At 42.9% G+C, this 71244-nt stretch overlaps 3 protein-coding genes across 4 annotated transcripts; 2 read left to right on the top strand and 1 right to left on the bottom strand.

Moving 5' to 3' along the window:
* Nucleotides 1-5401: 5401 nt before the first annotated feature.
* On the top strand, nt 5402-35446 carry RPN2 (ribophorin II). Its single transcript, XM_033153408.1, has 18 exons — nt 5402-5486; nt 6579-6772; nt 9903-9998; nt 10618-10793; nt 11917-11992; nt 12918-13052; nt 15629-15805; nt 17247-17365; nt 18350-18455; nt 24888-24979; nt 25657-25771; nt 26535-26729; nt 28376-28462; nt 29193-29288; nt 29938-30013; nt 31409-31538; nt 32514-32600; nt 35146-35446. Exons 1-17 carry the CDS (start codon nt 5474-5476, stop codon nt 32563-32565), a joined length of 1935 nt encoding a protein of 644 aa, XP_033009299.1. The 5' UTR covers nt 5402-5473; the 3' UTR covers nt 32566-32600; nt 35146-35446.
* An 811-nt stretch (nt 35447-36257) lies between these two features.
* GHRH (growth hormone releasing hormone) lies at nt 36258-44735 on the bottom strand. 2 transcript variants are annotated; one of them, XM_033153410.1, is made up of 6 exons: nt 44286-44735; nt 41484-41584; nt 40787-40918; nt 38801-38905; nt 36986-37117; nt 36258-36601 (listed from the first exon to the last, which is right to left on the bottom strand). In XM_033153410.1, exons 2-6 carry the CDS (start codon nt 41561-41563, stop codon nt 36532-36534), a joined length of 519 nt encoding a protein of 172 aa, XP_033009301.1. In that variant the 5' UTR covers nt 41564-41584; nt 44286-44735; the 3' UTR covers nt 36258-36531. The 2 variants fall into 2 exon arrangements, with proteins under 2 accessions (XP_033009301.1, XP_033009302.1); XM_033153411.1 differs by lacking the exon at nt 44286-44735 and adding an exon at nt 43042-43060.
* Nucleotides 44736-52050: 7315 nt separating this feature from the next.
* MANBAL (mannosidase beta like) lies at nt 52051-58818 on the top strand. Its single transcript, XM_033153412.1, has 3 exons — nt 52051-52131; nt 52488-52687; nt 58238-58818. Exons 2-3 carry the CDS (start codon nt 52538-52540, stop codon nt 58343-58345), a joined length of 258 nt encoding a protein of 85 aa, XP_033009303.1. The 5' UTR covers nt 52051-52131; nt 52488-52537; the 3' UTR covers nt 58346-58818.
* The last annotated feature ends 12426 nt before the right edge of the window (nt 58819-71244 follow it).

Raw genomic sequence — 71244 nt, forward strand, 5'->3', positions numbered from 1 at the left:
TGTTTTCAAAGTGCTCATGAAACTTTGTCAGCATTTTACGGCGCATTTACCTTAAATACACATCTTTGCATGCATTTTCCCTCGATACAATGCCTTGTGTGTGCTATTTTCACCGATGCTTGCAATTCATGTGCACTATCCTCTAATATACAGCTTTGTACACACAAGTTTTGAAGGATAACTTCCTTTTGGTTTGTGTATTCTTCCAGAAAGTGTGAATTAGGTAGGCTTGCATTAAACTGTGAACCGAACTGAATTTCTCCCCCATCCCCTGAGGATGGCATTCAGTATTTACTCACAAAACATCTGTCAACCACATGTTACCATGGCAACTGAGCACAGCATGCAGCAAGATGCCTGCCCTGGATGTTTGCCAATATGTTTTCCCCTCAGCATCCATCTTTGGCATTCTTTTGGGCTGTGAAGCAGTATGGTTAGTTGACTCCAAGCCATGCCTTACTGGAAAAACAATCATAGCTCCTCATTTCCAGAGGGAGAAGAAAAACCAAGCTCACAACTCTGTTATGCTGTTTGTTTATTTGTTTTTATTTAACAAAATTTATATACCACTTGATTTTTTAAATAAAACACACACACACACACACACACACTTCTAAGTGGATGACAAAAACAAAAATAAAACATTATTGATTTTAAAGTTACAAACAACTGTTTGAAAATGCTCAAAAGATTATTAAAATCAATAGTAACCAAAGAGAGATAAAACCCATGCAACTTCTACATGACTGGATAGGCTAAACAAAAGTAACTAACAAATTCAGTAAATAAACCAAGAAAAAATGTTATAAGCAGGCACCAAAATGGAATACAGCAAAGGAGCCTGCCTGATGTCAATGGCATCTTGCGAGTGGATATGGAAGTCACCCAGCAGTATCATCTTGAGATCCTCCAAGACAACACTAGAGACTCCCTCAGCCAGCTTGGGCAGGGATGCCACTGGGGAACAGGGTGACTGATTGACCAGCAGCCTCCTCAGCACATCTGGGATGAATGGACATTGTCTTCCAGGTGAGCAGATGAGTGGTGGGAGCTGTCATTCCGTCTTCTCACTGCGACCACCTTTCCCCCCTTGCATCAGAATGGGTACCATGGGGCTAGGGCCTTGCAGTTCTGGATTCTGTAAATCCATGACAGGCTGCTGGAACATCCTGCAACTTTCTTTTCGAAGAAGAAGAAGAAGAAGAAGAAGAAGAAGAAGAAGAAGAAGAAGAAGAAGAAGAAGAGGAGTTTGGATTTGATATCCCGCTTTTCACTACCCAAAGGAGTCTCAAAGCGGCTAACATTCTCCTTTCCCTTCCTCCCCCACAACAAACACTCTGTGAGGCGAGTGGGGCTGAGAGACTTCAAAGAAGTGTGACTAGCCCAAGGTCACCCAGCAGCTGCATGTGGAGGAGCGGAGACACGAACCCGGTTCCCCAGATTACGAGTCTGCCGCTCTTAACCACTACACCAGCACCATACACACATGTGCTGCATCTCCTGGCTTTTTAAGGCCAGGAAAGGAAGCATGTGTGCATGGCACTCACTCATTTGGCATTTGGGTTTCAGTAACTGATAAGTGTATGTGTGTTAGAGGGTGACATTTTCTTCTTCTCAGGCTGTACCATGTTTGTATATTAGCAGCAAAGTTCAGTATTGCAGGATCAATTTTGTTCTTCACTAGAACCCCAAGAGTGCTGATAATGCCAAGGTTGCAGGCTCGATCCCCATTCCTGCATTGCAGGGGGTTGGACTAGATGATCCTCGGGGTCCCTTCCAACATTAAGATCTTCCTAAAAAAAAAAAGATGGCACAAAATCCTTTCCTGGTTTCCTCTTTGCCCTTCTTCTTCTTCTTCAAAGGGATTGCATTATTTGCATACTCTAAAACCAATTGCAACATTTTTTTTTATTTTGCAGATAAGAAAATATGCCGAGTGTGACCTATATTTGTTATAGATGGCTGCTGTGGTAGCAGCCCTTCTAAACATATTTATGGAGCTGGTACTTTCCTCTTCTTTTAAATTGTTGCAGGTTAAACAAGGAGCATGTAATTGCAGCACCCTCTCCAGGGCAGATCAAGAATTTCATTCCCCTGCTGATTTGTGGAGCGTGAGTGTTTAAAGTCTGGCAGGGCAGGTGAGAATTTCAAAACTTTGTTTATTACTGGAATGTCTTATATAGTTATATATAATAACATTATCCATTTTAAAGCTGCAATCCTAAACACAATTACTAGGGAGGGACACGGGTGGTGCTGTGGTCTAAACCACTGAGCCTAGGGTTTGCCGATCGGAAAGTTGGCAGTTCGAATCCCCGCAACGGGGTGAGCTCCCATGGCTTGGTCCCTGCTCCTGCCAACCTAGCAGTTCGAAAACATCTCCTGGCTTTTTAAGCTCAACAACCATGGGTCTTCCTCCCCCAAAAAAGTTCAACAACTTTGGTGAAGGCTTTCCAAAAAAAAAGTCAACAAGTTTGGTCAATCCAATAGATCACAGCCATTTTTTTTATATAGTGGAAGTAGATTGCAGTGTCTGGGGAGTCGGACATGCTTGGGCTAGATGATCCTCAGGGTCCTTTCCAACTCTATGATTCTATGAAAAAGTTTGCCAGCCCTAATCCTCTCCCTTTTGGTCTGTATTACTATTTATGACTTAAACCAGCGACTTCCAAATAGTTTGTGCTATAATGCCCATTATCCTTGACCACTGGCCATATTCTCCTGCCAACCTAGCAGTTCGAAAACAGGTCAAAGTGCAAGTAGATAAATAGGTACCGCTCTGGCGAGAAGTTAAACGGCGTTTCCGTGCGCTGCTCTGGTTTGCCAGAAGCAGCTTAGTCATGCTGGCCACATGACCAGGAAGCTGTACGCCGGCTCCCTCAGCCAATAAAGCAAGATGAGCGCCGCAACCCCAGAGTCGTCTGCAACTGGACCTAACGGTCAGGGGTCCCTTTACCTTTACCTTTAAGCTGCTTTAAATATAGTGGAGTAAACATCTGAGTGAATGCATAGGATTGTAGCTGTAAGTATTGCTACATATCCTAAAATGTCGAAATGTGCTGAGCTAAAAATCTAAGCTAGCCTAACTACAGTAACTCAGAAAAATCCGAACAGGAGAAACATAATACAGATTTATTTTTTACATCTATACTGTTGTGGGTTGGTGGGGTGTCATTCTGGATGGTGCCCTAGGCCCCTTCCAACTCTTGGGATCCTGTGCCCAGTTGGGGGTTAGATTCTTAGAATCTACTAGAGGAGGTTGCTGAATTTATCAGATTAAGGGAAGCCAATGGGTTTAAAACCCTAAGTGAGTGAGACAGTTCCCCTGCAGGCAAAGACAGGCTCTGGAAGACTGAGCAGACAAGACCAACAGTGGGTCCAACGGTCAAGAAGTTTCTGCATGTGCTTTAGACCAGAGGGAAGTGAGGGACAGGTGGGGCTCATCTACCTGGGAAGATATCCCATCTAGGAGAAGGGAAACTCTGATCCCAAACCCCTGCTGCCTTGTGGGATATCTTTTGGAGAAGGAAAGGCTAAGGAGTAAACCCTACACAAATCTGGAGTCCCTAAAACGGTTGGATGGCACCTTGTATGCCTCCTTCTGGCAGCTCCTGCGGCCAATATGGTGTCAAACATATTGTTCTGCTTTCCTTAGGACCACATCAGCAAAGCTGAGAAGGGGGTCTTGTCATCTATGCAGCCCAGGACCTCCATGCTCACTTACCAGCCTTGTGCCCCATGTCTGTCACTTCAGTAGCTAATGCGGCAGTTTGACTTCACCCCCAGAGCTGCACTCTGGGGTCTCAAGACACAGTTTTTAGGCAGAGTTGGCTAAAAATGGAAGCGTTCTTGCTACCTTTCGTAATCTTCTGGAAACCAAGCAGATTTTGTCTGCCTCAGAAATCTGCTCCCAAAGTTTCCTTTCTTCTATATATCACATTCAGTTGTTTCTTCCATATTTTAGGGGGAAATTGGCCTTTCCAGCTACAGAGCATTAAACATTGGAAAGCAGATTCTACGGCTGTCTTGAGGAATGTTATCTCATGAATGAACCAGAAAGTTTTGCCATTAGTCACCGAATATTTACATAAAGTTAGGATGTTAATAACAGGTGTCCTGAAAACGTTCCCCAGTTTGTTGGCGTTACAGGAAATTCCCCCCACCCCATCCCAAGGCACACAGCCTGTGTGGTATTTTTTTTTTCTAGTGTAAATCTGTTACACTGGCCACAAACAATATTATTGCTTTGCTTTTAAAAAGAAAAGAAAAGAAAAGAACTCTTTAAAAAATTGTAACTGGATACAAGTGCAAGCAGTGAACGTTTGGCTAACAGTAACTGACTGACAAATGCAGTAACTCCAAGGAATTCTGGAATTCCGGCTGATGATCTAACATGATGTTCCAGGCTTAACAACCCCCTGTGGTTGGGAGTGAAACTAAGGCCAAGAAATTGCATCGGACGGAATTAAAGCAATCAGCGATTCAGTCCAGAATTTCAGTTTGAATTTCCAGTTCCAAGTAAGCTGAAAGAAAATCAAGCCAAAAGCAATTTTTTTGGCCTTGTTTTGTTTATGCATTTGCATTCATTATTAGAGCAGTGTACACACCAGACATTTCAAGTCCATTGCAAACATGGCTGCCCCCCCCCAAGTCCTGGGAACTGTAGTTGACCCCCCTAGCAGAGCTACAATTCCCAACACCTTTAACAAACTGCGGTTCTCATTGTTTTTGGGGGGAGGAAGTCATGTGCTTTAAATATGTGGTGTGTACACAGCCAAACAGGAGGAGCCTTGGGGCTTATAGATACCTACACGTGCAGAAATAATCTTGCACTAATGTTGATTATTCCTTGTAGGAAAAGCCGGGGGGTGGCAACACGAGCACATGTCTTGTGCTCCTTGCTTGTGGAATGCCCTCTCCAGTGAGGCTCGCCTGTTGCCTCTCCATTACATATATTTACATACCGTCCAACTATTGGGGACGTGAAAACTCCTGCCCCCCCCCCAACCGCGCGCTCTTTCTCCGCTCCGCCCCGCCCCGCCACACCCGAGCCACGCCCCTGCAGCTCATGCCATTCCAAAGCCTCCCTCCTGCTCTCTTTGAATCTGCCTCCTCCGATGTGAACGACGGAACCCTCAGCCAATCAGCGGAGTACACATCCTCCCAGCCGCTCCTCCCTTTCGTTAGAAGCAATGTAGCCGGGGGCCGTACCATGAACGGAATGGGAAGGGGGGGAGAAAGAAGGAGAGGAAAGCAGCTGAGCTTTCGCTCCACTTATTTCCCCCGAAGTTCGCATCTTCGTGATTTGCCGTACAGTTTCCTAGGCGCGGAGGGACCGAGGCAATCGGACGCCGGGGCTGCTCCATGAACGGCTGGCACCCGGCTGTCGTGATGAATGGTACGTTCCGGAGCTCCGGGCGGAAGTGGGGCTCTCCTTGGACCTTGGCGTGCGGAAAGAGGCGGCGGCGGAATAATGGCGGCCCCGGGTAAGGAGAGGCGCTGAGGTGGCGGCGTCGGCGTGGGGAAGGGGCTGCGGCCCTGTCGAAAGAGCGGCGGAGGGTTCTGGACACCGAGGGGCGCAGGGTCCTCCTCAGGGAGGCCTACGGAGGGGCCTTGGCACGGCCGGAAGGGCCGCTATGGCGCTTTGCTGTTAGGCTTGCGACCCTCTCATTGTCCCCCAACCCCCCATACACACATTGGGGGGGGGGCGCCAAGGCCGGTGAGGAGACTGCAGCGCTCCATTGCCTTCCTGTAAGCAGGTTGACATGCAGCCGGTGAAGCCTTCGCCCAGCGCGTCGGTTGGGTAGTAGGAAATCAGATATTCCCCTGCCGGATTTCTGCCTGTCGAAGACGAATGGAGCCTTGCAGGGAAGCAGCCGGCTCGCTTTGAAATGCAAGCGAAGGGCTCTCTCTCTCCTTTCTCCCAACCCTGGATAATTTCTATGCTGCAGCACAATCGCTGGCAGGATAGAATGCATGCTCTCGGAGGTCTGCACTGGTGGCCCATCTGCCACATGGCCGAGCTCAAGGTGTTAACTATGGGTATATGAAGCCGTTTACAACTTGGGGCCAGTTTGCCTACCGGATCGCCCTCACTCACTTCACAGCAGCTTCAAACAGATGAAATTGGCTCTTTTATTACAGGCCCCACATAGTACCCGCACCACATCTGCGTGGCTTTAGTGTGGCAGCACTGACATTTCGGTCAGCTGACCATGGGACCCTGCTTCTCTTAACCTCCCTCGCCACAGACTGGTAGAAAACAATGGCAAGATGAAACTGGCATTACATGAACACATACACAAATATAGTTATAGAGAACACATAAACCCTTATACATTAAAAAGGTCAAGGTTGATAAAAAGGAATGTAAGGTGCAATCATGATATGTGCATCAAATTGTTTTGTTGATTGCACAGTTTTCTGGCCATGTGGTGGGACCTTCTATCTAAGGTGTCTGATTATAGTTGGTAGATAGCATAATCACCTGCTTCAGTAAAGAAAGCTACTCAGAAGGCTAAATATATTCTCCATGAAACACCTATTAAGGTTCCTACCTCTGTTTTCTTTATTTCCAGGGTATCTCACCATTTTCATCTTGGCCTTAATATTTGTGGCCAGCTTACAGGCTCTGACTCCTAGCCATTATCTCACAAAACATGATCTTGAGAGGTTACGAGCTTCCTTGGAGCGCCCCTTTACTGATCTGGAAGGAAGTTATTACTCCATTGTAGGACTGAACAAATTAGGAGCGCAAGTGGCTGATGAAAAGGTAGGTGAGAATGTGTCATTGTGGAGTTCAGAAAGTTATCAGGCTATGAAGAATGAGCTGTAAGTATCTGTACATCGGTAAACCAGCATAGAATCTGTTGTTTAACTCAGGCAGGTAATAGTTGCTTGGTTTGTTAAAGACATTCTCTGCTGCCTGTGCATTTGCAGAGCTCCTGAATCACAGTGCTATGTGGTTATATGAGGAGCATATCCTGTTTTGTGTAAAGCAAGGATGGGAAATGTAGCACAAGTCTATGGTTGTGATTTTCTCTCTCTTTGTGTGACACGAAGAGAGCAGGGATTGGCAGATAACCACAGAAGAGACAAATTGAGAGAGAGAGAACTAAAACAGACAGTTGCCATAATGCTGCTTTGGAAATACAGTGCAGTATTATGATTGCTGCTCAACTTGGTTTGTTCCCTCTTCCAGAAGGAGAGGGTGTGTACATAATGGCTTGGGCCCAAAGATACCCTTTTGCAAGCAGAAAGCCTCTTCCTTGGAAAAGAGTTCTCTGTGACAAAAGCAACACAAACTTGTTCCATTTGAATAAGCTTCTGAACAAACATTCTCAAGACCTCTCTATAGCCTTTGAAAGTATGTATGCTACAGCCTTCACCATGTTTCCCAAATTCTGGCATTGCCCTCAGTCATTGTGCTGCACTGTGAGAAATCTTTCGCTAGCTAGCTTGTGCAGTAGTTCATAAAAAGCACATAAGCATTTTCTCCTTATGCTTACAGCTCTTTGGATCCAAGCCATTGGAGCAAGGTACAGGTGGCATGGGAAGCAGTGACATCCAAAATTCTGAAGTCTTTCCTATGTTGCAATTGGTTATTTATACACACAATCCTATTGAAATCATTGGCACAGTGCACACCTAAAGCATAGGATGAAAAAGCAAATAATTCAAGAAATGCAGAGGAGGTGTTGTATGCTGAGAGAATTGCATCTACAATATTTTACTGTAGTAAACATGACCAACATGTTGTAGAGGCAGCCAGATTTCATCAGGAATACTGCAACTTCTTTGTGACCAGTTTAAATTTTACTAGTGTAGCCATAACAATACTGTCTGTGGGAGTAATTCAGTGTCCAACACCAATAGATAAAATGCATTCACTGTAAATCCCTTCTTCAATGATACAAATAATGTTAATGATATTTGGACAGGGCTTGGAGATTTTAGTAATACCACATGACACAGCAAGATCAGGAGTTAGCATTGTTCATATGCACTGCTATGATCTTGCATATGAGTCTTTCAAGGGCAAGAGTGTGCAGGAACCGGATGCAGCTTTGAACAGAGTATTGGGTTAGAAATGGGAAAATGCAAAATTAGATCTCTACTTGGTCACGAAGCTAACCAGATGGCCTTGAGCCACTCACTGTCATCTCATCTGTTTGGGAATAATGTAGTGGTGAATAATCTTGTGTACTGTCTTGGGGTCTTGTCTGCTGCCTTGAGCTCCTTGGACATAAGTGAAAGAAAATGTGCTGTTTTTGACAGCATCGTGAGCCCAAGACAGACTCCACCAAGGTTGTTAGAATGCAGCTCCCATTGTTCACCCCACTGCTGGCCATTCATTCCATATGAAGTTGCCTTTTATTGAATCAGACTGTTGAGCCACTTTGCTCAGTACTGTTTACATTGACCGTGGCTCTTTAGGTTTTCAAGCTGTGGGAGATAGTTTGCACCTGGACTTTTCTGCATGCCAAGCAAGTGCCCTAAACCAGGGTCCTTTCCTGCTGCTTTTTTATTGCTTTTGCTTATCACTTCTTCAGGCTACCTTAAACATCCAATTGTTGCCTCCTTTTTGCTGTTTCAAATAGGTAGCTGTTTTCTGTTGCATTGTAAAAAGTATTTTATCTTGTGCTGAAGTTCTTGGGTGTTGTAACAGAGATCCACCAGTAGATGGTGCCAAGGCTTAACCTGCTTCCTTTTTGTTCAGTCTTTATGTATGTAGTCTAGTTCCCCAAATGGGGATAGGGTAGCCAGATTTGCACATTATAGGAATTATTTTAATTACCCTACTTAAATACACCCATTTGATACCACCTCCCAGTTGCTTTCTGTCTGCTGTCAGCCAAAATCACACAAACCTGAAGAGTGAACAGCCTCATCCTAGGAAAAAGAGAACCTGCTCACCCCCTGACATTCATGCTTGCTTTCGCTTGAGACCCATCAGCCACATGAGGAATTGCTTTGATGCTGCCTTCCTAATAGAGGTAGCTCAGTGAGTACATTACTGAGCAAGATGGTTTCTCGTCTCATGTAGAGAGGCCCTTGATTTTCATCCTTGGCAGTGCTGGTGCAAAAGAGCAATAGCTGATAATAAGCAACAGGGGTATCACCTGCCATCCAAGCCCCCACCCCACAGACACCAAAAAACCCTGAAACTGGAACTTGCACATACGAAGCATGTGTTCTTTTTATGAGCTGTATGGTCCCTAGCCCAGCTAATGTACCAGATGGGCCCTAGATTTGCACTTAGATTTGTGAGCACTGTCATAGGAACATAGGAAGCTGCCTTACATTAAATCAGATCATTGGCTCATCTAGTTCAGTACATCTACAATGAGTGGTGATCGCTATTTGAGGTTTCAGACGTGGGCGTTCTCAGCCTCACCAGGTGCTTGAACCTGGGACCTTCTGCATTCAAAGTAGATGCTCTGCCATTTGGCCCCTGGCCTTCCACTCTGTGCACTCTGGGCTTTTACTAGAGAAGCCACAGTTGTTTGAATAAGGAACCAGTTTAGGTCTCTCGCTCTCTTTTGCAGGTGACAGGGGACACTGGCGTGGTAGAAAGTTCCATTGTGTTTTGAATGTGGCTTTGGGAAATCAGATGGTGTGGTTGCAACTGATGGTTTGCACAAGTGTTTGTAGTCTTGGGAAATTGTGAATTCTTCTGTGCTAAAGCCTTTCATTTGTTATTTAGTCACCTTAAATATATTCCTCAGAAATTCTGCTTCTAAAAACCATTACTATTTTGTTATTGTTTTTTCTCTTTATATTCTTAAGTGACACTTGTGTTCCTTTTTGAATCAGTAGATATCTGTAGATTGAATGTAATACCTGCATGTGTACAGTCAGTATGGTTAACTTTATATTTCTTTGTGTTTTTGTATGTGCAGGCTGCCTGTAATTTCATAAAATCAAAGGTGGACCCCAATAGTGTTGATTCCCTCTTCTATGCTGCACAGGCCAGCCAGGCATTGTCTGGATGTGAGGTGAGTTTAATTCTTTGTAGAGGAAATGGTATTAATTCTCCTGTTGTGCACATCTGTCTTCCTGAGACAGGCAAGCGTGAAGGACTCCTTGCCCTTAACATCAAATTGCAATTCATAGGTAAATAGGTAAAGGTAAAGGACCCCTGGATGGTTAAATCCAGTCCAAGGTGACTATAGAGTTGCAGCACTCATCTCACTTTGAGGGAGCCGACGTTTGTCCACAGACAGCTTTCTGGGTCATGTGGCCAGCATAACTAAATCGCTTCTGGCACAATGGAACACTGTGACGGAAACCAGAGCGCAAGGAAATGCCGTTTACCTTCCCGCTACAGCGGTGCTAATTGATCTACTTGCACTGGCATACTTTCAAACTGCTAGGTTGGCAGGAGCTGGGACAAAGCCACAGGAGCTCACCCCGTCCCGGGGATCGAACCGCCAACCTTCTGATCAGCAAGCCCAAGAGGCTCAATGGTTTAGACCACAGCGCCACCCACATCCCTTGCCCTGCAATTCATACATGTAATGCTGAGCATTTCTGACCATGGCTTATGAATACTGCAAAACTAACGGGGGGGAAAGAGGGCTGTTTAACAGTGAAGACAATGTTTTTCTTTCTTAGATTGCCATTTCAAATGAAACTAGGGAGCTGCTGCTTGCCGCTGTCAGCGAAGATTCCTCCGTCACCCAGATCTACCATGCTGTTGGAGCCCTGAGTGGCTTTGGGCTCCCTCTTGCCTCCCAAGAAGCCCTGACTGCCCTGACTTCTCGTCTCAGCAAGGAAGAGAACGTCTTGGCGTAAGTCTTTTAGGAAATGAAATAGTTAACTTGCTTGCCTGTGGGTTCCTTCTGTCATTCCACTTGCATGCAGCCACTCTTTGTATTTGTAATTCATTTGCAAATGTATCTGTATATTTGGAGGTATAATAATAACCAGTTAGTACACTGGTTAAAAGACTAGGGTTGAAGGAACGACCCAGCTATTGTGTTTTCATTACTGTATTGTTTTAGCATAAGCTCTTAACAGCACTGTGGATTAATACAAGAAATAGTTCCTGGACTTTTGCGGGGAGGATAGGATTTCAGCTGTGTGTGTGGGGAGGGACATGTAGGATACATTAATTGTAGAAACTATGGCCCAGTTCAGAATAGTGGGTTGGCTTTCTTGGTGGCTACTGAAGCAGGACCTAATTTCAAAAGCACTCTGTTCATATCTTTGGCAAGCCTACTGAGTGGGGGAGAGAAAGAGGAATGGGCCCACATCATACAGACTGGTTTCCACCATCAAATTGCATAAATTGTACAGGGAGAGACGATAAGAGGAAGTTTATGCTTTTGTCTAATTAAAATCAATCTTCCTTCAGTGACCTCATGTGAAGTATTGAAATCTGAACATTATTTGACTTGGTTTTATTTTTATTAATAAAAATACTAATTTTAGGTAGGCTCCTTCGTTGTGTTGTTTTTGATGCCTGCTTAGAACTCTTATCTGTAGGTGATCCCATCCAGACATGTAGTTTTATTGTGTCTACTTGTTTTAAAGTCCACAGATTTTATTAGTATTTTTATGACTATTTTGTATCACTTATTGTAAACAGCTTGGAAAGTTTCTTTTATTAAGTGTTGTGTAAATCTTCTTAGTTAGATAAATAAATCTTTAGCTTAGGATATAATATTGAATTTCTTCCAATTCAATAAGATGTCACCTAAAGGTCTGTACTATTCCATGCACCCCCTCTGCCAAAGGCACTTTCATTCACTGACTCAACAGATAGTGATAGTTCATGGTTTTTATTTGATGTTTCTGTTCTTGGTGAATAACTTTGACACCTCTGATGAGGCCAGCAGTCTGCTCTTACCTGGTGAAAATCATATCTGTATCTAGTCTTCTCTCCTCATACTCTGGTTTCTGTTGTTTCAGAACAATTCAGGCTTTACAGACTGCTTCATACTTGTCCCAGCAGGCTGACTTAAGAGGCATTGTGGAAGAGATAGAGGTATTTATTACAGGTGTCTGTTTATTTTTATGACCCACCCTTCAGCTCAGAAAGCCCCAACATGACCAAAAATATAAAATCAGTTGAAAACCATGCTGTAAAACAGTTAAATTTATTACAAAACCATGCAAAGATACAGGAAAGATCAAACAGCACTCAGCTTCCATCCATTCCAAATGCTTGGTGAAAGGAAGAGTCTGCTTTCCAAAAACACAGCCAGGCAAGTCGTCTCTCAGTCAGGGAACGGCATTCCATAATTTGGGGCCAATACAGAGAATCCCCTGTTCCTATTAAGATAACCAAGGTTCCACAAATGATGGAATTTGTTAATGACACATCCACACCATACATTTAAAGCGCATGTATACCACTGTAACAGTCATGCTTCCGCCCGCCCCGCTCCCCCAAAAAATTCTGGGAGCTGTAGTTTGTCCCTCAAAGCTACAGTTCCAAGCACCATTAAGAAACTACAGCTCCCAGGATTCTTTAAAATCCATGTGCTTTAAATATATTGTGTGCATTTGACCTAACTGTCTAACTTGACAGTCGCATACTTCACTCTAGCTTTCCTTCAAAAAGCAACTTTATCCTCTTGACAGTAATTAAATGGTTTTGATTATTAAATGGTATATAAATCTTGCTCAATAAATAACAACCCTGTGTAGTGGCAGAGAGACTGCATGGTGCTCATTTTCTTATTTGCTTCCAGAAAAAAATCAGTTTGCAAAAAACACAGAAATAAGCACTAAACTTGTGCTACATTCTGCTATATTTCTGGAAGTGGCTTTTGCGTCATGTGAAAGTTCAAATATAAAGTATAAGTATCAGGGAAATGTCAGGGAAACTGAATAAACGGTTGTATGAATGCAGCCCAGGTGGCTGTCATTCAACTGCTGCAAAGTTCTTAGTTATATCCTTGTTCTAGGATCTTGTTGCCCGACTGGATGACCTTGGAGGGGTGTATCTGCAGTTTGAAGAAGGACTTGAAGCAACTGCATTGTTTCTGACTGCTACATACAAACTCTCTGACCACGTAGGGACAGAGCCAGCAATGAAAGAGGTACTCTTTGGATGCTGCTGCTTTCCCTGATCTACAGTACTGTAACGTGTGGTTTTTTTGGATAAGATGTGTGTGAACGATTATTTATTCAGGTATAAACTGCAAACCTGAAGTAGAAGAATTTGGACTGCTGCATGAAGGCGTGAAGTAATATCTGTCATTGTTTAACCACTCTCTTAGCTAGACCTCAGAACAGCTTTTCTTGGGTTTATCAAAATAAATGTTAATATTGCCTTGTAGCAGAAGAGTAGCTGTATTGATCTTTAGTAATGGGAGGGTGTAAAGCACAGAGGTAGCGTAACAGCGTAGGTCTGATCTGACTGAAAAGGGTTGGCTGTACATTTGCAGCACATATGACCCTTTGGTCCACATGTACCAGTGACTTCTTAACAGTCCCCAGGCCAAAAATAATTGGAATAGGGAAACAAGGCATTGGTATTTTAATGGGTGTACCTGGAAAGGTTATGACATGTCCACCCACGAATTATCTTGATGATGAGCACAGCAGAGTGGTTGGAGTGTCCCCACTAATGGCTGCATCCAGTGGACACGATCCACTCCCACCAGGGTGCAGCTCCCACATTCAGAAGATTCTGATGTAACTCAGCAGAGCTCTGTGGCATGCATCACCCCACCCTCTACCACCTGTGAATGTGCATGGGTACATGGGCAGACATCATGATGTATAGGGGGTTGGGGAGTTTTGCCTTCTAAAATCATTCTAACCTCTTCTCTCTCTCTCTCTGCCCAATGCAATATTCTCATACCTGTGCATGGAGATAGGGGAGAGGAGATGAGATGGGGCTCCAATGAGCAGTGCAGGGGTGTACCTAGATTGTGCCCATTGTGTCTGTTCAATCATGCAGAGCTTTAAAAAAATGACAGTTTTGGATTAGGTGTGTCTGTCCCTGTTTGCGGTCCTTCCTCACCCCTGTAACACACACAGTAGAGAAGAAAAATCAAGATCAAAAATATGTTCTGAGCATATGCAATATTTTCCAAAGGAAATGTGATCACCTGTACATTCCAGTGCATGCAAAGCTAACTTTAGCGTGTGTTTGCGTGTGAGTTGGGGCAGGAAACGTTTTGCGGTGATTTGAGGGCAGGGATAAAGAAATCCAGTACTTCTAATGCAAAGCAAATCCATTTTCTAAACTTTAGTGGCAAACTGAGTTATTTTTACGGCATAAAAAACAAATAGATTTAGGTACTTAAAATGCCACATGTGCTTGGGCATGTCATAGTGACACGATGGAAATAGTGCACTTTAATAAATTTAACAGGGAGCACTGTAATGAGTTTCTGCTTAAAAAAATATGATTGATCAGGGCCTTAATTGGTGACCTCATAAGGTAGAGACAGACTTGTAGAGCTTTTATGTGCTGTCCTCTGGGACTTGTTTTTCCCCATGGTAGGTTAATAATCATCAAGCTCTTTCTCTGAACTGAAAATACAATTAATGTCTAGCATCTCTAATTCATAGTATAAATGATAATAGGCTGACAATGCTCCAGGTTATGAATGGGAAGCTTACAGTCACCCCTTTTCTGCAAAAAAAAAAAAAAAAAAAAAAAAACCTTGATGTGGAAACACTTTTGCCATTGTGCTTGACACTATCATTCAGGCAAATCTAAGGTGGCAAATTATAGACTGTCAGGCATCAAACAATGTTTTTTTTTTTTTTTTTAAAAAAAAGCGAATTCCAAAATTAGCCCCATTAAAGATAATTACTCAGTTTAAAAATTATGTTGTCAGAAACTGTTGTTTTGTTGTTGTTGTTGTTTTGCATATAAATTTTCTTTTGTTTCAAATAATAACCAGTATTAAAAGAAAACAACTTCATTTTAACTGAATGAGGCAATGCCTTTTGCACCATTCATGTACGTGGTGCTTTACTAGTTTTCAAGCCAGTTTCAGGAATTATTTGAACCCATGGTAGGTTATGGCAATTTGCCATTCCATTTGAAACAGTGATGGCAGTGGTGAATTATCTGGGCCAAAGAAGATCTATCCCAGGGGTTTGAAGACTTTTTACTGAGCCGCAGGAACATGAGGAAATGGGGTGCACAAACCAATAACAGGAACATAGGAAGCTGCCTTATACTGATTCACACCATTGATCCATCTAGCTCAGTATTGTTTACTGGCAGTGGCCCTCCAGAGTTTCAGGCAGGAGACTCTCTCAGCCCTACCCGGAGAAGCTGGGGATTGAACCTGGGACCTTGTACACTGAAGGCAGATGCTCAACCACTGAGCTACAGCCCTTCCCCTGCTAATTCCTTGTTGTCTGTAAGGATAAATGTGACTATACTTTATATACAACCCATATCTAGTTTGGGAAGTTAAGCCCAAACAGGAGGCAAGGCTAGAGTGAGAAATTAACTAAAGGAGAGAGAACCTGTTGTACTGTACTTCCTTCTATAATAAAACCATTTATTGTCTTAATTCCTATTGCCTACTCTCCATTAAAAGAGAACATTACATTGCTTCTCCCTCTTTCTTCCTCTCTAACCCATTGGCTTCCAGGGCCTTTGGTCTGCACATGCATCATAGTTTTATGATTTTTCCTTTTTCAGGATCAAATCATCCAGCTGGTGAATGCAATTTTCAGCAAGAAGAACTTCGAGATTCTTTCTGAAGCTTTTAGTGTGGCTTGTGCTGCAGCTTCCCTTTCCCAGAATCGTTACCATTTGCCGGTCATTGCAGTCCCTGATGGGCCTGCTGCGGTCTCCCACCACCAGCCCATTTTTAAAGTGAGTTGCTAGACTGTGATCAGTTGCGTTAATTGGATCTATAATTCCCCTGAGTCGGAGAACTAGAGAAGAGAGCACTGAAACCGTGTCGTAAATTAGGGACAGTCTACATGCCCATGGTCATGAAGCGCTATCCAAAGTGTATTCAAGAGCCTCAGGGGTCAGATAGAGAGAGCTGGCCTACGCGTGTAAATTTTGAACTTGCAAAAATAGGAATGGGGGTTTCTAGGACAGTGTTTTTCAACCACTGTTCCGTGGCACACTAGTGTGCTGCGAGATGTTGCCTGGTGTGCCGTGGGAAAAATTGTGTTTATTTGATTCCTATTCAAGAGAATTACTTTATATATAGTCAATATAGGCACAGAGTTAAATTTTTTAACATTTTCTAATGGTGGTGTGCCTTGTGATTTTTTTCATGAAACAAGTGTGCCTTTGCCCAAAAAAGGTTGAAAAACACTGTTCTAGGATCCAGGTGAAACTGTAAAGCTTCATTGTTGTTATCCAGTTGCCAGGAGGTATAATGTTGTTGATGTAATCTTGTTATATTTGTAGTACTGAAATGTTTCGGTATGTTGTTGTATTTGCTATTATGTTGCTAGAAATTTGTTCTTACAATGGTTGACTTTGAGATGTATTTCTGTTTGTTGCAAGCTGCCTTGAGCATGATTCTTTTTGTGAAAAAGGGGCATACAAATAGAATTACAAATGAGCAAATGAAAATATTGCCCCTCGTGTGGGTTTTTTTTTTTTAATCACATAAAGGGTAGCGATGGAGGGAAGTCTGTATGCATGCTCCACCGTTGACCATTCTGCACTGAGTAGGAGGACTGAGGAGGCTTGAATCACCTGAGGGCACTTAACAAGCCTGCCCCCAATCAGGAAATCTACATTAGTGGGCTTCCCAGTCACAAGGAGGCCTGTTCAGCCAAGCCTACTCAGTAGCATCTTTCATCCCTTCCTGCTCCGTGCAGTGGATATTAGACATGGAACTGATGTGACTGTGCTTCCTTATCCTCACACCTTCTAGATCAGGGGTCAGCAAACTTCTTCAGCCATGGGCCAGTCCACTGTCCCTCAGACCTTGTGGGGGGCCGGACTATATTTGGGGGGGGGGAAATGAACGAATTCCTATGCCCCACAAATAACCCAGAGAAGCATTTCCAATAAAAGGACACATTCTACTCATGTAAAAACACGCTGATTCCTGGACCGTCCACGGGCCACATTTAGAAGGTGATTGGGCCGGATGCGGCCCCCAGGCCTTAGTTTGGGGAACCCTGTTCTAGATGCATGAATGGGCTTTCAGTAAAAAGCTAGGTAAAAGTTGATGTTAGTCTTTGGCAGACGCACACACAAAGTGGGTCTGCTATCTAGCGGATAAATTTCAGTTGCTGTGGTTGTGGGAAATAATCTAATCTTGCAAATCTTTCTCATTCTCTAGCTCCACGTGACCAATGTTATGTCACAGCCCCTGACTCAGGCAAGTGTGACCTTGGATCATGCAAAATCTGCTGCTACGAAAGCCACAGTCCTTCAACAGTCTGCCTTTGCCCTGTCTGGGTAAGGAAAGATATTTTTGTTTTATTTTGGCTTCAGTTTTATTTTTTTTCAGGGAATGTACAGAAGACAGTTTTTGTTCTGAATCGTCTATTTTCTGGTACCCTAGGAAGAACTGAGAGAAACTGGGGCAGATAGAAAATACACACATTCCTCAAGCATACTGTTACTTAACTAGTTTTTTGTTTTGGGTTTTTTCCAAATTCAGAGTAGAACAACTGTGTAGGCTATGATCAGGTGCTTTGTTTATTTGTTGTTGTTCCAAAAGCATCAACCAGGTTTGTGATTTTTTTTGGTTTGTGATTTCTTTCTCCCCCTCTCATAACACCAGAACATCCAATGAAGCTGTATGTTGGAAGATTCAGGACCGATAAAAGAAAGTATTTCTTCATGCAGCACATAGTTTAAATTATGGAACTCACTTCCACAGGAGGCAGTGATGGCCACCTATTTGGATGGCTTTGAAAGAGAATTGGATAAATGCATTGAGGAGAAGGCTGTCAGTGACTGCCAACCATGTTGGCTATGTCCTACCTTCACCTTCGAAGGCATTGTACCTCTGAATACTAGTTGCTGGGAAGCACAAGGGGCTAAGAGTGCTGCTGAGGTCATATCCAGCTTGCAGGCTTCTCACAGGCATCTAGTCAACCACTATGATAACAGGATACTGGAATAGATGGCCCATTGGCCTGATCCAGTGGCTGTTATGTTCTTAGTTGGTGACTCTACCTTTGTTTGTTTTGGTCACTTTGGTGCTGCTTCACCCCCAGAGACTCCATTATCTTGCAAGACAGGTAGATGCCGGCAACAACAATATTTGAATTGGTGTAGCTTTCCTCTGTCAATTTTATCTAGTTGCTTCTCTTTTCATTGGCTTGCTATTTGAAGCGATATGTTCCAGAAGCATCATCTCACCTTCTGATGACTTTTTGTTGGACACATGGCTAACAATATCCTGCAATTTTACCACTGTTCTTCTGTTAACAGAAATGCCTTTGAGCTGAATTTCATGAGTGTCAAGCCTGCCAGTGGGTATTACGATTTCGTGATCAGCGTCGATGGGGACAGTCGCTTTATTGCAAACAAAGTTGAGGTGGGTATATGTTTTGAATGCATTTGGAGTCTTTGTAATCATTGATTGGAGCCAAGTTGATTTACATTAGCTGGAAATGTTTCTTTTTCTAATTTGTATCCCACCCTGTGATGTTAAAAACATTGTCAGGGCAAATTATCAAAATAATAAAATATTGAAAAATGGAAAAGATAAAAAATAAACAGAAACATTTTTTTAAAAAAACAAACATTTCCATCATGGATTAAAAAGCCTGAAATGGTTCATTTTGGGGAAAGACCCATCTAGCACCCTATTTCAATACCCCTGACCTTGACTCCACATCTTCCTATGCAAAATTATAGTGCAAAGGGGAGGGAACTTAGGACCTTCCAGATATTGCTGGGTGACGACTCTCTTCATCTGGAAACATTAGCCATGCTGGCTGGGACTGGTGTCAGTTTGGAGTCCAGCTACTAAGGAATCTATTTTGTAGGCACAATGAATAGAGAAACTGCCCGGCAACTCTGCAGGCAAGGGTTCAAACTTTAAAAAAAAAAATGGCACCTCTCAAGCAAGCTAGCTATCTCATGTAGGAAGCAACCTCCCTCTTCTGAAAAGACTTGCTGTATTTTGTACTGCTTGCTGACCGTTAACCTCTCATTCCCTGACTTCTGTGGCCCTTGCTGAAAGACCAGGTTTTAAAATCATGATCCTGTTTGGTCCTTAGGTTTTAATTTAGGTTTTAATGATATAGGTGTGGAGAGGAGCCGTGTTTTCCTTGTTAATATTTGGCTTTTAATATAAAGTTAAAACAAGAAGCATCTGCTTTTCTTTATGTAAGAACCAGAGGTGCATTATGTATATCTCTTTTATGAATCTTATTTTTCTCCAGTTTCCCTTTAAAAAGATGTTGCCGTATTTTTCGCTCCATAAGACGCACTTTTTTCCTCCTGAAAAGTAAGCGGAAATGTTGGTGGGTCTTATGGAGCGAAGCCTCCCTGTCAAGCAAGAGGCGGGGGGTGGAAGCAGAGATGCTGCTGGATCCTCCCCGCACCTCTGTTAGCAAAAGCAGACTTGTTTTTGCGAACAGAGGCTGTGGGGAGGATCCAGCAGCATCTGCTCCGCTGCTGCCCCCCACCTCTGCCACGTTTGGTGGGGAGGTGGCAGCAGTGGAGATGCTGCTGTATCCTCCCCGCCACCTCCGTTCGCAAAAACGCGTTCGGTGGGGCGGCGGAGATGCTGTTCGTTCGTCCCCACCGCCCCCCGCTCACAAAAGCAGGCTTTTGTGAGTGGGGGGCGTTGGGGAGGAAGGAGCAGCGTCTCCTCCGCTGCCTGCCATCACCCATCACCTCTCACTGAACGTGGCGGGGGGCGGCGGAGACGCTGTGTGTGGCACTAGCGGCTCACCTCCGCTTGCTTTAAAAGGAGCCAGGGAGAAGGGACGAACCGGAGCATTCTCCCCTCGTCCCCAGCTCCCTTTAAAGCAAGCAGGGGTGAGCCGCCCTGAAGAGGTGCGTAGTGCTAGCGGCTCACCCCTGCTTGCTTCAAAGGGAGCCAGGGACGAGGAGAGAATGCTCCGGGAGGAAGGGAGAAAAAAATTCTTCTTCTTTTCCTCCTCTAAAACCTAGGTGCACCTTATGTTCCAGTGCGCCTTATGGGGCGAAAAAATACGGTATTTCCAAAGTCACAGCAGTTACAGTAACTGTAAGCTACTGTTGTTTGTGTAAGTTTTTTCAAATGCTGCTTACACTACATGTTTTGGTTTGGGGCTCTTTTGCCCTCAATTGCCTGTTTAATTGAAAAATTAGCATTTACGTCTTGCTGCTCACTCAGCGTGGAGCAGCTCGAAGAAGGCACTTGTTTACAAGTGCTGACCTCTGCCATACATATCAAAATCAATGTGGTAATTGGAGTAATAATCTCCCTTCAAGCATTAGAAGGGGATTGATGGTGCTGCTTAAACACTCTGGAAGCATGGACGAGTGCTAGTGGCCGTGCATTAATGGTGATGGCTTTGTATGAACACGGCCTCATAATAAGACACATTGTTCCTGGAGAAAGCTGTTGGGAGAGCTGCTTTTTAGAGGCTGTCATTAGCATTAATTCTACTTAGTGCACCAGAATTTTTGACAATTATGATCTAAACTTGGAGGCTAGCGTGCTAAGCAGAAAGGGACTGCATTTCCTGACATTAGTGTGTGTGTTATATGAGTCACACACACACTTAACACTTCAAAGCAGCCGTGCTTTTCCAACGGTGCTATGCAATCCTAATCCTGATTAGTCCTCTTCTTGTTTGTACAACAGTGCGCTTAGTGCTATACAGAACAAGAAGAGAGGAAGCTACATGCATGTGCACATACACACCGTTGCACTTGGAGCTTGAAGAGGTTTACCTTCCTATGTTTGTTATGAGTCAACCCCACTTAGTATCAACAGCCATTCTCCTAGTGCTGGAGTTTCCAAAATAGTGTCCACGTGTATCATGGCGCCTTTGAACCCTGTCTCCCCCTTGGTGCTTTCCAAGGCACCCAGTATCTCCTAGTATTATTTAAATACGTTTAGGGGAGTGCTTTTTTTGTTTGGGGAGGGATTGCATATTTTGGTTGTTTGGAGGGGTTATGTGCTTTCTTTTTGGTCCGTTTTCATTGTTGTGGATGGTAGCTGATTTAGAAGAGTTTTCAGCATCACCTTTTTTCTTCTTCCCTGAAATGGATTGCCCCACCACCACCACTAAAAAAGGATGCCAGTGGGCTCCAATGGGTGTCTTGCACATGTGAAAGATGTTGGTAAGAAATACTGAACATGAGCCAGGGTAAATTGAGGGGGAAATACGCAGAGAGGTTTTGTCTTTCTTACAAGGTTCAGGCCTTGTACATAGCAGAGAGACGTAACTAACATACAGATGAAAACTCTCAGAACTACATTACCAATCCTACCTCTGCAAAGATAATACTAAGCAGTACGTCCACCGTCACTTTGGTTAACTGTCTTATTAGCAGGACAATTAACCCTTAGGTTAGAAACTGTGTGATCTTGGCCGTCAAACTTCCATCACTCCTTCTCAACAGCAGATGGATCATTCCATGAGTTCCTGTCCTTTCAGAATATTGCAATAGTTATCCCTGGGCTGTGACTTGGTTAATGCACCTGCATCCATTAGCTCTGTAATCCTTTGCTCCTGTAAGTCTCTTAGGTGAGGACTTTGGTGTTATTACTGCATAGGAGAGTGTGCGGGAAGGCATTCCCTTCACTGTTCTGCTTGTCCTTCTGAACTCTGGTTCCGGTTCCTGAACAGGGTCAGCACACACACTCGTATCAGATCCGCTCATTGAGATTTCTGCCTCTTGGTTGGTTGGTTGGTCTGGGTCCTTGTGTTGGCTCATGCTTGCAGGTAGGATTTATTCAGTGTTTGCTGGTTCCACGGTGCCTGGTCTGGATCTTTCATCAAAGTAAACACAGTGGCTTACTAGCACCTTGCGCGTCTTGGGCTGGTGGGTTCTGTACCCTTTGCACTTTTTACTGTACCCCATCAAGACATCTTCAGTTGCTCAGGCTCCCTGTTTCGAGCACTTTTCACTTGGGAGATGCACATGGGCTCTGATGTCACTTTGGCCTAAAATTGGTTTTGTCCCATGCCACATCTCATGTGGGGTCGTCTCAATTGCCTTTGGTGGCAGTTGGTCCTGTAGGTAAGTACCGGTAGCCGTCATGATTGCATCTCACCAAAATGAGTTGGGAAGGTTGTCATCTAGCATCATGGCTCCTGCCATGTCTACCAGAGTTGTCCTCTTTCTTTCTGCCACTTGGTTCTCTTTGGGGAGCACATGGTACTGTGGTCTGGTGCTCAGTGCCCTGCTTGTTGCTTGAGGAACTCTTCCATTTCTTTCCCCATTGCCAGTGTGAATTATGTCTGGTTTCTGCTGGAACTTGTTGCTGGTCAACACTACAAGTATCTCCAGCACCTCACTCTTGTGCTTTGTGAGCTATGTGGTGTTGTATCTGGAGTAGTCCTCAGTGAATGTTATGAAGTACCTGTTCCTGGAGGGATTTGGTGTCTCCGTTGGTCCACACAAGTCACTGTGGATTAACTCCAGTGGGCACTTGGCTCTGTTTCAGCTGATCTTGGTCCATATCTTCTTGGCCTTCATGCAGCATGCATACTTCATTTATGCAGGGCATGTTGGTATCACCAGGTCCTTTGCTGAGTGCTTCTTCACAATAATAATAATACTTTTATTGTCAATGTACAACCTGTGTACAATGAAATTAACCGAGTCTCCCCCCCCACACACACACTCAATCTCATTGCACCCTGTGTGTTTGTCACACAACACACCAACCCTGAAAGTCAGTTGCACTATATTATTTTCCATTCAGCTGCCTAGCAACCCACGGATAACAACTGAGTTTGTTCTTGGTATGAGCTTTCGTGTGCATGCACACTTCTTCAGATATTTGAAGAAGTGTGTATGCACACGAAAGCTCATACCAAGAACAAACTCAGTTGGTCTCTAAGGTGCTACTGGAAAGAATTTTCTATTTTGTTTCGACTATGGCAGACCAGCACGGCTACCCACCTGTAACTGGAACCCACGGATAGAAACTGTTTTTTAGCCTGTTGGTACAACTGTCTATACTTCTATATCTCCTGCCCGAGGGTAGAAGATTAAAGAGGTGCTGGCCGGGGTGTGAATTCTCGATTTCCAAAGGCAACGATCCCTTGCGATGTCATCTAGCAGGCTCAGCCATCCTCTGAGAAGACTTTCTGTCTGTGGCTGTCAAGCCAACCACACTGTGATACAATATGAGAGGACTCTTTCTATTGTGGACTGGTAGAAGGAGGTCATCAATTGTTGTTTAACATTGTTCTTTCACAAAACCCTGAGAAAATGGAGTCTCTCTTGGGCCTTCCTAACCATCTGGGTTATATTGTTTTTCCAAGTAAGGTCTTCACTGCGGTAAACTCCCAGGAATTTAAAGGAAGAAACCCTCTCCACAGAACCGCCCCCCAATATACAACAGGGCTAGTTCCCCTCTCTTCCTCCGAAAGTCCAACACCATCTCCTTTGTCTTGCTAATATTTAGGTGCAAGTTATTCTCTAAGCACCATGTAGATACTTTTTGAACCTCCCCCCTGTACGCTCATTCATCTCCACCTGTAGTTAGACCCATTATGGTAGTATCATCTGCAGACTTAACAATTACAGTGGATGGATTAGATGTGGGGTGCCAATGCTGAGCTTCAGGGAGGTAGTTGTAACAGGCCCAATCCTCACTGATTGCATGATCATTTCTTTTCTTTTTTTAAAATATTTTATTATTTTCGCCTTAAACAACAACAAAAACACAATACAAACACAAATACACCATAAAAAGAAAACATAATGAACACATCAAACAAAGAACAAATAATAAAAGAAAACCTATACAAACCTACATAAACAGGAACAATAAGCTATCATTGTTTAATTCTAGTTTCTATCTTCTTAGGGGTAGACTTCCCCCGCTCCCTCAACTGCGTTCAGTATCAATATACTTTAGTAACTTTGTATCTTTTTTCTTAACATTTACCAATCTTCTTAATAGTCTTTAAGACATTGATTGCACGATCATTTAAGACATTGCGTGATCATTTCTGTGCCCTGGGCCTCTGTGCTAGAAGTGGATGCACTTGTTGTGGGGGTATTTGGCAGGCTGTTCTGACTTTATTGTCACCGCTGATAAGCTTGCACAAGTGGTCACCTACCATTCCCATGGCTAGAATATCTTCCCCCTTCTGTTAATAATGACCTTTGCAGTCATTCAGAAGAAAGTTGCAGCAGCTTGTTTTCTGCAAGACTTTATTATTAGCATCACAAATGGATTGTTTTTAAAATGTACATGTGGATGTTTTGCAGTGTGTAGGGAGCCTGTTACCCGATCAGTCTGCACATCCCTTTTGTACGCTGATTCCTGTAGATTAGTACTGTTCTGGTTAGCTTTTACAATCCTGTCTATGTGCCTCTTTGTGTTTAGTTGGCTTCCCTATGATTATTTTTTAAGAAAAGGGACCCATTTCTATTATTTACATTTTAAAAAGAAAGAAATATATAGGCAGATTTTAAAAAAATTGTAATGATAACTAAAAGAGTACTTTTTGCAGGCAGCTTTATCAGAATGGAATGGAATTTTGTCATCAGAAAGCTAGTTTGGTATAGTGGCTCAAGTGCTGGATAGATTTAGATAGTGGGAAATCCCAGTTCAAATCCCCACAAAACTTGCTTGATGACCTTGGCATTCTGGGGGACTGGTTGCTATCCTTAACCCACATCACATGGTGACTGTAAAGATAAAAAGAGGTGGGAATGGGGGAAGCATGGACGCCACCCTGAGTTCCTTGGTGGAAGGGTGGGGTAAAAGTAGGTAATAATGTCAGCATTCGGCACCTTGCTTTATATGCACCTTATAGTTATATTTACTTGTTTGCAGCTGAAAGTCAAGGTCTCCACAGAAGTTGGCATTTCAAATGTGGATCTCTTCACTGTGGATAAAGATCAGAGCATTGCACCAAAAACTACCAGGTAAAATACCAGTAATTCAGGAGGGCAGCATTTTGAATCCAGGCTCTTTGCTAACCTTTTGTCATGGCAAGGGTTTTTGTTTTGGTTGGTTGTTTTGTTTTTGTTTTTGTTTTTAGCTAGCTAGTGTTTGTGATAGGCACAAATGCCTATATACTAAAAATGGTTAGAATTTCATCACATTCCAAGAAAGTAGTCATGTAAAATCTGGGGGTGCCAGATTGCCATCGCTGACTTCGGCTACATTCACATGATACATTTAAAGCCGTATCGGCATTCCATCGTTCCATTCCTGATCTAGCCCAAACCATTCAGTCTTCATCCCAACCTGAGCGTGCTGGGGAAAATGGTCATCTTTCAGCGGTGTGCTTGAGTCTCTTTCCTTCCCTCCTTGGAAAATCTGGTCAGTTCCCAAGATTTGCAAAAGCAAATACCCCTGAAATTGACACTGTGAGCAATTAGCAACCTGTACATAGGCACACCATCTTCCTTTCTAGCAGATTGGGGGGCAGCATAACCAACTCCAAACAAACAGCTTTCTTCTCATGTCTCACTCTTTTACTGGAAGGGCAACATTCTGGTCTGAGATTTGTCAGGCTCTCTCACCTGTCAGTATGCTGCAACTGGTACAAGTTCCTCAGCAACACTTCATTATTTTTTTTATTTTTTTTCCTTTTCAGGATCACGTACCCAGCCAAAGCCAAAGGATCCTTCACTGTTGACAGCCATCAGAATTTTGCCTTGTCCTTCCAGCTGGTCGATGTGAACACTGGAGCAGAACTCATCCCCCACCAGGTTAGCTGGTCCATACAATTATCTTGTGCATGCTTGCTACCCATAGAGATCACTTTGGCAAGGGAGCCCTTTGGAAGGGGTTTTTCCAAGGCTAGTTCATTCTGAATTAGATGGTGACAGAAATGTTTGAGGGGAAATTCCGCAAACTTGCCATAAACAGTTTTGAAGTAGGGGGTGCAATTTATTAGGGTCAGGGGGAGATTTCAGTATTCTAGAGAAGCAGAGGGGGACTGGATTCAGTCAGCAAGCCAGATCCTTTGAGATGCAGTTCTCAGCTTAAAAACATACCAACATGTGTACAAAGAATGCATATTCTGCATGCAGAAATGCATATTCTAGAGTAAAATGCATTGAAATTCTCCAAAAAGTCACTCTGTGCTTTCATGTGGTAGAAAACGTGGCACAATTGGAGATCCGCTAAAAACATTCTGGGAAATATCCTGTGGTGAGGATCTTTGCTTCCAGCCAGAATCAGGTCATAAATTCCTCTCTGGGAAAGTGGATGTCATGTGACAATATACAGCCTTCTAATTAACATTATGGTAGTAAAGGTGCAGAATGTAAAACAGAATGAGGTGGTCAACTTTCCTCCCCTGAGCCCTGCATAATCTGCAACAGCTTCTTTAGCGGTGTTTCCGGGGGTGGGGGTCATTTGGAAAGCTCATTCCAAACTCTGAAAGAAATGAGGTGGTGCCAAAAGGCTTATGATGGATGTTAGAAGATGAATGCTAGCGCAAGTTTAAAATCGCCTCTTCCTCTTCAGACCTTTGTGCGACTTCACAATCAAAAGACTGGGCAGGAGGTGGTGTTTGTTGCAGAACCAGACAGCAAAAACATCTACAAGTTTGAACTAGACACTTCAGAGAGAAAGACAGAGTTTGATTCAGCCTCTGGAACCTACACTCTGTACTTGATCATTGGGGATGCTACTTTGGAAAATCCAATCCTCTGGAATGTGGTATGTTGCTCTATTTGCACAGTGCCCTGCCTTTGGTTTTAGTGTTATGCACAGAGAAGTAGCTGCAGTGATTGGCAGATAAAAAGCCATATCAGGTGTACCAGCTTTCAAGGAACCAGCTTGTCTCGGACACAAATAAAATGGATTGCTGTATGCTTTTTCTGCATATAAAGGGCGGGCAAACAGAAATTGATATTATTCCTGTTGGAATGCAGTGTGCTGAACGATCTACCCCAAATAGTGTAGTGATGTAACTTGAGGTGTCTTTGCCATATGCATCGCTTTATTTTGTCCTCCAAAGCTAATCACAGTTCTCTGCTCACAGTTGCTAATGGAAGTTATTACTGGTCTATTCTAAGCCTTGAGCTCATACTTTATTTCTTTTGCATGCAAAAAACAAAGGTATTTTCCCTTGCTTTAACTTGCTTGGATGAAAAAGAGAGAATTTTTTAAAAAAATATGATGAGGTAACTTCATTTATGTTAATGTATTTTGACTGTGTACGCCAGGCTTCCTCAACCTCGGCCCTCCAGGTGTTTTGAGACTACAATTCCCTGTTGTGATATCAGAACATGCCGAGCTGCGAAGAGCTTCGTCAGCGAGGTCACCTGACCAAGAGTCATGTTTCACTTTGTGGGAATCACGGCAGCTATACCAGCTCCCACACATGTGATGTCATTGTAATCCTGTTGTATTCCTTACTTTCTGTTTTGCATCGGAGATGCAAGACGCTTTAATAGACAGCTCTGAATTAACGAGCTGGCTACGCAGACATTCTGCTCTTTATCTACAATAAAGTAGGTTTTAGCCAAAAGGCTTGTGTGTGTTGTTTTCAAGCTGGGAACAACTGCATATTACAATTGTGCCCCTGGACTCCAGAAGCCAGAGGGCACGGAAGGCTTCGTCCGCCTTGGGGTCAGTCTCTCAACTTGCCCCCGCGGGAAGTTTTCATAACATTCCCATCATCCCTGACCACTGGTCCTGCTAGCTAGGGGTCATGAGAGTTGTAGGCCAAAAACATCTGGAGGGCTGAGGTTGATTAAGCCTGGTGTACCCAGTAACCACTTGGTTACCTCATCTGTCCTGACCCTTTTAAAAAATCACAATGTTATGATATTCCCTGTTGTGAAGTTGTTGAAGAGTTACTCCTTCCCGTCTTGAAAGTTGGTCTGGTGCAATTCCTCATCATGAAATTGCATCTGGCCAGATCCAACACTCTCAAGTTAAATTCTATTGAGAGAGGTTGCCACCTTCAATGTGAGCTGGAAAGCTGTAATGTTTTAACTTTATACAGAACTTCCTGTTTCCTTTGGTTTTGTCTGCATACACAAAATAGAATAACTTCCAAGACTGTATGAGAAGTCTCTCTCTTTAAATTCGCCCTTCCCTATTAACAGAATGAATGCACATTGAATGTTTTTACTTGTGTGGTTTTAACAAGTATGTGAATGTAACCAGGTTGGTTGGGTTTGGCGAACTCATAATTCAATCTCATTGTTTATAGAAGAACTATTTTAATCTACTTAGAATGTGAAGGAAAGTTCTTTTTTGGAAATTGAGCTACGTTAGCATCATATGTTCTCCATGAGGTGTAAATCTTCATCTAGTAATTCCACTTATATATGCGCATATAATATTCACTTCAGGCTGATGTTGTCATCAAGTTTCCAGAAGAAGATGCTCCAGCCACAGTCCAGTCAAAGAGTCTTTTCACTCCCAAGCCGGAGATACAGGTACAGCTGTTAGAAGCCAGATGATAAATTGGCTGTATTTCTCTATCTAGGATGGGGAACCTGTGGCCCTTCAGATATTGTTGGACTCCCAAGTCCCATCACCCCCAGCCAGCATGGCCAATAAGCAGGGATGATGGGAATTATAGTCCAGCAACATCTGGAGGGTCTCAGGTGCTCCATCGCTGCTCTATTTGTATGTTTTGTTTTTAACTATTCCAACAGTTGTTTTAAAAGTCCCCTGGCCTTAGCGGAATCTGCCCTTTTAAATGTTGTGTTTGTAGAACTTTGTTTACATGCTGAGTTGGCATAATTGTGCTGTCTGTCTTCTTGTCCTTCCTCCTGCCTCAGATGTTAACAGATGTCCATATAATCCATGTCTGAACCACTGAGGCACTTCCCAGTTGCTTTAAGCTTGCACTCTTCTCTGCCATGCAGAAAACTAATTTTATCCAAAAATGTCTTGCACACTCATTTCCTAGACAGCCTCCAAAATTAGCATTGGGGAGTGCATTAGGATGATGTCTAGTAGGTCCCTGCCAGAAGATGGCATGCAAAGGAGAGAGCCACCTCAAGAGGAAGAGAGGCTCTTACATCACACAGCAGACTATAGAAGCCCTAGCTTTAATGTGCAACAGTGTAGATTCCAGAACGTATCATTTTGATGTGGGTGGATATCCTGGTTCTAGAGTTACCCTTCTTACACATTTTATCCATGAACTCCTCTTTATAGCACCTGTTCAGAGAACCTGAGAAGAGGCCTCCCACCGTGGTGTCCAACACATTCACAGCCATGATACTCTCCCCACTGCTTTTGCTCTTTATTCTGGTAAGTTTCTCATATACAGACCAATGTATAGCCTTCAGACAACTGATACCACCTTTTCAGCTTCTAGCACAGGTAGTGCAACTCTATGGCAAGATATCCAAGGGACAGTGCCAGTATTTTTTGCAGTGTGGCCTAGGGCTCGCTGCCCAGTAAAGCCGCAAACCCAGCCTTGCCCAATCTGGTGCCCTCCATCACACTCAGCAAGCATGGACAATAGTCAGGAGTGACAGGCTGTGTAGTGATCTGCAGAGCATCAGGTTGTATATCTAAATCCCCACCTTACATATCTAAATCTATCTCTCTTATATACTGGTAGCTCTGTTGGAATCATGGAATTGTAGTGTTGGAAAGGGACCCTGAGGATTATCTAGCTAAGTCTCTACATTCCCAAATTTCTGCCTCCATATGGGAGTCCCCAGACTTACTTGACGATCAATTAGACATTTGAATGCTGGGCCACATATCTTAAACAAATGCTCTTTTCAAGTGAAATTGAAAAATCTAATGTGTTGGAAGGTGAGCATTTGCACACACACTATATAATTTGAAGCATTTCTGAAGGTCAGTTTTGTTTCGGAAAAGGTCGGTATGATCTGGATTTGGTTGTCCTCAGGCCTTTTTGTCTAATGTATGTTCTGTACCTTTTCAGTGGATAAAGATCGGAGCCAACATTTCCAACTTTAGCTTTGCTCCAAGCACCATTATATTTCACCTGGGTCATGCAAGTAAGTGCCAGAGAAATTCCTCCCTATTTATCCTTTTCCACGTAGGCTTTGCAGGCGAGAGCCTGATGACAAAGTGCCTCACAACCTATTAGCGATAATAGGCATAATAGCACTGCACTCCTCCCCCCTTCCTCCAATCTTTCAGAAACACGTGTCACCCATCATTTTCAACAGCTGTCATTAGACTGGGCTTCTCTTGCTTCCATTTAGATGCATTTGATAGCACAGTGTGTTCAGAGTTTTCATTTCAGTTGCTTATCCTTTGGTCCGCCCACACTTCTGGCAAGAGAGCTTGAGGGATGCCTCCTTATATCCCTTTATTTAATGGAAACATTAAGTTGTCTTTATGCTCCTTGTTCAGTGCCAAGGCATAGGTTCTCTGCAGCCAATTTGTAGCATCGCTCATTTGCCTAACGAGGACCGTTGCCTTTGCAGCTTATTTCAAAGAACATTGCTTTGCCTTTATAGGACATGGCTTTGGCACCTGATACACACACACAAATATGAACCTACCCTTTTCTCTTTACTATAATTTGTTTTAAATTGTTTTAATACTATATTTTAAAATGGTTGTAACCCACTCTGAGACCTTAAGGTGAAAGGTGGGTAATTAATTAATTAATTTAGAAAGAAAGAAAGAAACATATTTATTTGTAATTCCTGGGAGGCATACTGTCCTTTAAAATCCTGGGGAAAGTCCTTTTAACTTTCTACATCACTTCATTTTTTTCTGGTGAAATGAAAAAGCAGTGCCACTATTTTAGAACTTGTGGGCTGGATTCATTCTGTTAGTAGTAGCTCATGCAAGGACAGGGTTCCCCCCACCCCCCACCCAATTGGCTCGGGTGGGATCAGAAGAACCCTCCAGAACAAGTCACAGGGGGAGGAGAAGGGGAATTGTTCTGTCTGGTAAGCTGAAATACATGCACTTGTGGAATAATTGCCATAGTGCTGTGTTGAATTCCTACTGGTCAATCAGTGGGTGCTAGTCAACTGATTATTACTCAAGAGTAAAACTGATTGGAATTAATGAACATGACTTAAGTTAGGTCCATTAATTTCAATATGTCTACCCATCAACTATAGCAAGTTTTGTGTTAGTGTCTGACTCATTTTTTCTAGTCTAGAGTTCTCAGTTCATCCATATCCTTGCAGGGATGTTGGTCACCTGTCTACCCTGAGAAGCATAGAGAGTTGTTTAGACAGCTTGTGGTGTTGGTTTGGGGTCTTAGCACTTTTCTCAGTATTTAGGCTTTTTATTGTCTTCCTTTCCAAGGGTCCAGACACTGGCAGGAATTATTATGCAGTTATCGTATGCTGCCCATTGCTGTGGATTTTTATTATGTACCTCCTTTTCAAATTCAATCTTCCCCATTATGCCTTGCCTTTTCCTAGCAATGTTGGGGCTCATGTACGTGTACTGGACTCAGCTCAACATGTTTCAGACCCTGAAGTACCTGGCTATCCTGGGAAGCCTCACTTTCCTAGCAGGCAACAGAATGTTGGCTCATAAAGCAGTTAAAAGGTAAGGCAACCAAGGTGGGGGTTACAACAGAGCCTGTCTCCTTGAGGAGAACTTGGCTGAGTAGCACATTTAAATGTGGGGTGTTAGGAAGAAGTCCAGAGCTGATGTCAGTAATTAATTGAGGGCTCCTGGGGTGCCACAGAGTAGCTACCTCTGACTTAGGATATCCTAATGTTGCATAAATGAACCAGGAACTGCTACCTTGTCTTATAAGCATTTATTATGGAGACTGAGAGAAATGCAGAAGGGGACCTTTCTGCACTGCAGGCATGGAGTCGGCTAGAAACTCCTTCTGAGCCTGGTAAGCCATTTTGGGTGTTTCCACTTCAACATGCCGGCTTGGCTTACATGTGGCCATCAAATGTTGTCAGGGATGGTGTGGAGGGAAACCATTCAGTTGAGCCCAATCAGCACAGCAAAGCTGACACAGACAAAACAGCTCGCAAATGTAGTTTCAGTTGGCTTCCTGTGGTGGTGAAGGTAGTAAAAAAAGTAAAAGCAGGCCTAAGTTTCTGTTTTGTTTCTTCCAGGGCTTCTAGTAGCTCGAAAGGATAATCAAAATGCTTCAGACATGTATTGATGCTGCATCAAGTTTGCAATTCCTTTCTTTTTTAAAAAAAACTTAAAATAGTTCATTTAGCTATCAACACAGATAAAAGAATTCAGTTTATCCTCAAACGTCTAATAAAAGTCCATGTAGTAAAACTTCTATCTACACGGCTTTGCCCAGGCCAGTGTCACCTGAGCCCATTGGCTCCCCATCCATCATGTCTAGTTACAAGAATTCTCTTTGAACATGTCACAAAAGGGTGGCAATCCTAGATGCTCACCCATATCTCAGTAGAGTTTCTGGAAGGCCTGGTTTTGCTGCCTGCATGCTTCTCTTTTCTCTGTGTTGTCTGTTCCCTGAGCAACGTTGCTGTCCTTGCCTTTACTGTCCTCTCTGAACCTTTTCCCCATCTCTCCTTTTGGCAGGATCGCTGCAGAACAGAGCAGTAGGTTGGCAAAGTATAGAACGCTGCGGTAAAAGGGGGTTGTGCTAGTGACCAGCTCTTCCTAGAAGTAAGGGTCCTTGGATGTTGCCTGTTGCCCAGCCATACTAGCTGCTTCCATTTCATGCTTATCAGCCGCCTCTCCCTGAGCCAACATAACCTCACCTGAAACCTCTTTCCACCCACCTTGTATGCCTTTGAGCCTGGCAAGCGGCACATTTTTTTAAAATTAAGGTTCATTTTGAAGTTATCATCTCACCATTCAGATTCCTTGTTGATACTTTGGTTATGTTCCAAGCCTGCGTAAATGTCTTAATGGCCATCTTACACAAGTATCCTTGCTTAGTAAGGCTGTTTACCAATTTTTTAAAAGTTTTAATTTCAACCTCTGCTTGTTAATTAATCAGTTAAAAATTAAATATTTGCTCAAAATCCAATGCTTTGTTTATATCCTGCTTTCCTTGCATTAATGGACTGAGGAGGCTCATGTGGTCTACTAAATTGCAGATTTGGCTTAAACTACCCTTTTTAGTATCATACCTGGGTACTGCATCAGTAACTAGGTCCAGCAGCACAGGATTTCACCCAAAAGTCTGCAGAACAGTCATCCTTGATTCCACCACCAGAACCACCCCTTGCACAACTGCCCAGTATCCCACATCTTGTTTCCCCTTCTACTTTTCCAGTCAGGCAGATACCAGATTTATTTTATTATTTCATGTATTTATATTCCACCTTTCTTCCATCCTGGAGCCCAGGGGGATGAACATGTGGTTCCCAGGCAATCTCCCATCAGGATGGCTGTGGCTCCATCTGCCAGAAGTAAAGAATATTCATATTTATTTAGATTGCACACCTGTGGCTTTGAACAGTTGAGAGACACTTGGAAGCTTGAGTCTGGATTGACCACAAAGTCTCACAAATCCAATATTGTTTTCATGTGGCGGATATGTCGCATTTCTGCTCTGAGATACTATGTGAAATGGGGCTGCCTGGCACACTATTTGATTCCCCCCCCCTCTGCATGTGTGTAACACCTTCATTTCTCAAATTTTATCCATTCATTCTGCCTGGTCTGGGAACTTGGAGAGCCTTCTAAGCATATAATATCTTAGAAGCTGAGAGCTAGGTGCCAAAATACTCAGGCTCTTTGCTTTTAAAAAAAACAACCCCTCCTCATTCTGTAATCAGAATAAGTTGTACCAGTTGAGTAAATGTAATAATTTTGCTGCTCAGATTTGTTTTTGAAAGAATATGGTATGTTGGCTAGAGGCAGATCAAATAGAAATGATACTGGGTAATAGAACAGAGTGTGAGAACTGTACAGGGCAGTGAAACTTCGAGCACTGAAAGCTGTCTTACAAGTTTCCGTGTTTTGACCAGCCCATTGCCCACATATTTATATTATTTATATTATTTTTTAATATAGCAATGAGGGCTAGAAAGGTTTTTCTTTGAGAATGAAAGATGATTTTTTTCAAGATGCCAAATTCAGCACCGCTTCTCAGATTCTGTGGTGACACAGGGTGCCAACATGGTGAAATATTTTGAAGCCAATCTAGATTGTGGAAATAAAATTTAGGAATGTACAGGCCATTTATTCTCCTTTGCTTTATGTTGTAAGCAAACATTCTTGTAAATTCTGGGTTTTGCTCCTAAGTCTGCATAGTGAAAGCACAGATGCTTAAGAAGTTGTTTCACAGAAGTTGTCCCTTCTTAAATTTTCAAGAACATACACACCTGTCTGCTTCAAACATGAGTGGTGATTGACTATCTGGCTTAATCACTGTATTACACTAGATTAGTTTACAGGCAGTCACATATGGGCCCATATATGCTATGTGGCCTTAGCTACAATCCTCCATGTATATATTTTGGGGAGGGGTGATGATAATCTCTTGTATTACAAAATTAGGGTTACTATTATTCTGTTGAATATACTGAAAGCAGCACCCTTCACTTGCCAAAGGAAAGACATGAAGCTACCAGGAGAGAAGTATCCCAATCTTATTGAATATCTAAGAAACTGTGTTGCTTTCAGTATTATGCTCTGGGCCATAGCTAAAAGCAGATATTTGCATGGGCGTTTTTTTTTTCTTGCCAGCAACATTTTAATGCATCAGAAATCCATCTATATGTGTGTTATTCCTATTTCCGTTGTCCAGGGGCACTGCATGTCGGATTTCAGAATTTAGAGCCTTGTTATCTTAGTAACCCTTTTGATGCAGGTGTTCTTTATGTACTTTATACTATACTGCTTAGGGCTCAGAAAGATAATGTTCATATTGATCAGTAAAAACCAGGTTTTGCCTTAATAGCTAAGTTTTAATGACTCAATATAGGCTGCCATTCTGTGCACATTTAGTTGGAAGACCCATTAAATACAGTAGGAGCTGACATCTGAATAAACATCCATAGACTGGGCTATAACAATGTGCATGTTTTGTGCATTCTTCAAGCTTTTGGCCATCCCTGAATCAGACTTCATAATTTTCATTACGATGCTAAATTTATATATTCACTGTGCCAAAAGAGGAGGGCATCTACTTAATACATGGAATTGTTATTCTGCATCTGCATTGTTAATTTTGCAAGTTTTCTGTGTGTCCTTCCAGAACTCACTGATGCAAGAAGATAAGAAATACTTGGAAGAAATCCAGTTTGAGCTCCAGAGGGAAGAGGTCAAAATATGGAAAAGAATTGCCTCTAATATGGAAAAGAATTTTGTTGGGGTTTTTTGTTTTTGTTTTTTTAAGAAAAAAAATTCCCCACATTTTATATTTAACTGACGGTTTAAGTGTTTTGAGTTATGGCATAAACACCTGCCTGCCACCAAGGATTTTAGAAACTGTCAGGCTCCAAGAATTTGTTTTCCTGTTGTCTCCTTTATTGAATAAAGAGGATGAGACAAAATGAGCTGTAAATTTGTGAGGGGTTTGCAGATGTGCAGCCTGGCTTATGACTTGTGTCTTTAAAGGCCACTTGGTGTTTCAAAAGCAGTTTCCAATGCCGTTTGAGGAATCAGAAGCCTGGGGCCGAGGGGTAGGAAGAAGACCTTCAAGCCTTTCTGGCTGTTTGGACTTTCCCCACCCACACGCCCTCCCCAAGCTGAAATGTGTCCTTTGAACTCTGATAATGCCTTTTGCTTGCCATTCTAGAGAACAGAGAGTTCTGCGCAGAGGTAAAATACACATTTGTTGCTCCACCTACCACTGATGCACAGCCCTCAGGTTCAAAAAGTTCCCCAGTCCCTGCCCTATTATATCTGGGCACACTTTTTGCACATATTTGAAAGAATTCTCCGGATAGCAGCCCTGGCCTTTGCAGTAGTCATGGCAATCTAGATGAAAGTGCTTTTTTCTACTCCTTTGCTTCTTACCACTTTCCTTGCATGTGTGTTCCTCTTTGGTCTCCTAAGCCTTTCCTCCCTGATCATTTCTGATGATGTGGTGAATTTCCCTTATATTCCAAGGTTTGGCTTTCTCCATTTTCAGAATTATTTTGTTGCACTTCCAACATTGTTTTGGCTGTAGTCATTTGGTCGGTTGATGTTCCCTTTATCAGCAGCACATAGTGCTGGGTAAAAGCTGTCCATGGTCCTGAAATCCAAAGTCATTCATATGCTTTCCAGTGAACCCCAAGGTCAGTTCCCAATTAATTCATTTGTCCCCCATGGCTAATATTTGATATTACACAACTCTGTGCCTTTATGCAGTAATTGTGTATAGGGGAAAAAAGAGTTTGGATATATATATGATTGCTATACATCAGAGGCATTTATTTTCAAACTGAAGTGAGGCTACATACTCAACAGTCGAACTGTAGTAAGCACAGGGAACAGAAGTCCCTCACACTTTGTTTTCCTGATGGCATTCTGGACAGCATTGATGCACATAGTAAGATGTCTGTTTCTTTGTACTGCTTCAGAAGCAGGAAGAACTCTTGAAAAGTTGGGTGCTCCGAGAGTGGCACTGACCAGAATGAAGCAGGACAAAGCTTATTTACAGTTCCATTAGCTTGGTTAGGACACTGACAAAATCCTCCAAGTGGTCATCATTGATATCTTGAGACCTGAGGTGAGAAAATAGAAATAAAACAACTTAGTGTGATGTAAACCGTTTTGTTTGCAGTGGGACAGATTAGTAAAATACCCAGCTGTAGGTAATTGATTGCACAGGCAGGTGAGTAACTTCAAGATCATGTTATAGGATTATGCCATAGGAGCATACAAAGCTCTCAGACTCCTTGTTAAAAACTCAATAAAAAGATAATAAAAAAACAGCTCTCAGACTCCCTGCCCATCTTGACTAGTAACATGTCTTTCCAGTCTTTGGACAGAGGTCTTTTCCATCACTTGCTACCTGATCTTTTGGGCCTGGGAGCTCCTGCATGCAAAGCTTTTGTTCTCCCACTCTCCATACAGCCTTGTGAACTCAATGGAATCTGTATACTAACCTTTGATTCTGCAACATGGCTCCCAAGAAATTCCTCAGTACCATCTGCTGGTGATAGCGACTGCCCATCAGGATGCTGTCAGACTGCCTCCGGGTCATGAATTCGTGTTCCTCATCCCCCAGGCTGCCTTCCCTGTAATCAGCAGGATGTAGATTAGTGGAAGGACTTGAAGCAGGGAGAGGTGATGTTCAGGCCCCTGCTTACTTATGAACTTCAGATGGACCATGAACAAATTGTTTGACCTGTCTTCAATAACATGTGATTGCCTCATATACACCCACCCGACATAGAGAAAAGGAGAGAACACAACTGAAAAGTCAGCTGAAAGATTGGCTGTGATTTAAAAGTGCTTTAAGCAAGAAAGGAGGAACCCATGACCATCTGCATGTGGTTGGATTCCAACCCCCATCACCCCAGCCAGCATGACCAGTGATCATGGTTGATGGGAGGTGTAGTACAGCAACATCTAGAAGCCACAGGTTTTCTGCCCCTGCTTTAAAGGGAATAAGTGTAGCAAAATCCAGGATATGCAGGAATGAGGATGTAACCCTCCAGATGTAGCTAAACTACCAACTTCCATCATCCCTGATCACTGGTCATGCTGATTTGCAGAGCCAACCCAACCATGAGGCAAGAAAAGGCGAATGCCTCAGGTGGCAGGATCCACAGGAGCTTCCAAGGGATATATTGCCCACTGCTGCTGTAATAGCAACAACAGTGGCATGTTCCCTTAGCTGGATCTCAGTGCTGCCTCTACAGTGGCCTCTTGGTAAATCAGAGGTGCTGGTTTCTTCCCACCCTTGTTCCCAATATACGGTAGATCTTCACTCACCCCGTCTTCCCTGGTGGGGGTGTCATTTTGTGGTTCACAGGTGCCAAAATGTCTTGGGCTAGCTCTGCTTATTTGGATAGATTTGGATTCCAGCAGCAGCTGAAAGGCCACTTGCACTACTAGCTTGTGAAGGAATAATACACTCAGGTCCCTCTGTGCAAATGCTCATTATAAGAAAAGGAACTAGTACCCAAACCTCACTATACACACTGAACATTAAGATATCCAAACAGCTGGACCTGTGTGCTGTACTGTAAACAAATAAGCAACCTCAAACAAGCCTTGCTTTTGTGTTTTGCTAGCCTGCAGCAGCTGTTTCACCAGAAACCATGGTGGGTGGGAGGGAGGGAGATGGGACAAATTAGAGCATTTTCCCCCTTATTTCTTTGCCTTTTGGAATGTTTAAGAGTTTTCCTGGGTCTTTTCATCATTTTGGGGCCAAATTTCCATTGTCAAGAACACATTAGAAATTTTCCCATAGGAATCAATGGAAATTGCCAACTCAAACAAGCACTCACATAATGAACAATTTCTTGGGAAGGCATTGTGTTCAGTTAGTGGGACCCGTGTGTACTTTCCAATTAATATCTTTGGGGCATATTGGGAATTTACTATCTCTGCAGGAGGCAAATCAAGAATAAAAGCCATTAGCAATTGGCATTGAATGTTTATGAGTATTAAAAATCACTCAGAGGACTTTCATCCTATGTTCTATACTTCTGCTATTGGCTACACTGCCAGATTTTTGTAAATGTTCAGGAGATTCCCTCCAGTGCAGGGCTGAATGTGGCTCAAAATATAATGGGCATATTACTATAAGAATGAATCTGCCTTGTTGCCAAATGTGTTTCTAGGACATGTCTAGGCAGGAGCTTTTCAATCACAGGCTCCGTGCCTAATCGAAACACACAGAGCTTGCACCCTATGCTTTCTATGCAGCAGACTGCTACAACTAAAGTAATATGTAATAAAGTTCCACTTACCCGAGTCTTTTCCCAACGATGCCTTGCAATAACTTCTGGGCTGACATCTTACCCCGAACTTTGCGGTAACTGTCAGTAAATATTGCATCTGCATGGCGCTGCATCCTAACAAAACACAGACATTGTGTTTATCCTCGCCTACCTGGGACAATATGCAGATGATGGCTTCCTCCCTTTACTTGGATGGAGAGAGCAGTCTCACATACATCGCCCCTGAGAACAGGAAGCTTCCCACACTATTAAAGTGGATTAAGAACTACTCCTGTTGGAGCTATGTGCTTTTGGCACTGGCAGATTGCTTGAAGGAACTTGGGGTGCAGCACAAAGTGTACTGTGTGTGAGAGTGAGAAACAGCACATAGGTTATGAATGAGGACAGAGATTTACTGGTTGCAGCTCCCACTCTCACATGGCAAAGGCCACATAATATAGGGTTACAAGACTCCCCGTTTCCCAGGGACAGTCCCCGGATTTGCAAATAAGTCCCCAGATAAATTCCATCCCCAGAATGTCCCCGGATTTCATCTAATGTCCCTGGAAAACAGTAGCGACAGTCTCAGCAGCCCAGAGCAGTTGGCTCTGGCTGGCTTCAGGAGCTGCTCAGAAGCCCCCATATGATGGTGTTGCAAGGGCTCTAAGATGCAGCTTCTGGGCTGCCTCCACCTTCCTTGACCCCAGCAACTAAGCTGTGAAGGGAGGCTTCATGCTGTCTATGGGAGCAGCCTCCCAACTCTTATTTGCATGCAAGCAGGAGCGGGGCAGGGACCTCTCAGCTGTGAAGGGAGGCTTCATGCTGCCTATCAGAGCTTGCATGCAAGCAGGAGGGGGCAGGGATCTCTCAGGCAACAGGAAGCCTTGCTTCCCAGCTGAGGGATCCTTGCCCCCTCCTGCTTGTACGCAAGTAGGAATGGGATTGGGGCTGCTCCAATGGGAAGGGAGGCACTGCACTACCTGAGAGATCCCTGCCCCCTCCTGCTTGCACACAAGTAGGAGTTGGGATGGGGCTGCTCCAAAAGGCAGTGTGAAGCCTCCCTTCCCAGCTGAGGGATCCCTGCCCCCTCCTGCTTGTACGCAAGTAGGAATGGGATTAGGGCTGCTCCGATGGGAAGGGAGGCATTGCGCTGCCCAAGCCTCGCCGCCGCCACTGCTCTCAACCCTCCTCTGCCTTCCATGCCTGACCCACCGTGCACTGCTTGCCCACCACCACCACCTCAGGGGCTGCCCAGCCTCATGGAGAAAAGAGATAGAAGCCTCGGAGGAAGGGGAAACGTGGCAGTTGAGGTCAAGGCGGCCGCCCCTCTGCCACCGCCATCGCTGCAGCATCAACATCCCGAATGTGTTTGATTTGATTTAAAGTGTCCCTGGATTCATTGAAAAAAACTGGTAACCTTAACATAATACACTCTCTGCAAATCTTTTAGTGTGGCAACACACACAATTTGGAAGTACAGTACTTTCCTATAGACATCAGGCTGGTGCCTTCACTGCACTATTTCATGCCTGCAAAAAACCGGTTTAGTTTAGCCAAGCCTATCCAAACATGCACAATGTTGACACATGTTTTAATTGGGCTTTTTAGCTTATTGATTTCAAAGTGTTTTTTTAGGTTTTAAATTGTTTTTAACTTCATTGGTTTATTCTTTTTGTAAACAGCTTGGAGGGGTGTGTTTGTTTACAATCAAGATGTATATAAATTTTATGAAATACTGTAAATAGGGCAGGTTCTTTTCACTGAGCAGTCCATCCGCTGACCTATTTCAACCTCCTGAGTGCTGAGGTTAGGCAAATTTATTTTGTAGAGCATTCATGTTCGGAGACATTTTCTAGGAAGCAACAGCGTGGGAAAGTTGTCATATCCATGTCCTGCTTGTGAGCTTGCCAGAACCTGACCACTGCCTGAAATGGAATGCTGGACTAGATGGGCCTTTTCATTCTTATATTCTAATGCCACTTTTGACTACTGGACGTGGGGTGCTGATATACCCACCTTTTCTCAGCAGGGTCGGTGAGGAAGTTCTCTTCCTCCTGCTCCTCTACTGAGAGGTTGTGGCTTTGCACAGGACCACTTTCTTGCAGTTGAAAGCTAACTGCCTTGCCAGAAATGGGGAGTGGACTATATCTGAAACACATCAAGAAAAAGCAGAAGTAACGCTGAAAATACCCAAACTGCAATACGCATGTTTCTGATGGCATGGTATATGGAGACGAGAATTGGCAGACAATGGTGGAAGAAGAGGGGAGGTCATGCAGCAAAAACAAAACAAAAAACCCAGCTATGCATCTTGTTGTGCCAGGCAGGGACATTTCTCCTGATATACAAGCTGGTAAGGGTTGTGATACAAATGAAGGCAGCAGTTAAATTGTGGACTGCTGAGCTAGATGAACAAAGACAGCTGTCCCTGTGTACTTCAATGTTTGTAGGGTAGCATATCACAGGGAAACCTCTGTTTCAGGAATTATATTGGTGGTGTGGGAGAAAACTCAGGCCTTTTCTGAAAATGCAGTGACCACCCAATTCTGATGGCGTGTAATCTTTGAGAAAGATGGAGAATAGATTTGTTATAAGTTGCTTTTCAACTATTCTTCACCTGCCCTTTTAGATAAATAGGGACACTGTGAATGACAAAGGTCAAGTCAAACCTCATGTTTTCGGTAGGCAGGAAGGTGAGAGAGAAGATGCGCACCTGAGTGCTGGGTAGAGAGGAGATGAGAGGGAACACATGATGAAATGGAGGAAGAGAAGGAGAACAGCCCTGTCCAACATTCTTCACTCTTCTGGGGCAATCTGCAAAGATATAAGGGGGGGGGGAGAGAGAACACTTGGCTTCATTAGAGTAGCATAAGTAGCCTCATGGCAGAATTTTAGTCATAGCCAGTATGAAATTGTGTCCCCCCCCAGGAAATCAAGTGGGGCTAGGGTTTTAGGCTATGTACTCACAAAATCTTAAAAGCATGTTATTTCCTTCAAAGAATGCTGGGCACCATAGTTTGCCCTTCACAGTTAATATTCCAAGCAACCCTTCACAAATGACAGTGCCCAAAATTCTGTGAAGGAGGAAAATGTGCTCTAAATGTGCTTTAAAGTTATCTCGTGTTTGTGTGTGTGTGTGTGTGTGTGTGTGTGGCCTTAGTTTGGAGTAAATGACCTAAAGGACAGTTGCTGAGCACCGATATTCAGTCTTCCAACCCTTGTGTGACAAAGGGAGTGGGAAGAATCAAAGCCCCATTGTGGAGCCTCTTGTAGTCAAATACAAGTTCCAAAAGGAGGCCTGTTTCAGAAATATGTTGATACAAATGGGACCTGCAACAGGATGTGGGCACCAAGTATGCTCAGTCCCCCTGAATTGTTTTGCAAGGTTTCACTGCCTTAAGCTTGCACCCCCCCCCAAAAAAAAATGTTTTATACTTCTGCAAACTTGGCTGATGCCTCCCTTTTGTAAGTGGTTGTTGTTGTTTTGACTACATAGGCACTTACAGCCAGAACATAAGAAATAGAAGGAGTTGCTGCCACACAAACACAAAAGCATACAGAGCTATTACAGTGGTACTTCTGGTTATGTACTTAATTTGTTCGAGGTCCGTTCTTAACCTGAAATCGTTCTTAACCTGAAGCACCACTTTAGCTAATGGGGCCTCCCGCTGCTGCCACGCCGCCACTGCTGTAGCCTGAGCAACCTGAAGCGTCTGTAACCCAAGGTACCACTGTATTTCTCAGTATAGCTGAAAAGCTGCAGGCAGGTGCAGCATCAAACTGGATCTCTGCCTACTGTTCTGGAACTGCCATCGCTCCAACTGAACTAACTTTCAATGGTAAAGAGGAATAGAAAGGGCAAGAGAGTCCATTTTCAAAATTACTCTTTGCGCTTTTGATCTACAACCCTGTGTAGTCTGGAAACATCCAGCTCGGATGCTTCCAATAGATTAGTGATTCGGGGGAAGCAGCCTTACACAATAAAACCTTTGTGAGCATTTCAGGGGATGTAACTTTTAGATTTTCAGGGCTGTACGGCTGAACTCTTAATGGACTTCTGTTTCTTTCCATCCCGGTTATTTCCCTTCATCGACATTCCCTGTTTAAAAATTATGATCACATTAATTTTCCTGTGAATGGGTTGGGATCACCTAATTTTGTGCCGGTGAACTTAAGATGGCATGACCCAATCTGTGCATAAGGTGCCATGAAAACTCTGCTAAGTTTTCAAAAGTAGCAGTAGAAATAGTAACAACACTTTTATTCATCACCATTACTCATCTGTTGGAGGGCAAGGTTTGAGTCTAAACACCCTGATGTTTCAGAAGGTAAAATAAAGGATTTCAATCTCTCTCACACTAAGTGAATGGAGCTGAGTTGACAGCCCAACAAAATGTCATTTGAGAAACCGAAGTTGCTATGGTTGCTTAAATCCTCTTTCAAAACAAAAGTATTTAATCCCGAAACACAAATTTATTCCTGTTCATTTGTTGGCACTTCTGGAATTGGTGTAAGCCCTAGCAGAATCTACCGTAGTTGTAGAGATAATGACAAAATGGTAGGCAGAGGCAGACAAGCAGATAAACTGCTGTTGACTATGTAACGGATTTTACTAAATCAGTCTGGTAAGCAATGCAAAAATTATGAGATTAAGATATGTAAGGCACTCCTTTAGCCTTGTGGTAGTTTCAGGATTTATTTATTTTTTAAAAAAAAATGCTGTGCATGTCAGATGAAGACTGCAGTCCTAGACATACTTTCTTGCCAGGAAATCTATTTGAAATCAGTGGAGTTTGCTTCTGAGTAAACTTTGGCTAAGACCTGGCACACACCATCATAACACTTCATACACAAAATAGCTGCCTAAGAATGAAATAAATTCTAAAAGCATAGTTAAAAATAAAAATAAAATAAAAAGTTTAGCTGCCACTGGATTTTATAATTTTTGCCTACATTTCAAAAGTTTACCCTATTGAAAGTTTCAGTAAAATGCCATCTCCCCTTGTGCCTTCTATCTCTAATAAACCAGACATCTCTGCAACTCACTTTTCTTTTTGTCCTTAAGCAAATGGGTAGCTAGAACAATATTAGTTACCCACTTACTTTCCAGAGACAAAGAATTACAAATAAAATGTAAATGGCAGCTTTAAACAGCAGGTTTCTTTTCTTTCTTTTTTACAAGCAGTTAATAAATTCCAACTCATATCCAGATTAAGTACCTGTCTAGTATACGTACAGATTGCTTTTGCAAATCTGCTTAAATATCCTAGAATTATTTGCTAAGTTGGAGTCCAGTTATGAATATTTAACTCTGTAATTTACAACCCAGTCCTGTGCATGTTTGCTTAAAAAAACATGCTGAGTACAGTGAGATTTGTTCCCAAGAATGTGTGTGCAAGACTGCAGTCTTAATCAATATACAAAGCGTCTTGCAGACAGGAATAGTTAATTCACTTTTCCACTATGAAGCATCTATTCATTAATTAACAAACAAACAAACAAAGTGTTAACTTGCAGTTCCCTTCAGGAAAATGGTCCTCTCAAGTCTGCAACCTTGTTCTTGGCCTTCTTGCTTGCCTGACAATACTTCCGATTATTTCTGTGTCCCAGGAAATAGAGAAAATCCTATCCAGCTTTTTCTAACCAGAGTGGCGAGTCTCTAGCTGTTGTGGGTATTGCCGCACTCTCTTTTATATATTCACCCCCTCATCAAACCTGCAAGCTCCTGAACGTCAGAGAATCAATTACCTTCCAGTCACTCAAAAAGCTGTGTTTAGCATCCTAACTGGGCTTACTAAAAGACAAATTTGCTTTATTAGATAAGCTTTGCATTTCTTTAAAATGGACATTTGAATCTGAATGCCAACTAGGGTGACTGTTGACAGGTCACCCAAAGAAGGAAAAAGGAGGGTGCAGATTTGCATAAAAAGCACAAATTCAGAAATAATTACTGTACTTTAAAGAGAAAAAATTATTTCTGAATTTGTGCTTTTTATGCAAATCTGCACCCTCCTTTTTCCAGCAAGAACTGCAAGAAGATCAAACCTATCCATTCTTAAGGAAATCAGCCCAGGGTGCTCACTGGAAGGACAGATCCTGAAGCTGAGGCTCCAATACTTTGGCCACCTCGTGAGAAGAGAAGACTCCCTGGAAAAGACCCTGATGTTGGGAAAGATTGAGGGCACAAGGAGAAGGGGACGACAGAAGATGAGATGGTTGGACAGTGTTCTTGAGGCGACCAACATGAGTCTGGTCAAACTGCGGGAGGCAGTGGTATGCTCTCGTCCATGGGGTCACGAAGAGTCAGACACGACTAAATGACTAAACAACAAACAGCAAAGAGGAAAAAACAATGTGGTGGGAAAGACTTCAAACTGAAGAGCTATCAGGACTGTCCTCTAACAGAGGACAGCCCCCTCTAAAGTAGGACACATGGCCACCTTAAGATCAACAATGAGCAAGGGTTAACCATTAATATTACTTCCCATCTCTCTTGTTAAAAGATTCATGAAATATTATCTTTATCAGCATTGCTATCTTCTTATTCATTTTTCACATTTATATACCATCTTTCCCTCCCTGGATCTCAAGGTGGTGTACAGAGTTCTCCCCTCCACATTTTCTCCTCTCAACAACCCTGTGATGTAGGTCAGGCTGAGAGATAGTAACTGGCCCAAGGTTTACTGAGCTTTAGTGCTGAGTGGGAATTTGAACCCTGGTCTCCAAGGTCATAGTTCAACACTCAACTGTTACACCACCCTGACTCTCCTTTATTTATTGATCTTTTTCTCCTGTTGCCTTTGTTGCTCCTACCTGCTGGCATTAGCTGAGCATTTTATACTTTGGTCCTTTCCAAACACCAGCAGCCATATGCCAGGCAAATAATGCATCTAAAGTTCCTCACAGACAAAACAAAGCTCATGCTCAATAGGTCATACTTAAGAACCAGCAAGGTTTCAACACTGTCAGGCAACCCAATCCGTGTCTTCAAGAGGTTGCAATCAAATGTGCTGGTTTGTGCCACGTTCAGACAGTGCCCAGCAGCACCATAGTAACAAATGAGATTGCTTACACTATTGAGTTGCAGCAAAATGTTCAGATTTCTAGATTAGACCTGCCTCAGAGCTTTTTCGGTTTATGCTAACTGCTAACATCAACCCAAGCCAGCGCATGGCTTAGTGTTGGTAGCATGTGATTCAACCAGAATCCAATCATGCCTTTCATTGTTCACTCTTTGTCCCATGTTGCAGCCTAAACTCATGTGAATTGTTCCATTATACTACTATCTGCACCTGGCTTAGCCGTTAGACCAGCCTTCCCCAACCTGGTGCTCTCCAAATGTTTTGGGCTAGAACTCCAATCATCTTTGTTTTTTTTTTTTATAAAGATTTTATTATTTTCCATATGCATATATAAAGGAACAAAACATAGACAACTACAATGAAAATACAAAATACGATAAACACTAAACAAATCAAACAAAAACACAATAAACATAAGAAAAAACATATACAAACCTGTCTAAACACTTATCTTTATCTCGTTCTTATTCTATCTTCTAAGCATGGAGGACTTCCCCCACACCCTCCACTGCATTGTTAATCCAAATATACTTTAGGTAGCTATAAATCTACTTTCATAACTATTAACCATCTTATTTGTCCTTAGATTCTTTTACTAAAAACATAGTTCTTAATCTATTCTCCAAATCTTCAGACATTCTTATTTGTATCTTATACTGTAAAATTCTTACCAAAACTTTAACTTAAATTAATCTAGCTGAAGCCTGTTCAACAGCTAGTTCTGCTCAGATATTCAATTTTACACCATTAACTAAGTAATCCTTAAATTTCTTCCAATCCTTCAACACCTTCTCCTCCCTCTGGTCTCGGATTCTCGCGGTCAGTTCGGCAAGCTCCATAAAGTCCATTAACTTCATCTGCCATTCTTCCACCGTTGGAATCTCTTCACCCTTCCAATTTCTTGCCAATAAAATTCTAGCTGCTGTTGTGGCATACATAAAAAATATTCTATCTTGACTAGGTATCTGTTCGTTGGTCATGCTCAAAAGGAAAGCCTCTGGTTTCTTACTAAAGGTAATTTTCATTACCTTCTTAAGTTCATTGTAAATCTTATCCCAGAAGGCTTTAACCCTTGGGCATGTCCACCACATATGGTAAAAGGTACCTTCCACTGATTTACATTTCCAGCACGTATTAGTCATTGACGGGTTCATCTTAGCAATCTTAACTGGTGTTAAATACCATCTATAAAGCATTTTCATAATGTTTTCTCTTAAATTATTACAGGCTGTAAATTTGATACCTTCCTTCCACAGTCTTTCCCAGTCCTCCAACATGATGTTGTGTCCCACATCCTTTGCCCAATCTATCATTGTTGATTTAACCATTTCGTCTTTCGTATGCCACTCTAGCAACAAATTATACATTTTGGAAAGGTTTTTTGAATTCGATTCGATTAGCTCTGTTTCCAGTTTTGATTTTTCAACTTGAAAACCAATCTTCTTGTCTGCTTTAAAAATCTCATAAATTTGATGATATTGCAGCCAGTCGGTGACCTCACTTTTTACCTGATCATAACCTTTCAGTTTAAACGCTTCACCTTCCTGCTGCAATATATCTGCATATCTTAACCATCTTGCAGACATATTAGGTCTCTTATAGGCCTTGGCTTCCACCGGTGAGATCCATCTAGGGGTCTTTCTCTCTAACAAGTCTTTATATCTCAACCAGACCTGATACAAGGCTTTTCTAACAATATGATTTTTAAAAGTCTTGTGGACCTTAGCCTTGTCATACCAAAGATAAGCATGCCAACCGAACATGTTATCAAAGCCTTCCAAATCCAACACATCAGTATTTTCCAGTTTAAACCAATCCTTCAACCAGCAAAAGGCCGCCGCTTCAAAATAAATCTTTAAGTCCGGCAAAGCAAAGCCTCCTCTCTCTTTAGAGTCCGTTAAAATCTTAAATTTAATTCTAGGCTTTTTTCCCTGCCATATAAATTTTGATAGGTCCTTTTGCCATATCTTAAAACAGTCCAACTTATCTAAAATTGGAATGGCTTGAAATAAAAACAGCATCCTTGGTAAGACATTCATCTTCACAGCAGCTATTCTGCCCATTAGTGAGAGTTTCAATCTTGTCCATATCTCTAGGTCTTTTTTTATCTCAGTCCACAGCTTCTCGTAATTGTCCTTGTACAGGTTCAGGTTTTTTGCAGTAAGGTTGATCCCTAGATATTTTACTTTCTTAGCAAAGTTGAGGCCAGTCGATTCTTGTAGCTCATATATTTGTTCTGTTTTCATGTTTTTTGTCAGCACTTTGGTCTTCTGTTTGTTGAGTTTGAAGCCGGCTACCTGCCCAAACTTCTCGATTAATTCCAATGCTTTGGGGACACTACTTTCAGGGTCTTGTAGGGATAACATTAAAGAACTCCAATCATCTTTGACCATTGGTCATGCTGGCTAGGGTTGATGGGAATTGTAGCCCAAAACCTCTGGAATGCACTAGGTTGAGAGAGACTGTTAGACCTTGGTTGCTAGAGCTACCTCAGTTTACACCACGAACAGCATTTGACCCAGGGGGCTAAGAAGACAGCAAAACATCAACCAGCCAGTAACACAGAACAGAATCCAGGAAAACACCCTGTAATTCCTCAGATATTGATTTTCTCTCAGACTTGATGCCTTCATTCTCCTGCATTTTTTTTTTAAATGCTTTAAAGAGGGTTTTTTAAAAAAAAAAATCCTGTGAGCTCCTCTTGCACCTATACACTCCAATAAGCCAATCTGAACATAAAATGCTGGTCGATAATACTGTGCTTCAATCCAGAAGGCTAGCAAATATTTTCAGCTCCTCACTTTTTATCTCCAAGCAGCAGCTACAACGAAATCCCCAAATCACTCCTCAGCTGGAGTTTCCCCCATCTTCAGCATTCATTCCACATTATCATCTAGTATCCTAGCTTATGCTTTTAAAGACTCTTATCATTTATTGTGGTCCTGCTTAACATGGGCAAATAGATTAAAATGAAAATCATATACTCTACAATGTACACATGGTTAAAATATAGACCTTCATGATTTTTACAAGAATGAATTAAGATGCATCCAAAACATTCAATTTATTCTAATAGGTTTTAATGAAGAAACTTGCATTTGTTTTTCTTTTTATCTTGTGAACCACTCTGAGATCTTCAGGAAAAGGGCAGTATATAAATTTAATATAACTATTTCTGAATCCTGATTTTACCCTCTACAACCCTTTGTGCATGATAATGAGATAGGAAATTCATTGAATGTTGAATATGTTATTAAGGTTGTTTGTTTGTTTTCTTATCCTTAGGTCATCTAACTGATTGGCTTTTTGTGTGTGTTTATGAAATTATTCTGAAGATATGAAATTCATTAAATGTTGAGTGTTTAGTTTTGTCCTAGCCTTATGTCATTGAGCAGGGGTAGGCAACCTAAGGCCCGTGGGCTGGATGCAGCCCAATTGCTTTCTCAATCCGACCCATGGACAGTCTGGGAATCAGCGCGTTTTTACATGAGTAGAAAGTATCCTTTTATTTAAAATGCATCTCTGGGTTATTTGTGGAGCATAGGAATTCGTTCATCCCCCCCCCAAAAAAAAATATAGGTCCAGCCCACCACATGGTCTGAGGGACGGTGGACCGGCCCATGGCTGAAAAAGGTTGCTGACCCCTGTCATTGAGTATCCCACTGACCATTTTCACTAGTGATTCCATTCCACTGGAGATAATCTGCAAATTTTGGTGGTCATATCAGCCAGCCTCTGTCAGCACTAGTAAAAGCCAGGTAGTCAGAGACACCCCTGATTTCCACTTAAATCCAAGGCTATGACTATGTGAGAATCAAGACCAGGCTTCCTCAACCTCAGCCCTCCCATCATCCCTGACCACTGGTCCTGCTAGCTAGGGATCATGGGAGTTGTAGGTCAAAAACATCTGGTGGGCCGAGGGTGAGGAAGCCTGATCAAGACCCTCTTGGGGTGTTATTGCTGTGAAACTCTCCATCACAGATTCAAGTTATATATGTGTGTAAATAAACCAGTACTGTATATCATAGACACCACAGTCTCTGCTGTGCCTCATTCCAAAGGAAACATGGACCGTGGGTAAGTGCCTGGAGCCCCGGGAATCTTGCACCACTCAGAGACTGGGGTGGCATGCAACAATGTTGTTTAAAGCAGCTCCTGGCTGCTTCCTCTGGCCATTGGCACTACTGGAACTGGCCCATTAATGTTTTCTGGACTGCTTTTGGCCCAAACCCATATACTCTATAGCTATACCCACTCCACTGTTTGCCCTTTTCCTCAGTTTTATCAATCCAATTAGTAAACATGTGCTTTTGCACACACAAAAGGAAATTGCAATTAACATTTAAAAGTTCATCACCCACGTCCTGCCTCTTGGCGGGGGGGGGGGGGAGAGAGAGAGCTAGAAGTGCAGTAGAGCATGAAAAAGTTGGAACTTTATTTTAAAATGACTCTCCTAATGGGAAAAAATAGCAGCATATGGGTTGTCATTTCAATAAGGTTCGTGGAACAAAGAGCTGGTCTTAAGCTGCTTTCTAGTTCGAAACAATATCTAAGAGTGTCTTTCTCTTGCTCATTTCAAAGCTCATTGGGGTCTGCTGGAAAAAAGGAAATGCAAACATGGTCAGCTGAAGGCGTTTTGCAAAAAAAACAACCATTTTTGGTGTTTATGTTTTGAGTGGAGTGGAGACAGTCTGGAGTATGGAAAGTGAAGGGAAGCAGAGTAGGTTAAAATGAGCATAAAATGGCAGTTGGGGTAGAAATTGTGCTAGTTGACAGGTGAGAGAGAGAAGAGGCTAGTGGATTAGCTGGATGGAACAGGTCTAGGAGATTACTAGGCTTCATCACAAACATCCTAGACTTCAGCTTGCTGTGAATTCACTGATCCTCAAATACTCTGTCAGTGAATCCCACATTTAAACTATTTGAACACATATCTTAGTATGCTACACTTGCATGGTGTTTTTAAGAGTGAATGATACCAATTCAGGATAAAATGTCTAGTATGGAAGCAGATTGGGTCAGCCTGAGTGAGGATGCCACACTCAACTGTTACTCAGTATTATAATATTTTGCATTTTATTTAGTAGGGTAATTAAATTGTTGTTTTGAATATTGTCACCTGCCACACATCTCTTTCCTGGCATGGATTGGAAATACAAATGAACGAAACCAACAAAGGTTTATAGTACTTTAAAGAGTAACAAAGTGATTTCAGCATAAGCTTTCATGGACCAGAGACCACTTTCTCAAATGAAGAAAAAAAACAACCCAGTGAGCATTTTCTGAAATCTTAAGACCACCACGACTCACCAGCAGATGTCACTGTTTAACAGTTTGTTGGTATTCCAGTTGTACCACTACAGTATTACTTAATATTTTGCCATTATGTGGCTGAGACAAATGTTGTCACCTTGTTTTTTAGCAACATTTCAAAGTGGCTGTGGGATAGCTGGACCTTCCCAGGAATTTGCATTAGGCACCACATAGCACCAGAGGCAGACTTCAATACCTGCTTCTACAAACCTTTTCCCTTTGGCGTCCTGTTTCTTCCAGCTGCTCATGGGGACGTCCTTTTTTGCAGCAAGCTGCAAGGTGATGCCAAGCAGCAACACTTGCTGCCCCTCTCCCAAACGATCTTCAAAATGGCCCGGTGCACTTCTTGCTAGCTTCCACCACCATTAACATATTGCAGTACGACAAACACACACATATATATGGAAGTGTTCGCACATGGTCTATACGCCACACTGCCTGCTTGTGCATTGACGCAGCTGTGATAAATCTCGAACCTCTGGACAGGGGCATGTCGCAGACTCGCAGGTACAAAAGCATCACCTGAGAAATAAAGAAAATGGCTGGCTCCTGAATTGATTTCAAGGTCAGCTTAGCAGGGGCGCATCACGATTTGCTACGTGGCTCGGTTCCTGTTTCCAGGACAAGACGATTCCCCGCCCTTCCCCAATCTTTGCACTTCTAAGGTTCGCTAAGTGATCGGTTTGTAGATTTAAAACATTTGCACATCGCTAGATAGATTTCGGGGCAGTGCACCCCCATGGCAAAGACAACCCCTGCCCTTAAGGTTTGACGTCTAAACAGTTTTAGGTCTAGGGAAAAAGCATCAGGCCTAAGGAGCTAGTCGAGAAGAGAGCCTAAGCCGTGGAACGCGATGCGCGGCCTCCTTGGCAACGCCTCGCCGCCGGTGGTTGCTAGGGTCGCTGGAACAGGAAGCGCTTCCTAGCGAGATCAGAAGCACTTCCGGGGGCTGAGGCTCGGCTGCGGGTAAGGGGTACGCTTTGGTGGGGCAGAAGGAGTGGGGCGAGGCGCTTTTGGGGGCGCCTAGGAGATTTTTCTACTCAAACATAAAAAACATCCTTTTTGGTGGGGCTAATAAATTGAGACTAGCTAAACTTGAAATGAAACTATTCCACTTGCAGAGAAACACGCACAGGAACATAGAGGTCCTGTCTTATACCAGGTCAGGCTTTTTGCCCATCATGCCTAGTATATTCTACTCCAACTGCCAGCAGCTTCTCAGATTGATTGATTTTATTTCTAGGCCACTTTTCATTCAAATGAATCTCAGAAGCCACTTAGAAACAATAAATAACAATAAATAATGTTTGTTCTTTTCTTAGCAAAATCAGAGCAACGGAAACTGTTGAGGGTGGACTTGGGGACTTGTGCCATGGCTGCTGAGCTGGACTTCTCACCCCCTGAAATCCCAGAGCCTACATTCATGGAGAACATCTTGCACTATGGCCTCTTCTTTGGTGCCATTTTCCAACTCATCTGCGTACTGGCCATTATCCTTCCCATTCCAAAGACACACAAAATGGTAAGGCATTCTTATCTGCAGAGCGAAAATGTGAAATTGCTCGTTCTGTAGCCTGGTAATTTAAGAAGGATATTGACAAACTGGAAGGTGTCCAAAGGAGGAGGGTGACAAAGATGATGAGGGCCATGGAGGTCACGTCATATGCGGAAAGGTTGAAGGAGTTGGGTGTGTTTAAAAGGTGAAAGCCATCTTCAGATATTTGAAAGGGCATTGCACAAGATGGTAGAGCAAATTTGTTTTTATGTTGCTCTAGAGGAAAGGAGATCACCAAAATATTTAAAATTACAAGATCCGGGATTTCTGCTTAGCATTAAGAAAAACATCCTGATGGTGTGAGCTCTTCAACTGAAACAGACTACCTTGGAATATTTTTTTTTAAAGCAGAGGATGAAGGTCCACCTATTGGGAATGCTATAGCAACATATTTTCTTCACCAGCAAGGAGTAGGACAAATGGCCTTTGAGATCCCCTTCTGTTCTTTGCCCATCCAGTCTCTGATTAAAAATATCTGATTAAGGATTGCTGGTATCTTCTGAGGCTCATTGTCTCAGTGACAAGCAGCTCAAATCAGACTAGCATTTAGTTTCCTTTTCATTTGAAGCCATTGGTTCTGTTCCCACCATCTGGAGCAATAGAAAACAAATTTTCTCCATCATCTTTATGACATCCCTTCAAATAGTTGAAAATGGCTACCTTTTGCCTCTTTTCTTTTCTTTAGGGTTAAAAAAAGATTTTAAAAGGTTATTGAAAGACTAGTTTAATCTAACAATAATAAGGCTCACAAGGTTTATGGCTAGATTGGAGATCAATACAAATTCCTGGCTGAGTTGGTTGATGATTACCCAATGCACTGCTGATGTTGCTGGTATTCTGGAGTATTGTTATTATTTACTAAATTTCTATGCTGTACTTTCTTTCAAAGGATCCCAGGGCAGCAAGCAGCAAAGTAATAAAAATTTTTTAAAGGGTTTAAAACATTAAGACCATCTAAAAACATTTTTAAAACAACCACATACCCTCACACCTGATAATTTCAAGGAACAGTATCTTTCAGCCACCAAATGCCTAGGTAAATAGGAACATTTTAAAATTCCTCCTGAATGTTAATATGGGAGAGAGGGAGAGACACCTCACCAGGGAAGGAATTCCACAAACAGGGAACCACTACCAAGAAGGCTCTATCATGGGTAAGTGCTAGCTGGGCAATACCCAGCATCGACAGCTCCAACAGGTGCCCTGTGATTGTTCCAGAAGTGACTACTTGATCATTCTCTGATCTACTCAATTAATAGATAAAACTGCAAATGGAAGATTCTGGCTTTGAATATAGTTATTCTAACCAGCCTGGACTTAATTTTGCAGGTCTGGTGACGCTTACAACTGCATCTGTAACCACTGGCAACCTTTGCCCAAAACAGAATTTTATGCCTCTTTTTCCAGTCTGCTGATGGTCATCCTTTTCCCTGGTGCCCCTTTGGCATGACTCATTTTTTCTGCCTTTCATCTGGAGTTTCATAAGTGTAGCTATAGTATTGCTTTGTGGGGTAATATGTCAGAAAACCAGCTGTAGACCATATGTGTGGCACCATCAGGACTGGATATGGGGGGAGGGCTTGGATGGGAGCTGTTTCATCTTCTGTAGGTAGCCTAAAAATCAACTTTCCAGTACTTAACAGACACATCAGCCCATGTTTATCTTCTCTGTCTTTGGCCTAGAGAGCTTTTCTCACAGCAAAACAACATACATATAAAATGTCAAGAGAAGTGTCTACAAAGTGATTGAAATATGTGCCCCGAGCCACACAGCTTTCACGCAGGAATCACCTCTTTATTTCCATCCTCCAGCCCTGCCCCATTCACACCCAAATGATGCACCTGCAGTTTAGCTACCTATATATATTGCTGCATCAGCAGAACACCTGACTGATTCATACATGCTCCTGTAGGTCTGCATCACAAAATGTTCGGGAATTGGGAGAAATCTGTGGGTTGACCTGAAAGGATTCAGCAGTTTTTTCCTATACTATACATTTTAGGATGAAAAAGGACACTTTTGCCGTCAAGTATTCAAACTAATCTCTAAAACTGTGCAGGCTGGAATGATTTGAAAACAAAAGCTGGGATTCTTGGAGCAGCTAACAGAGCTAATGTGGTGCACAAGGAAGCCTTGAGGATCACCAGCTTTTACATCCTCTAGATGTAGTGGGTAGCTGAGTTGGTTAGAGCGTGGTGCTGATAACGCCAAGGTTTGCAGGTTCGATCCCCGTATGGGTCAGCTGCATATTCCTGCTTTGCAGGGGCCTAGATTAGATGATCCTCAGGACAGGGTCCCTTCCAGCTTTGCAGATCTGTGATTCTAGACCATCTTGTTCAGTATCCTGTACTAGACAGTGATCAGAAACCTGAGAGTGATGGTCTCAATTGCCTTTAAAGTATAGTGTCACAACAGTCATTATCTCCAGTATCAGAGGCAGTACACTTTTGAATACCATTTTCTGGGGGACACGAGTGAGTGCTGTTGTGCTAATGGCCAGCTTGTGGGCTTCCCATTGGCCTCTGGTTAGCCACTTTGGAGCCAAATGTTGATCTACAGCCCGTTGGTCTGATTCAGCAGGGCTTTTCCCGTGCTCTTTGTGCTTCCTAAATGGCTTATGGGGGGACTCGGGACTCTCATGTTCTGTCTTGCTTTTGTGGGAGGAAACTCTTCACTTTGGAGAGCTTGGAAGTTTACATGCTGCAAAATCTCAGCACCGCCTGATGACTGACACGTGTTGAACATGTTTGTAAAGCTGAAGGTGGGTTCCTTTGGGAGGAAAGGCAGCATATAAATTTAATAAAGAAAAAGAAAGATTGATAAAACGCATTCATTATGGACCAGGATTGGCTATGGTTCCTTGTTGAGAGTTTGCCATATGTTTGTTGGAACTAAACCCTACTTTGTTCAATGGGGTGCAATCTTAGGAGAAGTGCCCAGAGCATTGCATGTGCTGAATGGGTTTTCCTAATTATTTCCAAAAATTGGTTTTACTGCACAATTTTTTTCAATGCGTTCCCTAAGTATGGTTGGTAAATTATTTAATAAATGAGTTTTACCTCCCTAAAATGGCTGGAGAATTGAATAATCGGATCAGTTGAATGAGGGTTGTATTGCAATGTACATTATGAGGGAAACCAGACATAGAACCCTCTGCAATACACTGTTGTATTTATTTCTGATTCAAATTATATTGATTCTGAACAATAAGCTAATAGGCAGGCCTTGGCCTGCTCCAGTTTGTTTCCTATTCCAAGCAACCTCCATATATGTAGGGGAATCAGCTTTTGAAAAGACTCTTTGGATTGAAGATTAGAAGGCAGCAGTCATCTTCTTGTAGCTGCAATGAACGTGGAGTCCCTGAATAATAAATGCCTCCTTCCCCATTTCACTAGAGGGTTGAACTCTTTTGGCCAGCTTCCTGTGGGTGAATCACATCCCTTAGGAAGCAAGCCAAGTCTCCTTTCTTGGAATGCCTCGTGAGTGTGAATAGCAATAGCCCTGTAACTTAAGAAAGATTCAAGCCAAGCTCATTGATGATAAAGATACTGTCAAGCTGTTCTCCTCCCCCTGTCTTGTTTGGACCACTTTCTTAGAAACTGGAAGCTACCACAGATCTCTCTGCCATTTTTCTATGGCCTTTCCCAGTTGGCACACATGGATTTTGAGACACTCTAGAAGCCTAAAACATATTTAAACCAAAGCTTGGTTAATGAGGGGAAGCAGTCTGTGTGTGGTTTCTTCCAGGAGCCTGGATCTGTTCCCATGCATTTGTGAGATTCTTCTCTATTCTTTTTTCTTCTTTTCTTAACAAGAGGATGAGATGTTGGTTCCCACAGCAGAAATGTTTTCTGCAATCGTCTCTCCCAGTTGACCAAGACAATTGATCAATGGGCGAAATGTGTTGTTAACAAATTTTCCAGTTCTTTATTTTAATTTGAGGTGAAAAAATCTGAAATCACTCTCTACAGTTGCCTTTCCAATTTAAATATTCATTTGCATCTATTTGCTTTGGTGACCTAAACAGCCAAGTTTTGTATTTTCTACTAAAGTTTTGAAATTCCTGCACATTGAAACATACAGAATTGAGCAGTCCTAAGGATGGACATCTGTGCTCACTTACCATGCCAAAGAACTTGCCAAACCCAAATCTACATGTTTTATTGTCCTCTGTATGTACAGTATATACAGGAACGATCCTTTTTTTACATAAACAACATGGAGTCCATGAACATATTTATAATGGCATGTGTGTTTGTGGACTAGAGTCCAGTTTTTGCTACAATAAAGTAACACAGCTGTCCCTCCTGTATTAATCACAGAAAGCCCTTTAGGCATATGCCGTTATGCTTGTATTGACAAAATAGAAAAGAAAAGATACTTTGACACATATGTTTTTTTGACACAGGCATGTGCAAAAAAAAAAAAATCCACCTAGCTGAGATACTACTTTTAACCAGAGAATGCCTGCTACCAGTCCTCTTTTTTCAATAGCTTTTGCCTCCCTGCACCCATCTCTCTCTCTCTCTCTCTCTCTCTCTCTCTCTCTCTCTCTCTCTGTGTGTGTGTGTCTTTCTCTCACTCTCTGGGGCAGCATCCATTTCCATCCTTTTGCGGCACCTCCTTCTCCTGTTCCCTCAAAACCCATAGTGCTAGCATCATCTTTTTTTTCTTTTTTTCTGCACCCTTGGCTGGCTGCTGGCAGTTCACCCTTCCCAGCTCTTACTTTTTCCTACTCAATTTAAAGAGCTGAGGAGCAAGCACTCCTATTCTGAAAATAAAGGGTTTGTTTTTTTCGTACACAGCTCTATTTAGTAGTTGCTTGTTAGATATTTCTGTTGCCTCGTGTGATGATCCTCCAGGTGACATGCAATTCAATATAAAATATTAAAACATACAAAATGCAAACCATTCAAAAGCATGCAGCCATTCAACAAGAGGGGGGAGAAAACAGGTATGAGCATCAGCACAATCACATTAACAACTCCAGATGCAGGTTAAAACTAGTTCTGATCAGATTAAACAGAGACTAAAATTAGAGGCGTAGAAACAACATTAAAATCTTAAAAGACCTGGGAGAACAAGTAAATATTTGACTGGTGTCGAAAGGACAGTAAAATAGGAGAGTGTTCTATAAATTGAGGAGTCACCACCAAGAAGTCCCTCTTGTTGCCACCCTGCATTCTCTAAGCCTGCAACCCTACACACACTTTCTTGGAAGTAATTGCTCAGTTTGTGATTCTGCTTCCGAGAAAATATGCATAGCATCAGTCTACATAAGCAATTTTTTTGCATTTCTTACTTAAGTAATGTAAAAGTAAAGCATCTAGTGATTTAGCAACTGAATGCATATTAGATTTTTTTTTAATGGCTCTCTCCCACTTTCTTTCCCACCATGACAGCCTTGGGATATACCAATAAAATACACAAGAGGGGCTCATAGCGCTTTTAGTGTGCTGTCACCCTATGAACAAAATCTCTGTTGACTTTTATTTCCCTTAACAAACTTCTAATAGGACACTGAAAACTATGAAACAAAAAGTTCAGAAGTGGTAAAGAAACCCAAAGCTGCCACAGCATCGTTGAGCAAGAAACCCAAGAAAGAAACCAAGAAGAAGCGGTAAAACAGCTTAATAATGAAACTTTCAAGACAGGGTTACTATCGACCATTGAGCTTTCTTCAAGACTACATTGATGAAGTACAACTTAAATGTAACACAATTTTGGGAAAGCTATGTATATTCTTGTTTCTGGTCAAGAGGAAGTATTTCCTAAAATGGCTTGAAGATTATTGTTTCATCTGATCTGTTGTAAATACATGTATGGTTTACTGGACATATCTACGTAGCGTGGAAGATCTTAGCAATTACTGGGGTCGGGAGAGAGCAGTTCATCTCCTTTGTGATGCTCAAGATGTGAAATGCAGGTCCCATGAAATGGGTTTTGGCCCCACAAAATGCATTTCTCCATACTTCTAAAAGACAGAGGGATCATTCACTACAGCTCATTTTGTGTGTCATTGATGAAAGGGATCAGCTGCTACAGCTTCTTATTTTGTATGCCATTGATGTGCTTAAATATACCTGATTTTATATCCTAATGGTTGTGTTTTCACGTCTTTTTTTTTAAAGACTGCTGCTAATTATCTCCCTGTGAATATAGCTTCCCTTGGATAATTTGTTCTCAGCCAGATTAACTGTCTTCCCTCTACTGTTCGTGCCTAATTACATGAGTAAGTCACCTCTCTCATCCCTGCTTTGAGGTGTATTTGAGCACTCGCTTTTTTAGGTTCAGGTGGGCTGAATGAATGGGAACTATAACTCATATGCCACGAATGATGAGCAGTAGTGAAATCTCACAGTAGAGGTAACTGTAGGGCAGTTCTAAAATTGCCTCTAATATGCAGGTTTCAGTTCTGTTAAGTAACATGGGCTTCGTCACTCCCTTTGATAGCTGTACCGAGTTATGATGACAGTGTAGCCAAAATGGAGCCGCTGAGAAACAAAAGATTGCTTGGGCAGTGTGCTTGGGCAAACCTAGGAAAAAAACTATGGGAAAGGACTCAGACCTCCAAACAACCTGAAGAATGGGGGGGGGGAGCAGGTAGGTGGGGAATAGGCTCCTGGAAGAAAATATGTCCTGTACTCCTCGCTGTTTTACACCTCCTCTGTCTATGAGCACACAGACCTAGTGGGCTGCTTTATCCTTTTAAAAATGTCATTATCTTAGCTGACATTTCATATATTATATTTTCATCCTGTATTAACCAAAGTTCTTGGGGACTGATCTAACCACCTTGGAGCATGTGGGTGGGTGTCAATTCCATTCTGGATTCAGCACTGAGAAAAGCCTGAAAGAGCAAAGTTGACATACAGTGGAACCTTTGTTTTCGAACGTAATCCGTTCCGGAAGACCGTTCAACTTCCGAAATGTTCAAAAACTGAGGATCAATGGGCGGTCGGCAAAATCCATTGGAAAATAATGGAAAAACACGCAGCAGAAGCTATTCGACTTCCAAGGTACGTTCAAAAATGGAAACAATTACTTCTGTATTTTCGGCATTCGGGTTCCGAATTGTTCGTCAATAGAGACGTTTGTGAACCGAGGTTCCACTGTACGAACATTCTGAGGTGCAGTTGAAACGAGTCCAGTTAGATGCTGTCCTCGTACTTTTGACCACGTTTTGGTTCTCTCGCCAATAATGTACTTGATGGCTACAAACCTTCTGCATTTATTGTCCTTCTGGGAAGAGACAACCATTTCCATCTTGTCCACTGTAGGGAATTACTAGGAATTCAGTTGGCTACCCATCCAAAGAGATTAAGGTTGGTTTCTTCTACCTGTGTTTTCTTCTGTATGGGCTTTTCTGAATTGGGTGACAACCTGCTTGAACTTCTCCAGAAAGACTTTGTTTTTGTGAATATTAGAACCTCCAGTATTACCTGTTCTGCAACTTAAAGGCTACTTGTAACAAATTAAAATCAGAATTTTAGTCTCACTGAAATGGATCAGTGATGCTGGTGTCATAAAGATAAGTTGCCAAAGGTTCCTTCCTGGGTGCTATAAAAGACAGTTTTCTGTTATGGGTCAGTAGCTTTCTGGTATTTTTAGTATTCCAGTCTAGCAGCTTCACGTGAATAACACTCACTGTCGCTGTTCCTGGATAATAAGTGCGGGTGGCCTGTTTTACCATTCTTCATTATGAAATGAGGTCATATCACACGTTGCATCCTTAAAGCCATCTCTCTTCATATAACCCAGGCATGGCCAAACTTGGACCTCCAGCTGTTTTGGGATTACAACTCCCATCATCCCTAGCCAACAGGACCAGTGGTCAGGGATGATGGGAGTTGTAGTCCCAAAACAGCTGGAGGGCCAAGGTTGGCCATGCCTGGTAACCTATAAGTACTACAGCATATTTTTTTGATGGTCTAGTAATAATAAACTCTCCTGCAGCCTGAATACTTCAAGACTGATAAGAAATATTCAGGTGAATGGCAGATTTCCCCCATTGACTCCTCATTTTATTGCCCTTGGAAGTTTCTATGACGGTTGAGAGAATTAGCATAATCTATATAGAAATCAGAACTGGCTTTTCTTTCTTTTCTTTTCTTTTTTTAGGAGTCCTGTCTCCCTACAGTTAATAATGGAAACAATAGAAGGTTCCCATAGGCTCCATTGAATCCAGTTCTCCACACAAAGCACACACAGCCATATTTATCGCTTTTAGCAAAAGGCCTTTGCAAAATGCATGATACAAGCAGTAGAAATGTATTAAAAAGAAAAGGTTTTTTTAATTATGTCACTAGCATGCATTACCACCATTCCTGCCGAGAACAAAATAGTTCTGTCAGCTGTGTAGTTAACAGCAATCTTTGTTAAAATACCTTCTCCTTAATTTTCTTCATGGCAATAGCATAGAGGGCTACATACCAGGTCATGTAGTCATGTACAAATTAGCAAAGGGGGGGGGGGAATCACATGCAGTGGTCTCTGGTAAGACAAAATTTTAATTAGAGATGCAAAAAAGCCGCTCCTTGGGATGATTAAACATGAGCTGTCATAAAATGTGTTGGATAAGAGCCTCGGGTTCAGTTTAATCCCCAACACTTAATACGCTGGAAGGCTGGAATTTACCATCTTCATGTTGCACCTACCTCCCGTCCTCCCATCTTTGAAGAAAATATTAAGACTATTCATGCCTACTCTGAAGTAATTCCCATTAAGTTCAATGGGGCTCACTCTCAGGTAAGTGGGTCTGGGATTACAGCCTGATTTAAATTCTTTCTCATGGGATGATTCTTCTCCGAGAGGAGGGAGCAATAATTAAAATGCTCCTTGAGCCCAGTTGTGCTGCTGCGTTCCTTCCAATTCATTTTCGCCAGGCCTACTTCTGCGGTTCCCAGAGGATAATGCCCCAGATTCCTGCAGCGAATTCTCTCTCCAGGACTCCCATTTTCTCCCTCTCAGTAATATGCAGGTAGGTTGTGTTGTGTTAACAGAAAACATATTTGCATATTGTAGCATGGGGGTGGGATTCCCCCCTTCTTTTTCCTCCTTCCCCACCCTCCCTTTGCAACACATCACTGCAAACCATCAGCTCTTCATTATGACCTAGCTACATTTATTGTCCCTTCGAGTGAAAGTGATTATGTTAACAATGTGCCTTTGTGGGACTCCTGTGCTGGTGGAACAATCCCCTGAGGCCCAGTAATAAGTAGCTCATGACCAAAAAAATCCTGGTGGGCACAGTTCATTTAAATCTCTATTAATCTTATTCAGACCTCATTTGCTTTCATTGCAATGCACTCACTCGGATGCAGTGTGGAAGAGGAACGGAAGATGCCTCTGGGCTGCTTTGAAGCAGACAGGTGCCTGCCTTGATTTCTTCTCAACTCAGTATCAGAAATGGATGGCTTCAAGCTGCCTCTCAGCAGGTTGTTTCAAAGCTGAAAATGTACATGAAATGAGAAGGCCCTGCTGGCATAGGCATATATACGTTCAAATGCTAGGGATTAGGAGCGTCATTCATTTGATTTACATACCACACCCCTTTCCAAGGTCCCTGAGCAGCTGTCTGGATGCTCTCTGAAAGCAAACCAGGACACAACCCCAACAAGTCGCTTAGGAACATTGGAACACAGAAGCTGCCTTATACTGAGCCACAACTATGTACAGGTAGCTCAATATTCTGACTGGCAGCAGCTCTCCAGGGTGTCAGACAGGGTCCTCTCAAAGCCCGACCTGGAGATGGTGGGTCTTGAACCTCGGACCTTCTGCATGCAAAGTAGATGCTCTACCACTGAGCTACAGCCCTTCCCTGGGACCTGAAAGGGCCACACTTCTTTATTTCCAGGTGTCGTTTCAGGTTAGGGTAAGCTCGGGAGAGTTGCATGCAGGGAGGCAAGGTTCAAAGACTTGCTGTTGGATATAGTCAGCATTAAACTGGAAAACAATTCTTTAAGTACAATTGCACCTAGCATCTTACCTGTGTATTTTTAAGGCAGCGGTGGCCCTCCAGACACTGGGGACTGGTGCCCATAGGGATTGGTAGGGTAGAAAGCCAGTGCAAGAGGCAACTGTAGGTGGGACCAGAGCCAGTGATAGGCAGAGCCAAGGAATTACAGTATTGTCCCCATCTTCTTCCCAGCCGTGTTGTACATGGGCAAACTTTGAGACTAAGGAGGAGGAGGAAGCTGGCAAGTAGTCCCACCTCTTGCACTGGTTGTAAGTTAGACGGCAGGGAGGTGAGGGCTAGCTGAGGAAAGACTGGGGTTGGTGGGACACCAGCGTCTACTGCCTTGCCTCCAGATGCTGTTCAACTGCAACTCTCCAATCATACTTGACCATTCGCCATGTTGACTGAGTCCAACAGCATCTGAGAAGCCACAGATTAGCAACCCCTGTTTTCAAGAGAGCATAAGGGAACAGTCCCTCAAACAGCGGCACTTTCCACAGCCGTTGTTTCCATGGGCTGTTGCTTCTGTGTCACACACACCCCCATCTGTGATTTCTCCTTCCTTGGGTATCCGCAACCAGATCATGTTGTTGGGGAGACAACATGGCTGAGGGAAAGCAACACCAAACTAGAGCAAGGGTGGTGGTTCCTGGACTGGTCACACGTGTGGCCCTAAGCAATCAGAAAGGCACTGCACGTCTCAAGCCCACAAAGAAACTCTCCAATCTGAGAAATCTAAGCGATTGCACCTATTTAATTTAGTTATATATTTAAGAAAAGCAATTGAATGCTTAATCTAATAATCTCTAAAAATCTAAGATCTGGTGATAATCTCTACATAAAATACATGGTTCAGGGAACCTGGGGCCCTCTGGGAAACCTTTAGCCCTCCAGATGTTGCTGAACTCCCACTCCCACCAGTCCTAGCAAGCAGGGTCAATGGCCAGGCCAAGGGCTGATGGGAATTGTAGTTAAGCAACATCTGGAGGGCCTAATGGTTCTTCACACCTCCTGTAGATAATGTTGGACTGTAATCCCCTTCATCCCTGACTACCGACCACACTGCCTGGGGCTGATGGGAGATGTAGTCCATGACCCCCGGAGTCCCATCCAACCCACCCTACAACTCTATGATTCTGTGGATCTCTGGAGGTTTAAAAGTTCCACATCCTTGATACAGCACTTGGGTCTAAGTGGCTGAGTGATCTTTGCAGGATTGGAAGCTTTTTTCTGAAGCTTGCTTGCTGTGTCAGGAGGGGGATTTGGGAAGGTGGTAGCAAGGCTAAGCTCTTTCTTTTAAGCCTACTTTCAAATCCAAAAGAACATCTGAAGAGCCAGTGACAGGTTCCCCATCCCTGACCTAATTCTTGGCATTATGGACGCACCTACACTACAGCCTTTGAGGTTCCTGTACTATTTTAATTGACACAGCTTTCACAAAATAATTCTGGGGATTCTCATTTGTAGAGGATGCAGAGAGTTCACAGAAATCCTGAGCCACTCTTACAGGTCTTAAGTCCATGGAGTTTTCTGCAGAGAATATCTGAAGCACCACTGAAATCTGAATCTTCCATCTAAACCCATGTCCAATATCCCATCCACAGGATGTCGATGGTATAGGAGCTTTCACATAATCAGCCAGTCTGAAACCCTGGGGGCAGAGGGAGACAATATGTGCCAAGCTCTTTTTAGAAAGCCACCACTCCTATTCCTTCCAGTAATTATGCCCATGTCTCCTTAACTGTCCTAGATCTTGTTCACTCTCATGAGAATGACGTGCTGGGCATTTTGCACAACACTCTGTGTCAGGCTAGATGGCCCAGAGATTGCAAGAATGAAAATCAGGTGCTGTTGCTCTGTCCTTTTTCTAACTGAAAATCAACCATTTTCCATGGCGTTTGCCCCAGCAAGAGACAGGCATGTGTCCTTCATGTCACCTATAGGCTTTACTTCTGGCCAACTTAAATAGGCTTCCTGTCCTCTTGTCCAACCTGGCAGGAACAAGAGAAAGGTTGGCATGCTGAATGTGTTCCTCCCTCATTGAATCATTGCATCCTTGGAGAATTGGAGGCCAAAATTGTCAAAGACAGTTAAAACAACAGCTGTGCAAGAAAAGATGGGACAATTGTCTATAAACAAGGAATGGTCTTCCTCTCTGGGTTGCAATGTCTAGTTGGTTGATAGGTTGGATAAACCCGTTTTAAAACTTAATTGATTGCAAAGGTGCTTCAGATTGTAACAGCAGCCCTCTTTTAAATAAATTTCATATATTTATTTTTAAACACAAGTACTGGCAAGTTGAAGTGTACACAAGTACACAGATGAAGTGAAGAACAGGTTTAAGGATTTAGATTTGGTGGATAGAGTGCCTAAAGAAGTGTGGGAGAGTTGGACACACTGAACGACTGAACAACAACAACTGGCAAACTGGGGGACGCCAACCCCCTTCTCAAAATCCCCCTCCCCTGTCCCTTCTTTTTTTTTAAAATCCCCCTCCAGACACAGCACGTAGACTTCAGGGGAAAAGATCCCATTCACACAGAAGTCATTCCACCACTTGGAACCAGGTGCTATATCAGGGTGAGGAAACTTTGTCCCATCAGAGGCTATTAGACTACATCTCCCATCAACCCCAGCCTGCTTCGCCAATGACAGGGGATGATGGAATTTGTAGTCAATCTCTAGATGGTCAGTGGCTTCTCAACCCCTGTGCTATATAAATGAAAAATATTATTATTATCATCAATGTAACTGTTTTAGCGTGTAATTATCTTTTAAAAAATATATTTTTATTAGTTTTCCAAATTGTTACAAATCAAACTAAATTATTTAATTTAATATAATTTCTTTTTTTAAAAAATCAGGTTTCCTGCTCCTGTTGCGAACATATATCCATCAATTCCTCATGTAGCCACATCATCTCTTCTTTAATATGCACTTCATCCTTTACTTGTTGTCCTTTCTTACAGCAAGCCATTATTTCCTCCTCACAAGCAGCACCTTTGTTATTTCTTATAAATATAAAATCCATTTCACATGTGTCCTCCTTCATAAACCTTGTTGTCTCAGACCTGGTGTGCTGGGAGAGTTGATTATTATCTTCCTTTGTTCAGTCTTTCCAGTGTTTACAAGATCACATTCCAACTTCCACTGTTCAACACTTGTGTACAGGCTGCGGAGCATGCAATCATTATCACCCACCAATGTTTCCTCACTCCCCCAGCTCGCCTTCCTTTATCCTGAGTGTCACCTGTCTTGATCTTGGCCGCAGACATCCATGGGAGATGAAGGATTAGTCAAACTGACAGAAATATGTCCTGACTCTTTGCCAAGAGACTGAAGGAAACGTCTCACCTTGAGAACCTTCACCTCGAAAACACCTGAAGCGAGACACCTCTCATCCTGCAGTGGATTTATAGCCCTGATGAGCAGGGGTGGCTTAAGGTCACCCACTCCCCTGGCTGGTCTAGGGCAGTTTTACATTTGATTTATATACCAGCACACATCCCTTAGTAACATGCTCAGAGAACACAGCTGTGAAATGAGTGAAATGAACCTCTTGATGTGAGCGAGTGAAAAAGAGCAATTGTCCATATTGGATTTGCAGTGTTTAGTTGAGGTTGTTTGCCTCTTTTAAAAAATGTGTGGAATGGCTTTCTGATGCTTCCTGCAGTGTTGGAATTACTCCCTCTGCAACTTACAGTACCAGTTCGGTTAGGTTAAGGACACAAGAAGAGCTTGCTGGATCATCAGGCCAATGGCCCATCTAGTCCAGCATCCTGTTCTCACCATGGCCAACCAGATGCCTGTGGGAAACCAGCAAGCAGGATTCAATCATAACAGCACTTTATCCCTACATGGAAACCACTGTCATAAAGGGAAGGGTATTGGACTACCAGCTTGGAGACCAGCATTCAAATTTCCACTCCGCCATGAAATTGAGTGACCTTGGCCTTGTCTTTTGCCCTAACCTACCACAGGGACTGAGGCGGATTTAGGGGAGCGCAAGCAGTTCAGTCACACGGGACACAGAGCCTTGGGGGCACTGCAGGGGATGCTGCAACTACGATTTAGAATGGAGCATGAGGGGGGGTGCCGAATTTTGGCATTGCACAGGGTGCCGCTGAAATTTGAGACCCCAGGGTCTGCCAGTATCAAAGGGTTGGTGTGAGGATAAAATGGAGGTGGGAAAAGAGAATTGTGTATGCCAACTTGACCTCCTGGAAGGAAAAGTGAAATATAAATGTAATAATGTATTAAAAAGTATGGAATAATTAAATAAACCCTGAAGTCCACACACAGATTGCTACCCATGGTTATTGAACCAGTGGATATTTTCTACATGTACATAAATTGGGAAATGTGGCTTCATAACATATTATTGGGGAGTACTTGGCCTGGGAATTTTTAGAAAGCAAAAAAAAAAAAAACCTGTGATTTTTAAACAGTTAGTGTACAGTGGTACCTCTGGTTACGAATGATTCTGGTTACAATTACAAACGCTTCAGGTTATGAGCTCCGCTAACCCGGAAGTAGCTGCTCCTGGTTGCAAACTTTGCCCCAGGATGCGAACGGAAATTGCGCGCCTCTGGCAAGCGTGCAGCGGGAGGCCCCATTAGTGAAAGCACGCCTCAGGATAAAAACGGTTTCAGCTTCAGAACGGACCTCCGGAACAAATTAAGTTTGTAACCAGAGCAGAGGTACCACTGTAATTGGTGAGTTTGGACCAGCTACACCAAAAATTGGGTAAAGTCACACCAAAGTCACATTTGGGTCCACCATCTTGATTCAAAACCATGCTTGGTACCCAAACATCAATGAAGACCCCCACCTTGGGAACCCTTGTGCCAAGTTTGACTCCGATATCTCAAGAAGCAGCCAAACCTATGCCAAAAGACAGATGAAGTCATGCTGAAGTCACATTCTGGTCCACCATCTGATTTTAAAAGGTGACCAGCATCCAAACATGGATAAAATCTGCCACTCCACCTCATGAAACCTCTGTGCCGAGTTTGGTGACCATGTCACAAGAGGCATTTGAAAGCATAGAAAATGGACAATCCGTTTTCCAAAATATATCGTAGATGCATGCCATGTAGACATTTATTTATTCCATAAAACTTATTTCCTGCTTGGTTGTAAGGGGGGGGGGGAAACCCACAAAACTCAAAGCTTTTACATACCTGTACAGTAAACACTTGCGTGACTGTGACATGTAACAAACCACATGTGCTTTTGCACTTTTTTTTCAGCTCTGGCAGGTGGAAAAAAGGATAAAGTAGCTTAAATGAAGATTTTATAAAGCTTGGTTCAGGAAAGCACAAAATATTGCAACTTTGGTTTAAAGGTAAAAACAACAACACGATTACCTCCACCTTACAAAGCCCGGTCCTCCTGGCACCTATAAGAGAAATGGCATTTTAACCACTGCATCTCTTTTGTGAACTGTGCTCCTTTGATCTTCATGAAACCAACCTTATCAAAAGACCCACATTATTGCATTGTGTCAATCAGAGCTGCCCCCATACCAGGAAATGAACATCTCTGTCAACTTGTACAAACCAGTCTGGCCACTCTCTCATTACAGCTGCCTTACACTCAGCCACGTGAGACTGTACATTCCACCCGGGTGTATGCAATTATGGTGCTTGGCTTAAGCACCACTGTCTGGTCCTTTGTGTACTAAAACCAGACATTCGTTCTTGATCTAGTAGCTTCTCCTTCTAAATGCCCTTCCCTTCATACCTTTTTTTCTGGGGGCGGGGGGGGGGGAGGTTCTCAAAGCAGCCATCAGAATTAGGGTGGCCAGTTGAAAACGAGGACAGGGTTTCTGCACCTTTAATGTGTCAAAGAGTGAATCTGAGCTTGCGGAACAAACTACACACCCAATCAGGCTCCTCCCTCATCTATCATCTATCAGCAACTATTTCACCAGGCTATTAGGAGAGAGAAGTGGCAATGCAGGGACTCTCTGTCAGCTCTGATGAATGGCCAGAAACTTTTGGCTTCCTTTTCTCCTTGAAATCTTGCAGTTCTGGCTGATCATTATAAGAACTCTGAATTTAAGAACAAGAGCTTGAGTTGGGTTTTTCTTTCCTCCTCCCTCCAAATCCCTTTTCCTTTTCTGTGGCGCATTGTAGATTGTTGCAGGGATGTGTTCATCAATACAGTCGTACCTTGGTTGTCGGACAGAATCCATTCCGGAAGTCCGTTCGACTTCTGAAAACGTTCGGCAACCAAGGCGCGGTTTCTGATTAGCTGCAGGAGCTTCCTGCATTGCAATTGGAAGCCGCGTCAGATGTTCTACTTCCAAATAACATTCGCAAACCTGAATACTCACTTCCAGGTTTGCGGAGTTCGGGAGCCGAAACATTCAACTCTCAACGGCGTTCAGCTTCTAAAGTATGACTGCATTCGTAAGAAATTCGCAAAGCTTTGTTTTCATATTTTTTTCTGAAGGGTAGGATAAAAATGCTGTGAGCAAACAAACAATTGAAGGAATTAGGGCCTCATTTTCACCTGGCCACACACACTGTCCTGGGATTGCTGTGGTCTCCTCCACACACACACACACACAACCATAGCCTCCACTCAGCAGATTTTGTGCTGGATGCATACCCTGGTCATGACGCCATTGATTTCAATAGGACTAAAGTGTGTGTGACTTAAATTAAAAGGTAAAGGGACCCCTGACCGTTAGGTCCAGTTGCAGATGACTCTGGGGTTGCGGCGCTCATCTCGCTTTATTGGCCAAGGGAGCCGGTGTACAGCTTCCGGGTCATGTGGCCAGCATGACTAAGCCACTTCTGGTGAACAAGAGCAGCTTCCCATTAGTATGGATCAAATCCAGCCTCTTTTAAGATTGTAGCTTCAGGCATGTCACTATCTCAGCCTCAGTGTCCCATCTTCAATACAGGGATAATTATATTGACCATACAGCATTGTTACAACAGGTATTACTGATATAATTAATGGAAGCAGCTTGAACATTTAAAAATCATTAGCAGTAATAGTAGAATCATAGAATTTTAGAGTTGGAAGGAACCAAAAGCATTATCTAGTTCAACCCCCTGTAATGCAGAAATCTTTCTGCCCAACATGGGGCTTGAACCAGTGACCTTGAGATTAAGAGACTCATGTTCTACCAACTGAGCTATTTAGTTTCCTATTTAGCAGTGTGGCTATGTTACAGGGATGCTTTCTTATAAGACTTTCTTCTCATTCCATAAAGATCATTCTGGTTACTCATGTTTCTTATAGTGCCAAAAGTTATACATTGGAAGGATCCCAGAAAATGATTAAGAAAGAGTCACAAGGACCAGCCCACTCTTAGTTCCTTCCTTGTGCAAATAAAAACTATGTTCAAGTCCCAACACTGAACATTCTGTGTAGTTTTAGCAGCTTTTTTGCAGCAGCGACAGTAGTAGGTACAATCTTGGGAGCTGAGTCATGCCTCCTGGAGCCAATTAGGGCAAAATTTGTTTCCCCTGAGGGGCTGGCTTTTCAGCCGAACTCTGCTGTTTATTGCTTCATAGTGTTAGTGTAGCAGGGTATATGTGTGAATGTTTGTTGGTGGTTATCTTTGCTAGGTGAGAGTACCCTCAGAGAGCTGATTCCAGTGATACACTGCTCTGCTTACATGCTGAAGATGTTAAAGGGGCCGCATGTGGTTCCGTCCTGTATGCAACCAAACTGCATCAGCATTCACATGCATCAGGGGTGGGGGAGCTTTCTAGCCTGAGGGCCACATTGCCTTATGGGAAACCTTCCAAAAGCCACACTGCCAGTAGTGGGCAGGCCAGAGGATGCAGTAATCTATGGTTTTGAAACCTCAGGGTTGGCCTTTTGCAATGCCCTTTACACTGGGCTGCCTTTGAAAATGGTATGTAAGTTTCAATTAGTGCAGAATGTGGATACTTGATGGATGACAGGCTGTTCTGCCAAGGGGCAGGGTTCTTTTGGGATCTGGATCCAATGAACACACCAATGGAAGAAGAACAAATATGCTTTTATTTCTAGATACAATCAGCAGCAGACAAATGTAGCATACCTGATAAAAGCCCAAGCACAATCTCCTCTTCTGCCGCCCGGGGCCCCAAAGGAGCAGCGAGAGAGACCCCTCACACCAGGAAACCCCCAGTACCTGGTCTGTGGCGAAGCCCAATCGGTCCCCTCCATTCCTTCGTTTATACTGTATAGTTAACTTAATAGGTTTGATTGATTCCACCTGGCTATCAGGTACCATTCCCGACTGGTCAGGCACCTGGGTGTGGCTTGGCTAAGGTCATAGGCAGCTGAAGGTGTTCTCAACTAATTGTCTCTTCCTCACCAGCAACTTTACTTTGCTAATTTCAAGACTGAGGATGGAAAAGGGAGGAGGATATGCAACCTGACTCCTCGTGATTACAAAGATCTTCCGCGAGTTTCCACTACACAGGCATCATATACTATAGCACCAATTCTGTTACAACTACACTGGCTGCCGATTATGCTTCCAAATCCAACTCAAAATGCTGGATTTGAACTATAGAGCTCTTTAGCACTCAGGACATCCAGGGTCACCTT

The sequence above is a fragment of the Lacerta agilis genome, chromosome 6 (genome assembly GCF_009819535.1).
Source record: "Lacerta agilis isolate rLacAgi1 chromosome 6, rLacAgi1.pri, whole genome shotgun sequence".
Lineage (NCBI taxonomy): Eukaryota > Metazoa > Chordata > Lepidosauria > Squamata > Lacertidae > Lacerta > Lacerta agilis.

Bases quoted from the DNA above. Each gene is read 5' to 3' on its own strand.
- MANBAL (XM_033153412.1), top strand. From the start codon at position 52,538: ATGGCTGCTGAGCTGGACTTCTCACCCCCTGAAATCCCAGAGCCTACA. The intron at 52,688-58,237 runs GTAAGGCATTCT...AACTTCTAATAG, and splicing joins TTCCAAAGACACACAAAATG to GACACTGAAAACTATGAAAC.
- GHRH (XM_033153410.1), bottom strand. From the start codon at position 41,563: ATGTTGGACAGGGCTGTTCTCCTTCTCTTCCTCCATTTCATCATGTGT. The intron at 40,919-41,483 runs GTGCGCATCTTC...GATGTGTTTCAG, and splicing joins CCTCTCTACCCAGCACTCAG to ATATAGTCCACTCCCCATTT. The intron at 38,906-40,786 runs GTGGGTATATCA...GTGTTTTGTTAG, and splicing joins ACCGACCCTGCTGAGAAAAG to GATGCAGCGCCATGCAGATG.
- RPN2 (XM_033153408.1), top strand. The intron at 24,980-25,656 runs GTAAAATACCAG...TTTCCTTTTCAG, and splicing joins ATTGCACCAAAAACTACCAG to GATCACGTACCCAGCCAAAG. The intron at 31,539-32,513 runs GTAAGGCAACCA...TCCTTTTGGCAG, and splicing joins GCTCATAAAGCAGTTAAAAG to GATCGCTGCAGAACAGAGCA.